Raw genomic sequence first — 72089 nt, forward strand, 5'->3', positions numbered from 1 at the left:
AACTTATTATGCCAATAAAGAAGACCACACAATATGATGAATCAAATTAATACTAAAATGTGAATATGTGAATGACACGTGAAAAAAGAAAGAAAATGAACTTTTACATAACTGCTAACACCTGCCATTAAAGTCAACAAAGCTTTGGTACCATTCTTGAAAGCCTTCAAAGAAATTAGTTGACTTAAGTCCTAGTGGCAAAGCTTTTGGATAAGTGGATAGTGTATCAACATCTCTATTGATCAAGAACCATCATTAAATATTGGAAAATCATCATCAAAATGGCCCCTCTAAAAATGACAGCAGATTAGTAACCAAAATGTAGAGGGGAAAACATCTCATTAGGAATTAGTAACTAGTGGTTAATAAAAGTTTTCCAGTGATTCAGTGGGAAGTCTGAAAGCTTATTATGTTTTTGGCATCCAATGTTGGCATAGTACAGATATTGCTTACTGTTTAATAATAAGCACATTAAAAAGTGTATTTGATGTGCATATAAGAGAACATTGGTTATAATATTTGTCTGTATCAATTGATAATTAGATTTAGTTGATCATATAGGTTACTGACCATGACAGTGGATAAAATAGAACTTTTTTATCAATGGGTAAAAAAAAACTGAATTATATCATGTTTTAATAAAAAATTATAAATTCCAGATACTTCTATTTTCTTCAGATGACAGGCAAGTTACACTTCTGTATGTTTGTTGCTGTCATAAGTACAAATGCTGCCAAAATTTTTAATATTTATCCTCAAAAGGTTGGTAAATTAAATGTATTTTATATGACATCTAGTTTGATATTGCAATGAAATTTCCTTGTGTTCAAGTTTTATTTTTGACAAAGAATGATTTTCTTTGAACTTTAGAAGAAAAGTGAAACATTTAGATGTTTTTATCAACTGTTATGATATTTATAGATGCTTATGTATGTTAACATATAAAAAATTTATGATTATGATGCAATTTGGAGATTTGTTACTTTCTGACACTTACTTTTATATATAAAAGTGTAAGAGCAACCCTTAACTTGTATGGAATTAATACCTGCTGAATGCAGATGTATTGATAAGCTGATTATGTATGATTTCTTTTAGACTGTAGCTATAACAGTTTCACTGTTTGAAGTAAGATGTTACAAGAAAAAAAATCACTGGTTTTTAAAAAGAAATTTAATGAAATATCATTAGAGGTGCTACTTTGAAATATTGGTTCAGCCATCTAAAACTAACAACTCTTTACTTCATGCAAACTTTAATTTAAAAGATCTTATAAAACAAGACAACATATCAAGCCTTTATATATATCAACCATGACTTTTTCATAAGATTTAGCAGTACAGGACATATATCTGAAGTATTCAGAGTGATCAATGCTGCTGGACTTTATAAATGAACTGCAACCAATGGAGCAGCTAATCACAACTGAGAATGTAAGTTGTAGATTCCATAAACATTTCAATTGGAGTCAAAACTCTATATGGATATATGAATCCATGTAGTCTTCTGCCTCATATGAACATATTTGAGTTTCATGAAAACAGTGATACGCTGAACCAAACATGGTAATGTCCCACATTATCTACACCACAGATGTAAGATGTATAATGTAGAAAACTATGTAGTCTTATCATTTCTTCCAACTGAACTCAACCAAATAACAGTGAAGTTTTGATAAACCTTCTTTAGAACACCAAGGGCTGTCTCCCATACCTGACTATTTTTGGAGGAAGTATGAATATGGTATGTAGATGTGTTTAAAAGTTAGCTGTACTTCTGTACAATCACACATGAAACCAGAGAAAAGTAGCAGTCGTCTGTAATTTTAATGATGTGTACATCATGGTTGTACAAAAATTGTTAGTGGATAATGAGATGCCTTTTCCAGCTCAAATATTATGTTACTGTGATATAAAGAGTTATATTAGAGATATAGCTTTTTATGGATAAAGCCTTCCTCGTTGTGGATTCCTGTACGTGGTAAGAGGACCTCCGAAGGAGGGTTATGTTCTGTCTGGTTACTTTCTCTGGGATCTAAATATCCACCCACGTGTTTGCCGTGCGTGGCGACATGTGAAGGGGAGGAGAGGATCCTGGTGGTTGAGGGTCCAACCCTAACACACCACTTTGGCCTGTATTGAATTATTGTAGACGGGCGGCCTTTGGTTGGCCCCCATTGGGTCAATCGGCTGGTCCCCTTGGGTTTGAGTCAACCAAGTACTTGTGTTGGACGTTCTCAACGGGTGTTGTGGACATTGTGCCTGATGCTGGTGTTTGGGTATAGTGCTCACGAAACCCTGGCGTTGTTGCATTGTCCTTGTATGACTTTGTAGTGCGTGCCCTCGTAGGGCTCCATTGTGGGTGGGGTCAGTGGGTACCGAAATTTTTTTTCCTATGGATCCTCCTTCAAAAAATTGAAATAAAATTGTGAAAAACAGTCAGTGGGTAAGCGACCACGTCTTAAAGACTCTGAACAGCAATCTTCAACATCTGTACACACGTACCTCATTTTCTTATATTACATTCTCTTTCGGAAAAACCTTTATGGCAATTGTCCCCCTTTTTTATTGAGAAGGGACTAGAGGGACTTGCAGGCTCTCCAAAGTCAGTAAAGAAGCTTCGATCTGGAGACATTTTGGTTGAAACATCCACATCCCAACACAGTGAACTCCTCTTGAATTCAAAGGCAATTGGGGATATACCTATTGAGGTTACACCTCATGCTACTTTGAATTCTTCACGAGGTGTTATTGTTGAGAGGGATGTGGAGAACGACCCCGTGTCAGAGATTCTCGCTGGTCTCTCCATTCAAGGAGTTTCTGCAGTGAGGCGCATCTCCACTTGCAAAGATGGAGTTACACTGCCAACAAATACCCTCGATTTGATATTTACTTCATCACGTGCATTTGCCACCATCAAGGCATGTTATCTCATTTGCAGGGTACGGCCATACATTCCAAACCCACTCCGATGTTTCCAGTGTCAGAGATTCGGCCACTCAAAGACATCATGTCGTGGTTCCCTGATGTGAGCTCGTTGTGAGGGCAAGGACCACGATGCCTATGAATGTGACTTGGACCCACATTGCGTCAACTGCAATGGTTCTCACCCCTTCTACTTTTGTTCTTGCCCAAAATGGTTGGAGGAAACAGAGTTGCAACATTCGAAAACGATACATAACATTAGTTATCCTGAGGCTCGGAAATTTCTGCCCATCACTCCATCTCGGATATATGCTGTTGCACTTCGTTCCACAACTACAGTGGGATGCAGACAGATCTCTCTGTGCCTCCAAGAGAATCATTTTCAAAACAAATGGAAAGCCTTTTGAACTCCATGGTTAAAAAGGTTGATGAATCGACTTCCACACCCATCTCTGTTCCTCCCATACATTCCAACAAACCTCAAGATCCACATCCCTCAGTTTTAAATATAGGCATTTCTTCTGATACATCTTTTTCTCCCACCCCAAGAGGCAAAACAATCATTCGTTCTCGTCCTTAGTCACTGGAATCCCCTTCCAATAACAAAGACCTGCCCACTCGACCCAGGGCAGGATCCATGGAGGTTGATAGACCTCCTCCGACTAAGGACAGTAAGGAAAAAAGACGTGGTCGTAGACAGAAGGGTTCTCCAGCCACTTCACCTACCCGTCATTAAAAATGGCCACCTTGATACAATGGAACTGTCGAGGTTTACGTTCTAATCTGGATGATATCAAAACACTGATTGCTTCCTACCATCCTTTTTATCTTTCCTTACAAGAAACATTTCTCAAACTTGCTGATACAGTCACCATTCGGCAGTTTTCTCTGTACAGAAATGACAGGCTGTGTGATGGACGAGTACATGAAAGGGTGGCACTATTGGTTGATCAGCATGTGCCCACCCTGTCTTTGTCACTCACCACACCCTTGGAGGCCGTAGCCATCCGTGTTTCCTTGGGTCATACCATCACTGTTTGTTCTCTCTACCTGTCCCCTGGAGAGACATATGATCAATCAGACTTTGATGCTCTCGTTGAACAGTTGCCGACTCCTTTCTAATCTTGGGGACTTTAATGGGCATCATGACCTCTGGGGACATGCTGCTATTGATGGGAGGGGTTGCACTGTAGAGCGTATGCTCTCTGATCACAATCTTTCTCTTTTCAATACTGGTTCTTCCACTTATTTTCATGCACCTAGTCAGTCCTTTACCGCTATTGATCTCTCGGTTTGCTCCCCTTCATTATTCTCTCATTTTTCATGGAGGGTTGACAGTAATCCACTAGGCAGTGATCTTTTTCCTATCCTTTTAAGAGAGACTGGCCGTGGTCGATGCCACCCTACCCGCGTGCCCCGGTGGAAGCAAGATCAGGCAGACTGGTCCACTTTCACTGTTCTCGCAGAACTTGATCCTGCCATCGTAAATCAGCCATCAATAGACGACTGTGTGGCAGAGGTAACTTGCTGTATTATACAAGCAGCTGCTCAGTGTATGCCTAAAACCTCGACACGTTTTCCACGATATCCTCGTCCCTGGTGGAATTCTGCTTGCCACTTAGCACGGAAGGCTCAAAAACGGGCCTGGGATAGTTTTCGTAGATATCCCACACTTTCAAACCGCGTCGCTTTCCAACGGGCCCGTGCTCATGCTAGGTGAGTAAGACGTCAAAGCCAGAAGGAATCTTGGATTGAGTTCACCACTAGCATATATTCTACCACCACTTCCAAGAACATATGGGACAGGATTCGAAAGGTTAATGGGCATTACAATTCTGTCCCTTTCTCGATCTTACTCTCTGATGGTCAGGAGGTAGCTGATGTCCGGAGCATCGCTGATACCCTAGGTGAAAGCTTTTGCCGGGTATCTAGCACTTCTGCTTGTTCCTCCACCTTCTTAGCCATCAAGACTAGGACAGAGCGTTCACCTCTTTCCTTTCGAACTGACTGTTTCTTTGACTATAATTGTCCCTTTACACTGGTGGAATTGAAAATGGCCCTTCATCGGTCTTCCAGTACATCTGTTGGACCTGATGATATTTATTATGACATGCTGCACCATCTATCTTCTGCTTCTCTTGATGTCCTTCTGATTGTCTTTAACCGGATCTGGCAGGAGAATGTTTTTCCTGATGCTTGGCGCCAGGCTATTATTTTACCTTTCTCTAAGCCAGGGAAAGATCTCAAGATTCCTTCAAACTACCGTCCAATTGCTTTGACGAGTTGTCTCTGTAAGACCTTAGAAAGGATGGTTAATGCTCGTCTTGTTTGGTTACCATAATCAAACAACCTCCTCTCGCCCACCCAGAGTGGGTTCCGACAACAACACTCCACCACAGACCACCTAATTCGTCTTGAAACATCAATCAGAGAAGCCTTTCTCAAACGCCAACATCTTGTATCAATATTCTTTGACATGGAGAAGGCTTATGACACAACATGGAGGTATGGCATTTTGCGAGACCTCCATACATATGGGTTACGTGGCCATTTACCCATGTTTATTAAAAAAATTTAATGGACAGGTGATTCCAAGTTCGTGTGGGTTCGACACTTTCCCGTTCTTTTGTACAGGAACTTGGAGTCCCTCAAGGCTGTGTTTTGAGTGTCACACTCTTCAGTATAAATATAAATGCCATCACTGAACAACTCCCTCTAACTATTTTGAATGGGCTGTTTGTCGACGACTTTCACATCTCATGTCAGTCGACAAACATGAGATATATTGAGCGGCAACTACAAACTGCCCTCAATCGTGTACTGAAGTGGACTATGGCGAACGGCTTTAATTTCTCTCTCTCTAAAACTGTATGCATGTACTTTTGCCACCAACGGGGTATTCATCCTGATCCTGAACTTCATATCGGTGAAGTTTCGCTGTCAGTGGTCCCTGAGACCAAGTTCTTGGGGCTTATCTTTGACCGTAAGCTGACCTTTATACCACACTTAAAGCAGTTTCGGGTCAAATGCACAAGAGCACTGAACATCCTCCATGTCCTCTTTTCTACCAGTTGGGGAGCAGATCGATGTTTAATGTTAAAGGTATATCGTGCTCTTATTCGATCAAAACTCGACTATGGATCAATAGTCTATGGCTCTACCAGACCCTCGGCATTAAAGATGCTGGACCCCATTCATCACCAAGGACTTCGACTCTGCACCGGGGCTTTCCGTACCTCTCCAGTTCAAAGCTTATACATTGAATCTCATGAATTTTCTCTGCACCTTCGCCGTTTGCAACTATCTTTACAATATTCTTCGAAATTCGTTCCTTAACAAAGCATCCCACCTGGGGATGTGTTTTCCTTCCTCGGTGGGCCGTACTTTTTCAGAACAGACGATCTGCTATTGCTCCGTTTGGCCTTCGCATCCAGGCGCAATTGGATGAATTGGGTCTGTGTTTGGATAACATTGCAGATTCCACAGGTCAGCTCATCCCACCATGGCTTATTACAGCCACAAATGTGACCTTTCTTTCAGTCATCTGAAAAAAAGGCAGATACTCCAGATTGGAAGTACTGTCTTTTATTTAATGAACATCTTTCAAACAATCATTCCATTCCCATTTATACAGATGGTTCCAAATCAGGTAATTCAGTGAGCTCTGCTATGGTTTGCTGCGGTTTGATATTTGCGCGTAGAATCCCCTCTACAGCTTCTGTGTTCACTGCTGAACTGTATGCCATGTCTTTCGCCATGGATCATATTGCAGTTGAGCAGTACTCAAACTGCACTATTTATATTGACTCGCTTAGTTCTATACAAGCCCTGCAATCGCTACACGTTGGCTCACACCCTGTTCTCGCTGATATTCAAAACCGACTGGCCCATTTCTCATTAACTGCTACTTCTATCCAGTTTTCCTGGATACCAGGCCATGTTGGTATTCGCGGGAACGAGCTTGCAGACACGGCAGCTAAATCTATCTGCTCCGGCACTATCACCACTGTGCCTATTCCGTACATGGATTATGGTCTTGTGTTCAAAGCTAGGCTCCGTACCAGCTGGCAGTCCACTTCGAGTGAGCAACATGACAACAAGCTTTTTCAAATAAAACCCTATATTGGGCTTTGGTCATCTAGCCTCCGTAAAGTTCGGAAAGAGGAAGTTGTTCTAACTAGACTACGCATTGGTCACAGTTTTTTAACTCATCGTTTTCTTTTATCTGGAACTGATGCATCAATGTGTAGTTTGTGTAACACTCAAATCACTATGAGCCACATTTTACTTTCTTGCCATTGTTACAATTCTCAACGACGGCAATATTTTAAACATGTTTTTTTCCCAGGGTTTATCAGTAACATTGAACAGTGTTATTAGTGATGGAGACACTGTCCACCTTGATAAAGTTTTTAGTTTTTTAATGGCCATTAATCTTTTTAATCTCATTTAAGTGTTGCATATTTATTCATTACACCTTTTTAATTGTGGTTTCTTTTTTACAGTTTCATTCTCTATAGCTCAATTTGACATTGGAAAATGGCCAGAACATTAAATACCTCGACACCAGGACTGGAAAGGCCAACTTCAGGTGACTAACGCTGCTGTTTGAACTACTCGTCAGTCGTCATTGCGAGTTGTTGTTACACTTTTGCTGCATGTCATTTAACACTTTTACTACTTTACCTTTTAGTACTGGCCATAATGACACATAACCTGGAACCAAGACTGGAAAGGCCAACTTCAGGTGACTGACGGTGGTTCTTGAACTTACCTGCTAGTCTTCCTGGCAGGTTATGCTCATTACCATTTTGCTAGAGTAAGTACTTTACAACTTCTTTTACTCTGCTTTCTCTCTTAACATTGTAGACTAGGTGTCAATATTGGTTTTATACTTTTTCTATTTTTCAATGATGTTTTGTTTTACCTTCATTTCCTTTTATGTATTTTACTACATTTACTTTATTTTTACCTTTTTACCGGACGTTTGGCGCAGATAGCCTAGCTGCTTTGTGCCATAAAACACTAAATCAATCAATCAATTATGGATAAAGCCACCAAGGTAAGTGTGGGTCATTGTGTTATCTGTGAATGACGTGCTGATTTCTGAATTTGAGTGGAAGGAATAGTATTATGCTACTGAACATGAGTTTGAAAGGATTTATTGAGCATCAGTATTATCATAGGAGTTTGTTATATATTAATTTAATTTTCAATTAAAAAACATTAAACTTTGACAAATTTGTAAGAATGAACATGTATATTAAAAAAGTAGTGGATGGAGGAGAGATAGACAGTGAAGAGAACACAATATTACAAATGATAAAATGATGTCACTTTTACAGTCATATGAATATGGTTTATGAAGCTAAAAGTGAGAAATAATCTCACATAATTATCTTTTGACAATGTATTAAGTGGTATAATACACAAATATGAATATGTTAACAAAATTGTAACTCATTTGTTTCACTTTAGTAATTTGTTGTTTCATCAAAATACTACAAAGTTTTAAAAATGTTATTAAATTTTCTGTTCTTTAGATTTTTCAAATGTTGTAGTACTTGAAAGCTTTGTTATTTAAAACCATTATAGCTGGTGTTTAGACTATCCAATAAATAAATTTTGTATGAAAAGTAGTACAAGTAACTAAGCAAACTGAAAAAATTGAATAGAGACAAAGGACAGGAAGTATGAGTTATAAATACAGATACATTATACACATATATAATAAGGCACAATTGTAGTATCAGTCAATTATGTTAGGGTTAAACTGATTGGTTTGTGATCCAAAAATTAAAAAGGTTTATAGCTAAACAACAAAAGCAATTATGAGTTTATTGCATTTTTCAATTCTGTTTCTTAATAAAATTTTATTTTCAGGGAAGAATCCAAATTGGATCTGATGCAGATATTATCATATGGAATCGAAATCAAACTTGCACTATCTCGGCTAAAACCCACCATTATAATGTTCACTTTAACATTTTTGAATGGATGAAATGTCATGGGGTACCTGTATATGTAATTTCACAAGTGCAAATTGTGGTTGTTGAAGGGGAGGTAATGTATTTATCTTCATCTTGTTTTAAAATTATCGATCAACTGTACAAGACATTACATCTTACTTCTAAAACTGCTAGGAACTCTTTTTATATCATAAGTAGTATATCATTTTAGCCGTAATTTTTTGTTATGTTTTTTTTATACACTTGAAAATATATCAAAATACAAACTTGTCTTCCAGACACATCTGTATGAAAGTTTTTAGCATTACATGGCAGGTAGCATCCAAACAGAAAAATTTTACATATTACTTTTACTTGGCATTCTTTGAAATAAATATTAAGGCATTTGAACAAAATGTTGTTTTCTTAATCTTTTAGAAAACTCAAATTATTACACTTGTGAATAATGTTTACTTCATAGTATAAATTTTTTTTAACTTAAGATTATCATTTATTTCAGTTACTATATCATACACATACATAAAAATATATAAAATGAGGGTAATATATTTTTTCAGGTTTATGGACTTCATACTAATGTGTGTGAAATGTGTATTGTTAAATGTGTGAAAACAATTTCAAGAAGAGTTGATATGTAAATAAAATGTTAAGTAACACCACGAACTTTTAGTGTTATTTATATTTAAGAAGAACAATATTATATTGCCACTGCAAATTAAAAAACAACAACTTTGAACTCATTCAAGGTAATTTGACTTTTATTGCTGCATTTAATTATACACGAAAGTAATTTGTTTTTGTAAAATAAAATTGCTACATGTCTTACATTTTATCCTCATTGAGTTTTCTTGATACTGCAGATCTGAATACTTTTCTGTCATTTGATACATGGTTATTTATCTCATGTTTCAGATTAGTGACAGTCTTTCTTCTGTCCTGAAGACTGAATAAACAAAGATACCTCACATAAGTATCATTTAGTTTAGGTGGTCTGCTTCTTCCTTTCCTATTTTGTAACTTACCTGTCTTGGTCTCACAATCTGGAGTGTACTTGACAGTGTTTGGGAAGCATTTGAAGTCTGCAGCAATTTGTCAGACAGTCCAACCAGTATTACGTAAAAGTTTTAAGAGTTTTCTGCTCTACTGGCAGTTCTCTATGCTTTTTAGGCCATGGCATGAAAAAAAAAGACTTTATATATAGTGTTAAACACTTCTTTTATCAAGGATTATTTGGAAAGTGTTATTAGATTCATTTTGTCCAACATGCCAGTACCATATGCTGGCTCCTTGCAATATAGTTAAGACAGTGCATGAGGTACTATGACAGTTATTTCAGACCTAAATTTAATCAGTATGTTCTTTCAAGCAGAACCATTATCACATGACTTTAGTAAAAGTACATGCAAACTTTAAAAATAAGAACTCTTACCTTGACTGATTGAATTGTCAAAGGAATGGGTATGTGTTATCATAGTATTGAAATTTATATTCTGTAACAGCATGGAATAATTAGCCCTATAATATGGAAAAAAAGACAAAAAATTATATAATCCTGTCTGAACAGTTTTGCTCAGTTATGTGGATATAAACATTCACATCATCACACAAGAAATCAGTGTATAATTTTCAAACTAATAATATTGCTTATTAGTTATTATTGTCAATTTATTGAGCAGCCATACTCAAAAAACATTAAACACAATGTTTACCATTAGACATTTAAAGAGGAAAGATTACAGATGTTAAATGAATTCATTGCTGATAGAAGTTGTTTGGTAATTTTTCTTTCTTTTTTTTCACCAACATTGCACTGTGTTTTTAAATTTATTGGAAGTTGTAAAGTAAATATCTTTATAAAAATTTAGAAATTGAATGTTTTCACATGTTTTTATACCCATCAGCTGCATGTTAGTCAAGGACTTGGCCACTTTATTGCTACACCAGTGTATTCTCCATATGTCTATGGTTGCATTAATAAAAGAGATCAGGTGAGGATGTGTATGTGTAATAATATTTGGTTTCACTTCTATTACAGACAAAATTGTGTATCAATAATGTTAAAAAATGCTGTGTATATTTAGTTATTATATCATTACTTATGTGCAAATCAAAGATGTTGGTGTGTGTGTGTGTGACTGAACTTGGATTTTATCAATGAGTTTACAAACTTTGATTTACTGAACTGATAACCAATGTATAGTATAAAGTTAGAGTAGAAAGTCTAATAATGCACAATCATTGATCCTTTTAGTTGGCATTGTTTTACACACATCTTTTTTCTTCTATGGAAAGAAAGTTTTTGCTGTTAATATTCTATATTTTTCTTCCATAAAATAGTATGTTTGATTTGGTAGTTATTTAGATGAAGAATAAACATTAAAACTATTCACCAAATTAGAAAACTTGATAGTATTTTAATATTTGTTAGTTCAGTGTTAGGTGGTAACATTTTTAATTTTATCAATGTTAAAATATAAAATGACTTTGGGAAACAGTGAAAACACTACTTTGTTTCATCCAGGTTGGTATATCATGTTTTTAAAATGATATACTTTTTATGGAGTCACAGTGCAAACACTGTACTCTTTGTTTAACAAATAATTTTTTTTTTAAATGTGTGCACTTGACTTTCACATGTCTTTGAACTTTTCTTTGTGCTTGAATAGAAAATCAAAAAATAAATTTAGATATAATTAAAATACAATTCAATTGAAACAAAACTTATATTACATTTTATTTCTTTTAGTTTGAAATTTCTATACAACAGCAAAACAGATTTTAATATTGCTAAATTATCCAATGTTAACATGTTGTAATTATGTTTGAGTGTTGTCTGTGTTTACTGTATGGCACAATAGAAACTGAAGTTACTAAATGAAAGTCTTCTGCTGGTATAGTGGTAAGTCTATGGATTTACAGCAATAAAGTTAGGGGGGTTGATTCCTCTTGGTAGACTTGGCAGATAGCCAGCTTTTCTCCACTTTTCCACAAACACACTAAATGAAAATACTGAAGAGCTGACAAAAGAAAGTTGCAGTTTATTTCAAGCCAGCTGCAATCACCCAACTTTTATTAACTGACTTTTCAATGATATTTTTTGCATAGTTGCAATATATATAAATTTGTATTAATGCCAAAGTAAAGCTTAATATCAGCTTTGAGGTGACTATTAATTCTTCAGTGAGAAATTGGACAATTAAATTATCAAAAGTAATAAATAATGGGAGTGAATGATATCATAAATACATATTAAGTGTAAACTCTTCATCATCATGAATGTGTGGAATTTTTTTTGCACAGCAGTAAAAGTGATTCAAGAGACTATTTTATTTTCCTTCCAATTAATATAGACAAGTATTTGTAAATGGGAAAAATGAATGCAGAATGTATTTTCCAAACAACGTTTCTTATGCTTTTATTCACAACAGCACTGATCACATAATTATTCTAATTACTTTCAAAACAAGGGGTATCTCAGGAAATAAACTTTGATCTGTGTCATCACCAGTTTCTTCAGCATCATTGTTGAACTCTTCTTTGAACGAGAAAGCAAGAAAGACTTGTGTCTTTTCCATGATATTGAAAATGCCATCTTTCTGCTCACATTCTTTCAGTCACCTTCTCGCAAACAACATCCAGCACATGTTTTAGATGGGTAAATTGAGTATACCTTAAACATTACTAGGTGAAAAAAAAAAAGTGCTAGAATTTTTTCATACTATTCTTCTATTGGGCATTTTTATGGAACTTCCACGTATGCTCAAGCCCAAAATGTTCACTATGCCACTTAAGAAAAATATTTGAATTACCATTACTTAGTAGTTAATAAGAAGTGAGCTTAACATAAGTTCAGTTTTTTTATTCTCTGCCTGTATGCACCTGTAAGGATGATTTCTCTATTCAGATGAAAACTTGATTCTTTGACAGTTTTCATCTTGTAAACCAGTAAAGGAAATGGAAAGAATATTTGAAAATAGCATTCTAATTAAAAAAGTAAATATATGTTAGCTTATTCAATATTGTTAAACTGAACTTTATAAACAAAGTAAGAGCAGCAATAGTTTGAAATCAAGAGTATTGCTTTTTTCGTTTATCCACTAGAAAGATAAAACATAAGGAAAATATTCTTCATTGATCAGCAGTAAGCTTCGTTCTCATGATACTAAAATAAATTACTCTGTTTCCCATGATGGTTACAATGCAAGTAACTATGTGTTTAACAGTAAAAACTAACAAAGGGACTTAGAGTGTCCAGGTGCTGGTAATACCTGTTGTTCCAACATGCATGTGCAAAAATAAAGTTCGGTAATGTTTGTATTATTTGAAATAATGAATTTCAACTGAATATCTTCTTCTAAAGGCTTGTAAGTTTTATTTAATTAAATTAATAAACTTCTCTATGGGTACTGTCATTAGCTGTAATCATTCTAATTCTGCATTCAGATGTGAAGGAGACATTTTTCCAATGGATGAATAAGACAGCATCACAGATAAGATTCAGTTCCTCTAGACTTCTTGCTTTGTTATTGTAGACCTTTGTTTTCAAAAAGTTCTACACAAATAATAGTCCAAATGGGTGACATCTGGAGAACTCTTCAGAAGTTATCATTCAAAAACAGGGTCTGTTCTGAAATGTGAAATAAAACACATTCATAAATAATATTGCACTTGCATGGCCAGGTGGTTAAGGCACTCAACTTGTAATCTGAGGATTGTGGGTTTAAATCACTGTACACGAAACATGCTCACCTTTTCAACCATGGGGACATTATAATGTGAAGGCCAATCCCAGTATACATTGGTGACAGAGTAACCTAAGAGTTGGTGATGATGAATAGCTATCTTCCTTATTGTCTTAAATTACTTAATTAGGGATGGCTAGTGCAGATAGCTCTCATGTAGCTTTGGACAAAATTCAAAAACAATCAATTGAAAGATATTTTGTTATCTCGAATAATAACAAAGTTATTCAAGTTTCATTTTGGTATATTAATTTTTAAATAATTTGTTTATGAATTTTAATAGAGAAGGAATGAGGTAATTCAGGTACTAGTTATAAATTAACTGTTCTAGAATAGGAGTTAGGTTACAGAGGTGCTAGTAATACGTTAATTGTACAAAAGAAGGATTGACGTTATCCATGTACATTACACTTGAGACAATAACATATTATAAAATAGTTAAACCTTTTCAGTTGGGCTTCAGAAGATTTTACTGTTATTTCCAAATAATCTGAACAAACTTTGCAACATTTTCTTCTGTGTCATAAGTTTTAGTATAGTTGTTATACAGCATTGTGAAATGGAAAAGTTTAACTCGTGGAAATATGATAGTTATATAGGAGTGATTGACTCAAGAGTTTGTTTATAAATTCTCATATTTTGAACAAGTTTTTCATGGAAGATAATGAATTTTGACATGTTGTTATGAAACTAATAGATGGTTGGATTAAGTGTGTGTATTATGAGATGATTTAATATTTTATAAAAACGTTATATTTTTGTCATGGCATCTTTTGAACTTGTTATACATTTTGAGCAGATTCTATATATTCATATTGGATATTTCCTTTTGCTTCATGTTGGTTAGACAACCACAAAATTCCAACGAGAACCATATAAAGAATCCACTAACAACATGGTAAGAGATGATATCGAACAAGAGTTTCAAAAGAACACTTGCTGTGTTCTAAGCCAACAATCAGAATTTCATTTCCGTCCTCCAACTTGTAGTCGAGCTCGTAACCTTCAGGACTCAACTTTTAGTAATACAGGTACTGTTGTCATCAATAATTGATGGTACCTTTAGATGTGAATAATGTTGCTTTGATTGTATAAAGTAGCTCACTCTTGCTACTCATATTGCTATAGATATCCTTTTTAACAAGTTTTACCTACACAGTCAGAAAGTTGTAACATACAAAAATTAGTCTAGAAAAATATTCTTATTATCGATTTAAAATATTGGCTTTCATAAATAAAGCTATGGCACATATTTAAATTGCTAGAAACTGCATAAGTCTGTCTTACTGTTCTGCACTGGTTTCTTGATATCTATGCAATGAAATAGGATTAAGCATTGATTATTTTATAATCAATTATGATTGTAAAGATAATTATTTATTTCAAGGCTGTGTGAAAGATTAACATATGGTTCATAATATAACACAAATGATCATTTTATTTATTATAAGAACTACAATTTTAGAAAAAGTTATCACATAGTTCTCAGCTGAAGTTGAGAGACCAACGAATAATTGAAGATCATTGTTGAGATGGCAGACGATTAATAATTACAAGTTAAATATTCATTAAAGAATGAAAACTTATAAAATTTGAATAAATTCTATCATCATGGGTATCCTTAAGTGCACATGACACAAGGTTTCAGTGTCTTATGTTCAAAATTTATTAAATAGTTTTTGCTTATGTTGTATCAGTTAGTGTAGCATATAATCTAAGTTAATAATCCATTTTTAATAGTATCTAAGTTTTAATTTCTTAAATCTAAAAAATAGTATTTAAGAAATTACATTTTCTCTGAGAATCTTTTTCTCTGTTTTGTCCATCACCACTCCAAAAAGTATGGAATTAAATGAAAACTACTTACTATAAAATTGTTACTTTTCATACAAACCATAATTGATACAGTCATGAACTTTGTTTGATTACAGAGTTATTAAATAGAAAATGAGACCCTTCTGTTATACTTTCTTTTAGGATTTGTCAGTAGTTCTCTCTTATGTTTAATTATATATTACCTGTAACTAAGGTGAAGCCAGAGTTTTCACTGCCAAATTTTGTAAAGATTTAAACCCTATATTGAAAGTTAGAAGTACCAAACCTATGAAGACTTTTAAGAAGTTCAAAGAGACCATGTGGTAAGTCTAATTGATCAAACCTGTGTTAAGAGAGAGTTAACACACTGTACTCCTGGCAGACACCATAGGAAACATTGATGTCATTCATCGTAATTAAACCATGGTGAAAGCAAAACAAATATCACAAAAGATTGAAATGTGAGTACATTTTGATCGTTAGGTGGCAAATTCTACATTTACATATTTTAATTTATATTTTTTAATTTCCAATTTTATAGAAAAATTATCACATAGAAAATATTTTGCATGAACCTCTTACAAACTAGTTATGGATGAAATAAATTTATTCTTTACAACAACAATTTTATTTTTCTCTTTTCAAATAAGCATGAAGTTTGCTATTCCAAGGATTTGGTGTGAACCCACTGACCACTCATGCAATTGCTACTTGTGTGTAGTGGACCCTTCCAAACATCGGGCTGGCAAGAATGTATCTGCTATCATGTATCTGGACCTTCCATCATCCATTGCCTCAGAACCACACTGCCCTGAGCTCCCTGTACCTACTCTACAAGAGACGAAGCAGCCATCCTCAGAAGAGAGGAAGACGTTGAAGATCCAGATTATAATTTCAGATGCACAGCTTGTAAGAGAAACCATACTACCCCAACCAAAGCGATCTCAATGACTTGATCAGAGATCTTGGTCTAACAAATTCGAATGCCAAGCTTTTGATATATAAGCTCAAGAAGTGGGATTACTTAGATGAAAGTGTCCAAGTTGCAGGTTAAAGGAAGTGTCACCCATATTTTCCTGCTTCTTCACTTATCAAGATGGGTTCTGCTTCTGCCACAGTCTATCTGGTCTCTGCGAGGCAATTCGAATTCCCTGTAACCCAAAGGAGTGGTACCTCTTCATTGATAGCTCATTCAGTAGCCTCAAAGCTGTGCTGCTCCATTACGGGAATAAGTATTTGCCTCATTTGGTGCACCTCAAAGAGGAATACAACAGCATCAAGACCTTGCTAGAAGCCTTAACATATGATGAGTATGGCTGGGAGGATATTGGAAACTTCAAAATGGTGGCATTCCTGATGGGTCTTTAAGGAGGCTTTACTGAGTTTCCATGTTACTTTTGTCTTCGAGACTGAAGGGACACTGCAGCACACTACAACAGGAAGCACTGGCCACAATGGACTGAGTTCTCTGTGGGAAGGCACAGTGTCAAGTGTGAGCCACTAGTGGACCTCCAGAAGGTGTTGTTCCCACCATTGCACATGAAATTGAGTTTTATGGAACAATTTGTCACAGCTCATGATAAGAAGTCTGCAGCCTTCAAGTACCTTTGAGACTTCTTCCCTAAGCTGTCCGAGGCAAAGGTGAAAGCTAGTGTCTTTCTTGGACCACAAAAAAGAAAATCCTAGAATGCACAGAATTCCCCAAGAAGTTTAGTAAGAAGGAAGAAAAGCTTAGGGCAGCTTTTTTGCAGTGGTTCAGGCCTAATTTGGCAATCAGAAGGCTGAAAATTGTGTGGAACAGGTTGAGGCTCTGGTGAAGAACTATGGCAAAATAATCTGCACAATGTCCCTGGAAGGCCATATCTTTGATGCCCATCTTGAGAAATTCAAGGAGAACATGAGCTCCTGAGAAGAGGAAGCCTAGAGCTTACACCAAGTTATACTGAACATTAAACGCCTCTACCAAGGAGAGTATGACGAAAACATGATGGGAGACTATTTACATTAGTGACAAATCTCAAAACTACTTACTTCTAAACATTTTTGTATAATTTTAGTATCAGAACATGTAAATTTCATTCATATGTTATTTTATGCAGATTTTTTGTAAATGAAAATGTGCAAATTTGCCCGTTTTTACATAGAAAATAGGTTAATTTCTATATTTCATTATCCAAACCACAAAAACAAAGTTTGAAGGGAACAATGGCCATTTTCTGTACTTTTACAACATAAGCAATTACGAAATAGAAAAAAACCAGGAAGAAAATTTGTGTTGCAGTGTAATCATTGAATTCATTTAAATACTATACACTTTACTTAGATTGCTGGAAAGAAGGTAAATTTGAGTTTGAATTTGTTTATCATAGCTTCACAAATGTTGTTAGAACTATCAAAACAGCTAGTGCTTTATGTTAGCTGTCACCTGGTTACGAAGTTGTGCTTCAAACTTTTTATTCTCATTTCTTACCCTGTTGGAACAGCAGAAAGCATTGGCATTTACAGATTTCTCTTACCTGACACAGCAGATAGTATGATATGAATTTGGTAAAAAGAAACACAGTTTCTTATTTTACATTTTGTGAATCCTTAATACTTCAACAACCATACTTAATCTCATAAGAAGTTCTCAGTGATCTGGTAGTAAAATTGCTGAAGTAAAAAATTATTTGGGCAAATATTTATTACATCCTGTAAAATACATTTTAAACAAAATTTGAAAATTCATTTATTTATTATGTGAATGTTTCATTTGGTGTGTGAGAATACATGACTGTTTTTGATGTGCTACCTACACTAAGAAGACTATCCATCTTCAGAGTTGACTGTGTGTTGTTTTGGAGATTGCATCAGTTTTGGATCTTATATTATTGAAAATGTGGAAACAAGAGAGACAAAGAACAGCTCATTTTGTTGGGACCAGATTATTAGTGGTAAAATTAGAGAGATTACCTGTAAACTACATGTATATATTTTGGACAAAACTGTGTAAGATCAAACACTTATTTGCCTGAGGTTTGTGTTTGACTACAAAGAACAGGAAAATAGAGCTCTTGGAATGGCTAAGAAGTCATGATCTAATTCTCATGAAGTATATTTTGGAATTTCTTAGATGAGTTAATGAAATCCTAGAAATTAAAGAAATTGGTGTTTATTGGCAGAGGAATGATATTCAATATTCCCAATGAATTTAAGCCTGTGTATGGTTTATTAACAATTTATCACTAATTGCAAATGAAAATGATTTAGTAACCATCATCAGTGAATAAGTGGTGCTCTAAAAACTTATTCTTGACTATATTTACTTTTAATTATTGATTTGATTTGGAAACAATTTCACTGTAAAATATTTACCCTTTAGTTTTGTGCTGTAGATTATGATGTTAGTGGCCCATATTGTTTTAATTTGATAATTTTTTGTATGTATACATTCATTACCCTTTATAAGAATTTTACTATATTATTATTTTGAAAAATCGTATAATGAAACCAATTGTAATGATTTAATAGATTATTGTACTTCATGTTAATACCATGATATTTTGTATAAATTGTAATGTATCATGATGTTATAAAAATGCCTAGGATCAAGATATCAATTTGATACAAAAATGTGATCTCTGTAACCCATATTTGCTCATGAAGAAGAAAAGTCCTTCATGAGTTCTTGGCAAAAGGATATTACACTTTTATACATCGTGGTACTGTGATATTTCAATAAACTATGATGTATATGGGTTCAATATGCCTCAGCCATGGTGTCTTTTAATGATAAGATATTGCTATAATAAGAGTGTGTTGTTATTTATGAGAAACTGGCAAGTTAACAATTGAATATCAGTGCAAAAAGAATCAAAGTTTACAACAGATATATTAATGTTTTAAAATGTTAGGGACAAAGTTTTGTCACTCTTTTTCATACTTAATAATAAAAATAAGGAAATCCTCAATAGCTGTAACACTTGAAATTTCTTTAGACAAAATTAATATGAGACCCTTTTTCCCCTTATCATTAGCTATACTTCTGTGTGCCAACAGTGAATAGTATGGAATACGTACTTAAAAAATTCAGTTTTATTACTTACCAGGACCTCTACTAGCCTGATCTCAAATTGAAATTTATATAGGCAAAATTACAGTAAAGTAATATTTGAAACCTTGGGCATGGTCAAATTCATCACTCAGAAGGGTTTCTTCTCCTGAGCTTAAAGTTTGTACTTGAAAAACTTGAAGCTAATTTATGAGCTGTTATGCTGCAGCTAAATATTTTTTTATGATCTGAGTAAGTTTACCTTCATATAATGTTTGATGGGTTATGTTTGAAAAACATGTAAGCCAAAGCAAAGGGCTTTTGATACTTTCGTTTGTCTACAAATAGATAAATGTTTTTAAAGTGATCCTTTCATGTGCAAATTCAGCAAAAATAAACTAATTTAAAAATACATACCTTAACCTCCTTCTTTCTTTTTTTAGTGGTGAACTGAAGTTGCAGCAGTATGCAGGCTATATATGACTAAGTAAGCATGCACTTATGTGAAAAGAAAAATTTGTACAGTGAATTAAAAGGCTATAATGTTATACTTGTGAACTTTTAATTCAACTAGTATTTGAGTTTTGATAATGGTACAGGTGAGATTTATTTGAGTGATATTTTTGTTGATACTAGTTTTTGGTCAGTATTTTCCTTAGACGCTTGTATTTATATATGTGATATTTCCTTTGAGATATTATTTCTCTGAAAGGAAGCCAAAGACTATCTGGAGAGGTCACCTGTTTTACCTACTTGCACCATTGTACAGTCCTGTTGGTCAGTCAGTTGACTTTAAAATGTTGCCACATGAAGAATCCTTAGCATTACAATTTTTACTGTCATGACATCAGTAAAACATGCAGATGGTGTGAATCATAAGAATTATGTCCTTTGTACACTATAACACAGCATGACATATCAATTTCAAAAGGAAGAAATAAAAATATTTTTTTTTTACTTTTGGTTTTTATTTACTCTTGAAATGGAACACATTTTTAGGGACCCTGCCAGAGTACATCTTTTATACATGTATATGTATGTATGTGTACTCGGGTGCGTCAGCGGATAAAGGATAAAAATTAAAATGTCCCAATTTTTTTGCTCAGTTGTGCCACTGCATGAGAAAAAACATAGACAAAGTTTCATTTCAATCGCGAAGTATTTAGGGGTCGCGCATCCCTCGCAAAGTTCACTATTTTCCTTAAATTTACCCTACATTACATTGTTAATGGCAATTGAATTATTTAAAGAAATTATTTAATATTTATTGATTATACAATTAGCAAAAACATAAAAACTTGAAAGAAAAATTTATTTCATTGAAGTTTTATCTTGCCTGCCCCCTTCTCATTATGTTCGCCGATGTTCTTCTGCCACCTGAATCATATACTGAAATTGATCTTCGTTCTTGGTGCGGCCCTTTGCCGTAAACTGTTGAATTAAAGCTACTCCTCTTTCAGCTGTGTCATTTGTCACAAAAAGTTTCTTTACTCTGCCCTTTCCTTGTTTGTACTCTTCGGAGGCGCTCCACTCTTTCGGTGGTAATGATAAAAATGCGCTACTAATATCCAGATGGTAGAAAATTTTCTTCGTTGCCGAGGTAAAATATCTGGAAGTTTTCTGGAAACAGCATTGCTTGCAGCATCAACTCTTAAACGTGGAGTTGGCCTAGGAGATCCTTTCACGGTATTCCTATTTGAGACCATCTTGAGTTTGTCGCTACACGTTACACCGTCATCAAAGAGCGCAAGCCCAACTGCAACCTCAGATAAATACCATAAATGCCGATTCATTGCCTTTGTACCAACTTCCTTAATCATATGATTTACATGCAATGCAAGTTCCTTGAGTTGTGTAAGGTCCCTTCGAGCTGCCACGGAAGCATCCTTAGAAGTAAACCATGAGAGCAAGTAATGTTTAGTTATAAAGACACACAAATCGCCAAGTTTGCTGCAGAAATGTGCGTCAAATGAAACACGAGATGAAGCAGGCCGTGGTTGCAGTCTACCAAACTCCTCTTGGAACATCCAAGTTTTTAGAGAATATATTGCTCGAGCCATCCATCGTGCACGATGTACAGCACCAGAAGTACGGAAAGAAACTGAAGAACGTCCGTGTGGAAGAGATCCAAGAAAAATGACAGCTAATTCCAAGAGCTCTTTATAATCGTCCCGTGGTTGATGAGATTGAAGGAGATTCTGACAAAATTGAATAATATCATCCTTCCAAGGCTGTATTCGGAGTGGCATTGCTTCTACTGCTGTTATGTACTTAGTTTTATTAATTTTAGGCCAACAATCTCTAAAGTTTAAAAACAAAGTAATATCTGGACTTTTTGATGTCTCTATCACGAGAATAGAGAATACAGCGCTCAGAAGAATCTCCAAAATGTGATGTCTACAGGCAAGGTGTAAGAGCCTACGTTCAAGTAACATTTCAATCCTCATACAGACGCCAGATTTTGATCCTGTATTGGTCGCCGTGGTGTCAAAGCAAAGCGATTTAATTCTGTCTTTTGCATTCCATTCTACTAAAACTGATCCGATCTCAGAAGCTACTGAATTTGCATCCCCACTATCAATCTTGGGCACTGAAACAATCTTCTCTTCACCTGAAACTAAAATTGCCAAACGTTCGATCTTCTCTCTGCCAACCAAGTCAGACATCAGCTTATCATCCCAATGTAATGTCAAAGGAACGTTTCGAGAAAAACTTTCCTTCAATTCAACTGCTAGAAGAGTACGGTTAGTAATTCGTTTCCTCCTTATGGAACTTGGGCTAATGGCAAGATCCTCGATATTATGTCCAAAATGAGCTGCAAAAAGAAGCAAAATTTGCGCGGCTTTTCGGTCACTGATCTGGGTTCTCTTTAAAGCCGAAGCTAGCCTTTCACTAATGCCAACTTTTCGTTTGGTTCCGGAAGCACGTTGTTATTTTGTGCGCATTGCGCAACCCCTAAATATTAATGTATTGGATTGATTTTTACGCTAGCATATTTTTTTCATTGAATGGAATCAAATTATAAGCGAGCGACTAAAGTGTCACAACTTTTTGATATTTGACGCACCCTAATGTGTACATACATAATTATATGTTAATATTATCAGATCCAAACTGCTTGTCTAAAACAATGCTACAGTGTTTAGTTTTAATAGATGAAAAATGGTATGTAAAATATTATTTTTATGTTTGGATGATAGGATTTTTTGTGTTTTTAGTAGGTTTATACTGGTAATTTAATTCTTTGCAAATGTTTACCAGAAAAGATGTACTATTTCAGGAACTCAGGTAGATGATGATGAAAATCCTCGCTCTTGTATCAGAATCCAGAATCCTCAAGGGGGACATTCTACTGGGCTCTGGTAAATTCTCTGTTTTATCACATCTTAAGTTGTGTATCTAATCCCCAGTTACTTTTCTCAAACCATTTTTAACATGTTCTCCATGCAAAGCACATATGCATAATGGATATTTTCATTAAATAATTTCAGGAAAAATATCTTGTTGCTTTTCGAGGAGATGAGCATTGTTAAGCTTTACTTCAATAGTCAGTAATCCTTCTAACTGAAACAGACTTGTATGTGTACAATTCACAATGATGTTATAGATTTGCTGTATAATTAATCAAAGCCATTAAGCCTTCCATGACATGGAAGGTATTAAATGTGGACATGTTTTATATGAAAATGTAACTGTTTTTAACTTTCTGTTTAGTTTAATAATCTTTTATAAATTATTTTTGAGTTTCAAATTTTTTTCAGTTTATAACCTAGTCTTTAGTTGTTTTTTTACTCAGAAGTTTAAACCTGATATTGCATTATTCAAGTTCGAGTTAAAATGCAAATGTTTTGATACACTTGGGATTTCAGTATATGTGCATGTAACCATAAATGTATGACCATTTAGTTTGGGCATTTGACTTGTAATCTGAGGGTCACGGGTTCAAATTCCTATCACAAGAAAACATGCTTGTCCTCTCAACTGTTGGTAAAAGAGTAGCCCAAGAATTGGTGGTTGGTGGTGATGAGTAGCTGGCTTCCTTCTAGTCTTGCACTGCTAAATTAGGGACAGCTAATACAAATAGCCGTTGTGTAGGTTTGTGCAAATTTCAAAAATAAGCAAATAACCATAACTATATTTTAATCTGTGCATATTCCACATATCTTAATCAAACTAAATTTATGTAGATTTAGGTAATTGGGATTTTTGAAATGATTTCTGAATTGTCAACTGATTTTGAAATGTTATATTGTTTTTTGACTTCTTTCTGTTTTGCAAAGTTGTATTACACTGTCAGATTTCATAAAATAAACCTTTTTAATTTTATACAATACATGACATTGTATCAGGGTTTAACCTTTTTTAAGGTGTAATCATAATAGCTAGTCATGGAGCAGTTGAAATTCCAGTTTCAAATCTGTCTAATACGTTAAGTTTTATTGGAAATATTTTTTGTTTAACTTGAAGTGACTTAGATGGTTGTTTTTTCTTTTGGTTTTTGATGCTGTTACTGATACTGAAAAATTTAAAATCTAATGAGCCAGCAACAAGTGAACTGATGGAAGTTAACACTTTCAAAGCAGTAAATATTAGAGAACAATAAAATATCATAAAATTTAATTTTTATTCCATCATAACTATAAAATAACTGAAACTCTTATAGACTTTAGTTTGAAGTTGTACAAGTAATAATAATAATAATATAGAAATTACTATTTCCTTCTTTTCTACATTTAGTTTTGTGTTCCTGAATATTAAATTTATAAAGATTAAAGTTGTGCAAAATTCAAATCAAACATGTCATAATAATAGTGTAAATGAACTGAAAGATAGGTGCATAAAAACATTGAATCAGAGCAACATACAGTTGTTTTTGATAGAAGAATGTATTTCTTTGTTCATATACGAACATCTGTACTTGTGGCAAAACAAAATTGATGTGTGTTATTCCAGTTGTTCTTGTGGAAGAAAGAAAACTAAGTTAGAAAAATGTTATTTGAAAAAATGTTTTTAATCAATGCCTTTGCTTATAGTAAACCCACATCAGGCTGTCTCTTGTACTCGTCAAAGGGAATCGAACCTCCGAATTTAACATTGTAAATCTGACGATTTACTGCTGTCCCACTGATGGAAGATTGCAATCAAAGACGAAATTAGTTGAATAAAATCATAAATTAACAACCTGACACATTTTATATATTCAGTTCTATTGTTATTGTCACTTTGTCTGCTGAGGTTTATTTCTTTTTGAGGGTGTTTTGGGTTTTGTGATTTTTGCATTTGCAAAAGTTAGTGTTTCTTTGGATTACAGTCTATGACTATTCATAAATTTAGTAAATGTTCCTTGTTATTCTTTTATCCTTCTGCAAGATCTGAGCTCTTCCCATGATTATTGCCAAATCATCAGTGTTAACTGGTTCCCATGTGCCAAAAATTTTGTTGTTAAATTTTTCATGTTCTGGTTATTTTAGTCCAATTTTTTGCTTTTCATACACTTGGGATTTCAGTATATGTGCATGTAACCATAAATGTATGACCATTTAGTTAGGGCATTTGACTTGTAATCTGAGGGTCATGGGTTCAAATTCCTATCACAGCAAAACATGCTTGTCCCCTCAACTTTTGGTAAAAGAGTAGCCCAAGAATTGGTGGTGGGTGGTGATGACTGGCTGGCTTTCTTTGAGTCTTGCAGCTAATACAGATAGCCCTTGTATAGTTTTGTGCAAAATTCAAAAATAAACAAGTAATCACAACTATATTTTATTCTGTGTTTTTTCCACATATCTTAATCAAACTAAATTTGTGTAGGCTTAGGTAATTGTGATTTGTGAAGTGATTTCTCAATTGTTAGCAGATTTTGAAATGTTATATTGTCTCTTGACTCCTTGTTTCTGTTTTCCAAAGTTGTATTACACTGTCAGATTTCATAAAATAAACCTTTTTAATTTTATACAATACATGACATTGTATCAGGGTTTATCTTCTTTTAAGTCATAATCATAACTAGTCATGGAGAAGTTGAAATTCCAGTCTTAATTCGGTTTAATATGTTCAGCTTTATTGAAAATATTTTTTGTTTTACCTGAAGTGACTTAGATGGTTCTTGTTTTTTTTTTTTTTGGTTTTGATACTGTTAAGTAACGGACCACTAAACACAAGTTAAAAAAACAGTAATGCAATATTTTGGATGGAAATATTTTAAAAATTTAATGAGCCAGCAACAGGTGAACTGATGGAAGTTCACACTTTTGAAGCAGTCAATAATAGACAACAATGAAATATCATAAAATTTAATTTTTATTCCATCGTAACTATAAAAACAACTGAAACTCCAATAGACCTATGTTTTCAGTAGTATAAGTAATAATAATAATAATAATAAAGAAATTACTAATTTTCCTCTTTCCAGAATATTAAATTTATAAAGATTAAAGTTGTGTGAAATTTAAATCAAACACGTCATAAAAAAAGGGGATATGAACTGAAAGATGGGTGCATAAAAACACTGAATCAGACCAAATATAGTTGTTTTTGATAGAAGAATTTAATTGTTTGTTCACATATCAACCTCTATACATGTGACAAAACAAAAGTTATGTGTGGTATTCCAGTTGTTCTTGTGGAAAAAAGAAAAGTTAGAAAAATGTTATATAAAAAAAATGTTTTAATCAATGCAGTTGCTTACAGTAAAGCCACATCAGGCTATCTGTTGTACTCTTTGGATTACAGTCTGTAATTATTCATAAATATAGTCAACATTCCTTGTTATTCCTCAATCCTTCTGCATGATCTGAGCTCCTCCCATGATTATTGCCAAATCATCAGTGTTAACTGGTTCACATGTGCCAAAAATTTTGTTGTTAAATTTTTCATGTTCTGGTTATTTTAGTCCAATTTTTTGCTTTTCAAACAGTCATTGAAATTGTTTTGCAAATATCTGGTGCACAAAATGTGAATGGCACTTAAAGTTGCATTTAATTGACTGGCATATTGCTGCATCATCATCATTGCTAGTGCACAAGTTTTTAGTGCCAGTGTCTTGGAGATTGGCAGCCAGCATAGAAAAGGATCAGTTGTACAAGTCAAACATTCAGGCACCATGTGGTTAAAACAGAGGGTGTAAGGTCAGTATCTTTATGCTTGGTATGTTCAACAGCACTTGGATCATAAATGCAGATAAGAAACCATATGTCTAGACATAGTCTAGACAGGCTTCATCAAGCATAAGGCAGATATTTTCAATGGCTGGTGCTAATTCTAGGTTTTGGTAGTGTTTATATTTAATTAACAGTTCTAATACTGTTATGAAACATAACTGAGTTAGTTTTGATTGAGAGCCACAGTCATACAGACAGAACATTGAAGAGATACTTGATCAAACCAGTGACAGTAAGTGGTAAATTATCATTTTAGCAGTCCATGAAAGATGAGAATTTTCTCTGGCACTAGTCAAATCATGGTCATTCATTGATTGAACAATCTCAAAGTGTGGCAGAAAGTTATCTTCAACACTTTGTGTTAATGAGTGACAGGATGGCTTTTGGTAATCCTGCATAACATAGCACTGATTTGAAGATGCTGTGGTCTGTTTTGGCAGCAATTTCATCCAATCTGAATAAAATAACCACATAATTCATATTGTTGGATGTTGATGGGGAACATGGATCAGTAAAAGAGCACTGCTCATTTGGCAATTGCATATTATTGCCCAGGTCAGTAACACTAATTTTCAGGTGTTCTGGAAGACATTTTTTATATAAGCTGTGCAAACAGTATAATATATAATGCATGCTCTAACATTAGAAAATAAATAATAATAAATATACAGATATAAATCATAATTCATATAAACAAGTAAGAATAACAAAAGCCAGAATTTCGACACAGTGAAATACTACCATACACTGAAAAATAAATATGCAGATATGTCATTTGCACTAGAATAATTGAAGAAATAAATATAACGTTATATATTAAAAAATAGATAAGAGTACATAAATTTTCTTGTAACATTCTTTTTAATTACCTTAATAATCTAATCAATATTTAGGTAAAACTTGTCAACCAATAAATTTAAAGTATCAAATATGTTCGTAGATGTTTCATTCAGATGAGAAACCTTTATTCCTTGTTTCTTGGTCACTGGAATTCCACATTCAATATGACACCATTTTGTTACACAATGTACTGGGATATTCCATAATTGTTTCTACTTGTTTGGCAATATAATACTTTTCCAAGAATGAAGAGAAAGCAGTCTATGTATAAAACATCCAATCAAAGCATATTCAGTCTGTTCATTCACTGTTACCAAAAGGATCTAAGCTGTTCTCAAGTACCAGCCTTCCTTTTACATGTGACAGTGTAAGTATTTTATAGTTCATACAAATGATGTATGTAAATAAAATGTTATCGTCTACAGCAGGATCTCGTCATTAATAAACGAAAGCAATAAACAAGGACAAAAAAACGTGAAATGATGGAAAACAACCAGCTGGAGACTAATAAAGGGTTCATTTTTATTGTCAAGATGTTATAGCAAACATGTAGAAGTAAAAATGATAAAGAATATTTGATGACAATAAAAACTACCACATAACTTCTTTAAAAAAAATAAAAAACAACCATGTATGAGTATTATAAACTTGCACTTCATCTATACTGACTGAATGTTTTACAGATAACAGTATTAGATAGTCAGCAGTGCTGGTGTTCTCTAACAGTTGAGTGTGGAGTTTACTCTTGTGCCAAATACACCCGACTTGATCTTGGGAAATAAAGCAAAAATACTTTATTTAATGAATATGCTTTTAGTTTATGATATGCAAGAATTATATTGTTCAGTAGTTTGTCTTTGTAAATGCTCAAATTCTATCAGTATATTTGGAGTTCCACACATCCCTTCTCTTGTGCAACATGTTTACAGGATAGCGTAAAAAACAATAATAATTGCATGTTGGTTCCAGATGTTCTGATTCAGTGGTCTTTTTAGTTCAAAGAGAAATATATTACTGTTGCACTGAACATAATGTTTTATTTATAATGTATTTTTCTTGGAACTTCAAGTTGCATTTCATAAGGAACTATGTTGCTTGTTTAATTAAAATGTTTATCAATCGTCAGTGGAATAGGTTCTGAAATGTAAATGTTACGTAGTTGTCAAAACAGATAAAATTAAATTTTTAATCAAAATGTCTACAAGGCTACATTATTTTAATATTCTGAAAATGCATTTTCAGAACTGAAAAACATAAGTCCATAGACATATGTGATAAACACTAGATCATGAAACAATTAATATAAAGAATAATTTTGCATTTAGTTTGCATCATGCAGAAAGTGAACACAAGTCAATTACCAAGCCAAATTAAAAGTTTCTATCTCTGCTGATCTTATGTTATCCTTGACTGAATGCTTCATAACTTTTAAGGGCCATAACTTTGTTCAATGCTATGCAGAAAGTCAGTTCCAAGGATGCATAGGATTAAACATTATCCAGAAACCAAACTAAAAACACATTTTCTCGTATTAAAATTTTTAAATAGAATACATCTTTTAACTTCTATCGGCTGAAGATCGTGTTACTCTTGACAGAGGAAATAAGGCCATTATTAATGTTATTGAAGTGTGAACAGTAGCTACAGTTTGTCTATTTAATTGTAGTAAATTTTTGTATATCTACCAAAGCTCATCAATACACCCATTGTGAAAATTTTAAAATAGTAGTTGTAGGAAAATCATTGCTTTTTGAGAAACGTTGGTGTTCTTTTGTGTATTTTTTCGTTCTTATTTTAATAGTGTTCCATATTTACGTACGTCGATACACTGTTGTTAAACATTATCTATACGTTCTGAGGCTTACTCTATTTTATTTTATTTGCTCGTGAAAAATACATGTACTAAGGGAAGAAAAAATGTACTGATTTGTTATTAAAGTTGGTTTGTATTCCAAAAAACCGAAAAAATTTACAACCGAAATAAATTAATGTGTGTTTATTATGCTAAACTTGTAGTTCTTGTGTTTAACGAGTGAACCACGTTATGCCAAGAAATGTGTGTGGAACACTAGACTTTATATAACACTACGTAACAAATTTTGTTCCTGGATAAAATGTGTAATTTCTTAATTGCTTATGTTGTAAAAGTGCAGAAAACGACCATTATTCCCTTCAAACTTTGCTTTTGTGACCTGAATAATAAAATTTTCTGTGTAAAAACGGGCAAATTTGCGCATTTTCATTTGCATTATGTCTGAATGAAACAATGTATGAATCAAGATTTACGTGTATATATACTGAAATTATACAAAAAGGAACAAAAGTGTTAAGAAGTGAGTAGTTTTTGAGATTTGTGACTGTGTTGTAAATCACTTTCACGTTTCAGTCCCCAAATATCGTCTCAGCATTCGACTTTGTTAGACCAAGATCTCTGATCAAGTCATTGTGGCGTCTTTGGTAGGGGTAGTATTGAACCTTGAGCCTCACAGGTCTTTGTATGGTCGTTTAGCTCATTGCATGCATAAAATACCATGCAAGTGAAAAACAAATTTGGTTAAAATCAAAAATAAATACATTAAGCTACCGAGATAATGTGAAAACTTGTAAATATATTACTGATGGTACAATGAAAAATAAAGGAAACATTAGTAAGCTTCACAAAGGGCTATATGTATTCTGCCCACCACGAGTATCAAAACCCAGTTTTTGGCGTTATAAGCCTTCAGGTATCATGGTGTGTGAGAAGTAAATTTTCAGACTAAAAACATTAAAATTTGGGGTTTGGTTTTCTCTACCAAACAGATGCCCGATAGTTCATTGTACAGCAACTGTACACGTTCATGATACGAAAAGAGCAAATTATGCAAGAAATCTTTCAGGTAAAAACCAAGGAACATCAACCGACAATATAATAAATATCTACAAAACATACATCAGACCCATATTATAATACGCATCTCCTGCCAGGATAAACATATCACCCAAACAATTACAGAAACTATAAAGAGTACAAAATTCAGTTTTAACTTCAGCCTATAAAGTACCATGTAGCACTTCATCCACAAGTATGCGAAAATAGAAACAATATCGGAAAGACTTTTGCATAATACACTAAAGTATTTTAATACGAATTGGCATAAAAATGAGTTAATGTGTGATCTCGACAGATACTACGTGCATGATGAACATTGTCCTTAATACCTCTCTCCTCTAAATATATATTTAATAAATATCAAAAAAGCTGTCCACCACGCACTAGACACGGAAAACTAGTTTTATTTTATCATTATTATTCTTTTTATTAGTAGTAGTATTTCATATATATGGAAAAAAAGAAAAAAAGGAAGAACAACACTTTTCGCAACTATACATGGACACTACCCTGAAACGGGATTGAGTACGATGTCATACTATGGTCCAACGTTATACCAAATACCACATCCTAATTATAGACGCCATCAAAGTACGGGATGGAGGAAGAGGTCCAATGCACCTGACCCTCCAGGGTTTTCCACATAGTTACCTAAATACTAACACAGAGAAAGCGATCAAGTGTAATAACATTGATTAGTTGTGCACAAAGATTGGATTGTACTGCATTAAACGTACTCAAAATTATGTTACTGTACCATACAAGTCTGTTTTCTTTAGTTATGAATCTATGTTGTAATCTAGTAATATCCAAGACTGTAAGTCTATAAAAGGTGGAGCAAGCTTTTTTGGTTGTTTTTTTTACAGATAACTAAACAAACAAAAATGCCTGCATCCATAAAAATGAACAACTTCCTTTATTTCTTATTATAAACACTTCGTAACATTCAAGACATGTCTCCCGTTATATGTTTTTCTGTTTATTTTTTAAAGTTTCTACAAACAAAAACATATTTAAAACACTGTATTTGAAAGTAGAGATATCTTACTGTATTATCTATGTTTTAACATAATGTAATTACTAGTTACCATGATTCTTCAGTTGAGCTCTATTATAGACTTATACTGATAATAATGAAGTATTGTGGTATCTTGAGGCACGTTTAGATACTTTCTATACTTCAAAGAGCGAAAAATATATGTAATAAAATATTGTTAAGTATAAGAAATATTGATGATATAGAACGAAATGATGGGCAGAAGTAACTAAAGAATCAATAAAGCTTGGCCACGGAAAAAATGTAAATTAAGTAAGGACCAATGAGACTTTTGTCAGTCTTCTAACTATTGTATTTTAAGAAACCCGGCATCTAGTAGTATAAATTCGCAGACATACTACTGCTCCACTGGGGGAATAGCTTATTTTTAAGGGCTATAAGTATATATGTATAGATTAAATGTCCAAAATAGCACAATAAACCTTCAAAAAATGATTATGAGTTTCAATATTTGGAATCATAGATATTAAAATAAATTCTTCTTTAGATACTTTGGAAAGACGGTAATAGGTTCCTCGATAATTTTCCAACAGTGTAATTTTTTAGTATTGTGTCTGCGATAACAGATTGCCTTTCTTTAATTTCGATCGATATATTTTTTTAATTTTATTTATCTAGCAGCAGTAGTATCTTGATTAACCATAACCATTATGGTTGACAAGAAGTTGTTAATTTTACTTAACGTTAAAATGGAATCCCAGAATTCCACTAACCAAAGCGCATTGAAAAAGAAGCCTTTCTATCCATGATGAAGAAAAGTCCATTCTTATCAGTTTTATTTTCTGATATTAATATTATTCCTGTATTTTATAGAATTTCATGGTCAACTTCATTTAGATATCCTGTTTTAGTCAATATATATTTTAACAAAATTAATAATAATTTATTTGTCAAAAATCATTAATGTAAATAACAAAACGTAATGGCCCTAAAGTATTTCATTAATAACAAAGTCCAGTTTGATTGAACTCCATTAACATCAAGCTTTTCTTACATCCAACCACCCTACAAAATAAGAAATTGTTCTCTTTTCTTTTCCCGTGCCTGTAGAATTATTATAAATAAAAGTTATTTTTCAATAATTTAACTAATTACCTATTATATAAAATCATTCTTTAGTGCCCTCCAGTGGAACATTCGTCAATCCGCGGACTTAATTTATTGTGTACACCGCACCAAATTGTAGCATGATTTTTAGAGTTCTAAAACTGTAAGCGTAATGCCGTACCATTGTTGAACTCAACTGCACACTATTTCAAAAAATTCTAACAAAGTTTTGTATTAATAAACTACTGAAGGTCTCCGCACATTACACAATTAAAATAAGAATCAAAGTATGCTTCCATAACTAATTGGTTTTTTAATTCTTCCAAAATAGATTTTAAAGAACGATAGTTTATGACAAAGAACTTAAAGTACAAAAGGACGAGCGATTTAATCTACTGATTGTTATTTTTTACTTTTTGAAAAAACGATTACATTTCGTATTGTTTAACATTGCTTCGTGTGTAAAAACATTAAATTTACTGTTACTTTATTCTAAAACGCTCGATCAATAGTGTATGTTACTTTTAATAACGCTGTATTTCTACTCATCATCACATGTCTCTTAGTTCATACGCAAATGTTTCCAGTCTGGTCGATGTACAAAATGGTTTGGAAGACATTTTTTGGGTAAAACAAAAGAAGAACACACAGACTGTACCAACAGTGAAAAATTATCTTTGAAATCTTTAAAACCAATCATGACTATTGACAAGAACACTTGGCCAAGTATCTTGGGAAAGTCATGTACTTTTGACATAACAGCGTTATGAATAGTATAAGTGGCACGATACGTTCATCCAATATCGGTAAACATAATTATGAGAAGAATTCACTGTATCCAAGTGTTGTTACCTGCACTAAGGACGTGTTTTTTCCTATGGAATCCATTGGTGGCTCAGCAGTAAACTTTTGGGCTTATACTTCTAAAAATCTTCTTTAGACTATCGTAGTGCAGGTAAGTCAGTGTGCAAGCTCGTGTTTAAAATAAGACAATTACATATCTTCTCGAAACAGAAGTATTTCACAACAAGAACTAAAAGAAATTTTCTGAGAAGCTATAAATTTAATATATTCATTGTTAATTCTTCAAGCATTCTCGTTAAAACTATTCTAATAATTGCCATGACGGTTTTATCTTTTTCTACATATTTAAGGTTGTTGTTTAAAAAACAACTTTACTAAAATAATATTTTAAAATAACTAAGATTCGGATGTAGGGTTATTCTTAATCAAATCACCGAAGAACAACGATACATGAGGATGTTTATATTTACATTTATTTAGTCTCTTTTTTCTCTTCTTCACTTTGGACAGGACAGAAGACACCTTTCCTCAACTGTCTGCATGCAGTGAAGGGTCATGTAGATGTGGGGCATTATGGGCTTGAGCACCCACATTTCGTTATCCCAATTTTTATTTATTTTAATATTATTCAATCTTGATTATTTTATTATTATTATTTATTTGTATGAATTTCGTGATGTAAAATTGGTGAAAGGAGATTAAGACTGATTGATGGTGTATCTCCAACGCCATGTTGGTCGTATTTCCGCATTCACCTCCAAAACTTAGGGTACATTTTATAATCCACAATGTAACCGGTACCATGGGGATCCCTTTGATTTGTGCAGCGGTTTTAGATTTTTGTTTGGGCTTGTTTTTGTTTATTAGAAAAATTTATAGAGTCAGTTATGAAACCCAGTGTTTTTATCGAAAATAAAGAATCATGCCCAAAGATATGGGACACACTGTAAAGAGAGTAGAACATTTTAAAACATGCGTTGTTCTAAGCAATAAATAAACCACAAAATAATAGCTCGAAAAGTTAATCTAATTGTTTTTAAAACACGTGTATATAACTTTCACAAAACTTAGTACCAAGTTTTTAATGTTATAAAAAGATATCTCTGATTTCGTACCTGTGTGAAAAAAAAACAAACTCAATAATGAGGGATAAGCAAAGTTCATTCTTATCTGATTTTTAAACCTGACTGTAATGTTCAATGTACAATTTACTGTTTCAATACAAAACTAACCATTCTCATGTCAAATTTGTATCTTATAAATGTAAAATATCTGGAAAAGAAGGTTCATAATATACAAGACTGGTGCAGGTGTTTGATGCTAACGTAATAAACGTTGAGAATACGAGACACACACGAAGTAGTGGTAAAAATAACTGTGTTGTTACATGGTCAGGTGGTTAGAGCGCTCAGTCGTAATCTGAGGGTCGTGGGTGATGATTACTAGCTTCCTTCCCTTTAGTCTCATACTGCTTTCTCTCGTGTAGCTATGCGCGAAATTAAAAAGAATCACCGTGTGACACAAAGAAATACTTTCTTTTGTTAGATATTAGACCGGCATTGCCAGGTGGGTTAAGGCGTTTGACTCGCAATACAGTCACCTTTGTTGTTAAACTAATAAATTCATTTAAATAATAACTACTGTTCATGGAAATAGGAGTCATTTCCCTCGTTATAATTTCTAATTTATAAAATCATAATGCCTAAGAACTTTGGGAAACTATAACGTAGTGTCACTCGTGATAATAAATGCTACTTTAAAAAGAAGTTATTGACAATCTTCCATCTGGTAAATAAGCTCAAGGTCCTGGTGAGGACATTCTGAACTGACAAAAAGTAGTAAATGCGCAGATGGAACGTTTATTGTTATTATAAATATGATAAAGTTATACAAAGATGAAGCTTATTTTAATCCATAAAATATAAATAAATTGCGTTAGAGAAAGATTGCAACTGAAAGCGAGTCATTATGATAATGGAGTTTGTATTAAAAAAAACACGTCACTTTTGACTCATAACTGTAAAGAAAGAAACAAGGAAAGAGTATGACTGCGTTTCGTATAGAATTATCTTGTATAGAGTTGAACATATAAATCTGAAGTTTACCTGTCTGTACTGAAATGATCGGCATGGTTAGGGGCAATTGAGTGGTAATCTGAGGGTTGTGGTTTCGAAACTCCATCACACCAAACATACTTGCCTTTTCGGCCGTTGGGGAGTCAAAATATGAGGGTCAGTTCCATTATTCGTTGATAGAATAGTAGCTCAAGAGTTAGCGGTGGGTGATGATGACTAGTTGTCTCACCTCTAAATTTGCCCGGCATGGTCAGGTGGTTATAGAGATTGACAGGTCATTTGAGGGCCACGGGTTCGAATCCTCGTGAACCATGCTCGCCTTTTCTGCTGTGGAGGTGTTATACTGTGATGATGAATCCCACTATTCATTGATAAAAGAGTAACCCTAGTGTTGGCGATGGATGGTGATGAATAGCTGATTTTTCGATAGTCTTACATTACCAAATGAGGGACAGCTGGCGCAGACAGCCCTTGTATAGCTTTACGCGAAATCCAAAAACAAACAAATAAATGTACGTATTGAAATGAATGTGTAATGTTTAAATTAAAATGTTTAATAAACGTACATGTAGACACGAGCTCTGTCTTAAGAATACAGTAAGGAAGTTTTATTTTCAAAAAATAATTACGTAAAAATGTTTTATTCAGTTGGATAGTTCTGATGTAACAGTTTTACTTGTTAAATATTGTTGACTTTCATATGAGAATTTACAGATTATAGTAAATTCTGTAAGAAATGTCACCTTCTTTTTCTTTATTAATTAATACCATTACCTAATCCTTAAGTAAACAGTTCCATGTGTTGGTGCCAAGACTCATTAGATGTGCACTAAAAAGAACAAACTAATAACAATGTTTAAGAAATTCCAATGAAACATTAAATGTTTGAGATAAACAAATGCTTTCACTAAAAAACTGAGAATATTTAATAATCTTATATCTGACATATTACAAAGGTTAGTATCAATACTTATTTATTACCTGCAGAGAGAATTATTTAAGAATATTGTTGTATTGACATATTTTGATAACATTTTCAGCGAAGACATATGATTATCTAGGTAGTAAAATAGGTTAAAGGTTGAAATAATGTTGAAACGTATTTCATGTGACAGAATATTATGCGACAAATCAATTATGTTTTAAGTCTACCAACCAGAATAAAAACAACTCTAAGAGTGACCGAAATGAAATGGTTATAGAGAATATTTCTTTGTTAGATCATTGTGAAGGAACGCATTTAGCCTAAAGTGTTTTAATTATGAACGAATATGTAGGGCATTCTGAAAGAACACTATACTGTGTTGTCTGGTGCTTATCGTGAGGAGTTACGAATCGGCAAGTTCAAGGTTGGAGACTCGACATGCCTCTGAACTTGTTCCCTACTATCAAATGTGTCAGTCAATTGAAAATGTGCAAATATAATGGAAGGAAGCTACGAACTAAGGTACAGGACTACCACCTACCACCTATGTTAAAAGTAAAATTTAGCGAGAAGAAAATATATTTATATTTGTAATTAATACTGAATGGATCTGCACTTCATTCAACTCATCTTGTAAAGGACAGTCTCAAAGACAAGTCCTCTCCTCTGGAACTTTTAGTTTTGAACAATCAAGATGAAAGGACGTATCCAGCCAGAAAGCAAGCAGTACGTGCTTTTACAAGAGATTTGGTTAGATGTCACCTACTTTAATGCAATCAAAGATGTAAGGTTGGAGCTAATTTAGCATCATTGCTGCACCAGCCACGAAAATTCCGATCCACACCTTGGTATGCTAGTTAACAGGGAATATATGTCTGAGATTTTCTTTAGGAAAACCGACTGTAAGAAAATTTTACTGTTCTTCTCAAGTATTATCTGTCTTCTTAGTGTAAGAGTTAACAAATGTTTTGTGTTTTTCTCAAACTGATTCACATGTACACCACACATGGATACGAGATACTTCGTTTGTGTTGCATAAATTCGAATGTTTCTCTACCGATAAACGATTGCTCTCAACTATTCGTATCAGTTGGACTAGTTTTTGAATGTAAATCAATTGATACGAAAACATTTTAAGTGAAGGATATCTGTTAACTTATTCTCTGACCATGTAGAAAGTGATCGTTCAGTTCCACGTAGATACGTACATCGTGTTTTGTGCTTTTAGAGATACATTTATATTAAGTGTTTAATTATTATATGTATACGCAATGGTTTGGCTAAACTTAAAGTTAAACTGCAGTTTTCTTGTTTGATCCTACATTATAAAGCAGAGTTATATGTTTTTCATTTGGGAATTGTTTTCATCTGAGAATACCATATGACAGATTATTTGTAACTCAGAACAGCTGGTATGGGTATTAACCCTTTTATTAATAAAGCAGAAAACAAAATTCATGTTCGTTGTTGTTCTCTGGTTTATTAATAAAAGTGTTAATACCCATTATAGCTTATGTTAGATACAATTTTATTTCAATGGCTTTTTCGTCATCAAGGAAAATAGCATATTATTTCAACTTGAAGTATCGCAAAAACGATTGTTGGCTCACTGATAACTTGAAGTAGATAAACCACTAAAAGCTCTGGTATATGTAAACGTGTAATTGTGGACTGTTTTCCATAAACAAAAGAGGTGTGCGCCTTCCAGCATGTGCTTTATTGATTTTTACTGGAGTTTTCCAGGATCCATATAGTAAAACAAAACTAATCTCTTCCCATTTTATAAGTTGTGAAGCATTATATTCTCTACCATCATTGCTTTATACCGGACATAATTCAATCTTACACAGTACAGAATGTTAAATAATTTACAAAATGTGGTTCAGTGGGGTGAATTATCCCTACCTTACTTTACTGGTATCAGCTAATGGCACTTAAAGCTGTCGACAGCGAAGTTGGATACAAGACGTTGGTTAAATGATGGTTTCAGTCACCTCGGATAGACATCAACATTCTTGGTGAACAACTAAAGAGACTTAATATCCCTAACGCTATTTGGGTGTTACCACACAGTTATTCACAACAGAAGATGTTCCATTTCTAATTAAAATTTGAATAATTATTTCTTTGTGTTGTTGAAACACGATTTTTTGTTCTGTATATGTACGCTATTTTCTAAATGTACACCCTACTTAGGCAAAGAGATACAAAAGGTAAAAGAAATTAGAAACGAATATGTAGAATCTGCAGTTTGTATTACAAAACAAACACGACTTGTGTTCCATGTTGAGCAATAACACGTATTGAAATGAAACTATGATTTAGTTTCGGATATTCGATAATTTTACATCAAATACAAATTCTGGACTCTAAATGTTCATTTCGAATTTAGCACAAAGCTGCACAATTGGCTATGTGTGCTGTGCCTAATAAGGATATCGAAACCAAGTTTTCATCATTAAAAGCCTTCAAACATACCGCTGATTCGCTAGGAAGGTGGGGATTGAAATTTCTTGTTTAGTTTCAAACATCGAAAATTCGAGAAAAGACTTGTAGTGGGACCGTTTTACCGACCAAGTAATATCCATATTCAAATGAGAACCTCAAACTTCTCATATACCAATATACAAATACAACTGTTTGGAAGCTGTATACACCTTTAATTGTTAATATAATTACTTCTTACTTTGTTATTTGAAAAAATGAGAAATATTAATGTTTGAAACCAATATTGCTATAACTGTTCTATTATATTCTGCTAGATGCAAACAATAAGTACTGTTTTGACTTCCCAGGGAAGAATAATATTGTACAAGTAGGATGTGACAAATCTGTCTCAGGATTATCATTGAAAGCTGTGTTAATTCTGTAATTTGAATAAAAATATTTAATTAACATAAACCTATTGTAAGTTGTTGGTGATTAATGCTTTCAATGTAAATTGTTTGTCTATTACGTGTGTTTTTATGGGGATTTTTGGAAAAAGATGTTGTGTATCATCTTGATTGATGCACTTATGGGAGTGGTTTATTTTTGCTGAGGGTGATATGTCATAATTTCAAGAACTTGCTCAAAGCAAATTTTGGCAAATTCATCTCGTGAATGTTGCTGTATTAGTATTTGTCTCAAATGCATTGAAGCACTATTTTTTTATAAACTAGATATTTCACAAAGTGCAGTTCATGGGTATATTACTTGTATTGCTTCAAAAATATTCAAACCTGCTAACAAAAAAGATGTATTCTGGGCATGTAAATTTTGTCTGGACTTAAGTTATGTAACACTTGATACTTTTGGAAAAGTATTCATGAAACTAATAAATATAGTCATAACAGAATGTCTTGAACTTATACTTGTGGTTCATTGTTTATTTTCCAAATACAATTACACAAGTCTGTTTGCACAGTTCAGAGAAAGTACATAAATTAATATTACTTAAGGGTTTTAATTTCTATATACTCAGCCATGTAGTAATTCAGTATGCAACTTATGTTTTATGTGACCATATTACGTTATATTCACTAGCTGTGAATATATTTATTCTATACTTGAATAGAATGATGAGGCAGAAAATTTGAAAGCAAGTATAATTTTTCCTATCATGTTTCAGATTTGATATTTCAGATTTTAGTTTCGGAGAAGCTCAAACATCAGACCTTTTCAAGGTATAAAATGGTTTAGTAAAAGCAAGAACATCTTCTGTACTGTAGACTTATCAGTATTTACATTAATATTTTTTCTAAGGTGCGTGTAGCAGTTTCCTTGAAAATCACACTTTTTTGTTGTTGGTTTTTAATGTACCGTACAGTTATATTACGTGAGTATCATAGCTCTGTTTTTAGTTATGATTTGCAGACAGTTGAACACTCATAGCATTCTCAATGGGAAGTAAAGATTTACTTACTAAATTTTCAAAAAGTAACTTTTTATCATTGTTTAATGCATATAAAAAGATGTAGCATAACATTATTTTTTCCTTTTCTCTGTACTAGTGAATTACAGCTGACAGGTTCAGACAACTGTACGTTTAATGCCAGTCAAAAAGCCATGTGTGCCAATGATTTCAATAGGATCCCATATGGTATGAATGGTTTTGAAGACAGATGTCTGTGGTGTGGGAAAAAGGAGTGGTATGTATCATTTTCAATTCACGAGTTAATATCCTTTTGGAGTCATTAACTCATTACTTAATAATGTAAAGTAAATAAATAAAATATAACCAAAAAACTGGTGATCCACTGTTCAATACCAAACAATGCATTCGCACAATGCCACATTATTATTCACATATTGAAACTAACTTAGGTTACTAAATCGTGAATTTAAAATGACCTAAGATTTAAAAACTCCTTAAATATTACAAATCTTGAAAAGTATACACAGTATTGTTGTAACAGTGAATAAATATTTTCTTTCAAAATGTGAAACAGTGCATTTGCATTGCATTTATGATGCATTTTCATGTACAAAATTTAGGATAAAAAATGATATAATTATATAAATCAAAACGAAGCACACTGTTGGATCTAGCATGGAGGATGAGAGATCCAGATAAACAATTGTGGAAATGTGCTCATTGCACTAGCATACTATATCTGCAATAAAATGACTAATGCTCGCTTATCTAAACAGGGTAGGCTGTTATGGTACCCATGATACAATTATTTTTTTCTGTTTTAGCCATGGAATAGCAGCTTGTAAAAGGCTCTGAATGTTTAAACTAAAATCTTTTAGTTCAGAGCTCTCATCTTTCAACTGATTTTGAGATCTAATTACGGTCTTAGAATTGGGAGGTCAAACCCTTTAGATTAATGTCTTTGACCATGCCCAAGGTTTCATAGATTAATTGACTCTAATACTGCCTAAGATAATTTATATTTAAAGGCAGGCAGGGAAAGTTCCTGATGAGAAATAAGATTGAATCAGGTATACGAGCTGTTGGTAATCACTGGTGCACAAAAATACAAGTAATGGAGAAAATGTCTTGTAGATTAATGGAATGTAATTCTTCATAAAAGAATTTCAAATCCTATGATAATTGAGGATTCCATCTTTTTGTATATATGAAGAACTTACAGTAATATGCAACATTTTATACATGTATAGAAAGCTATTTGTAATGAAAAATAATACTTTCTTAATGTTCTTAAAAGTTAATATTATAATGATTATATATACTCTTCAAAAAAACAAACGCAAAAGACAAAATATGAGACAAATTATTAACAAGTTTATTCCGGGTAGTTCAGTATGACATGTGTGAAACTTTGCACATTCACTGCTGAACATCCAAAGTCCGCAAAGGCGAAGACCACGCTTACTAGGTGAAGTTAAACGTCACTCAACGTCAATAACGAGTATGCCCCCCGTGAGCATCAATAACTGCTTGGCATCTCCTGCCCATGGAAGCGATGAGATGACAAATCACATCCTGTGGAATGGCTGTCCACTCAGCCTGCAAAGCTGCTGCAAGCTGAGGTAGAGTCTGCAGTTGAGGTTGTCGACGTCGCAGACGTCGGTCCAACTCGTCCCAAAGATGTTCGATGGAGTTTAAATTGGTGATCTGGAGGGCCAGGGAAGAACGTTGATGTTGTGGTGTCTCAAGAAGACAGTGGTGAGTCAGGCTGTGTGAGGACGGGCGTTGTCATGTTGAAAAACGTCGTTCACGTTCACCATGATGGGTTGCACATTGGGCCTAAGAATCTCGTAGACGGTTGCGTACGGTTTGATCGGAAATCCTACGCAGCCCTGGTATGGTTGAGGCAATAGACGTCGCAGTGATGATCCTATTCCGAAGGTGACATAACCGGATGTTGCGATCTTGTGCGGGTGTGGTCACACGAGAACTGCCAGATCGTGGACGGTCACGAGTTGATCCATGTTATTGGTGACGATTCCATAGCCTTGTGATGGTGCTTGGGTGGACATTCACAGCTCTGGCAACATCTGATCGAGATTCGCCTTCTTCCAAGCGACCAATGGCATTGTTGCGTTGTGCTTCAGTCAGTCTTGGCGTAACTGTATTGCGTGTCGGTAGCTTAACACTGAGCTATGGAAACCGAGAACCCATCACTTTTATAGGGATTTTGCACATGTTGCACTTGCAGAACATGCAGATCTCTCAAACAAATTTATTGGACACGCGTGCGTTTTGGCGAAAAATCCGATGTTTTCCTCCGTTTTCAAAGTGCACAACCTTTATTGTCATTTTAGTCTGACAATCAGTGCCTTAACACGTGTAACATCACATACTCTGAGGTTGTATCATTATTACATATATTTCTCTTTAAAATAACAAAAATATCCCTTTTACGTTTCTTGTTTTGAAGAGAATATTTCAAAACATTTAATACATTAAATGGGATCTAGCAATTGTGAAATACGACAGTGTCGGGGTCTCAAGTGTTATATATGTATAACTAGGCAGTATAACTTGGATAATCTTTAGTTGCTCAAGGAAAATGAATACCATCAACTTTATTTAGATAGTAAATGAGTTATTTTACCAAAATCGAAAAACCTGGTATCTTTTTATATGATTCAAGTGGTCTAATTTTAAAGTCAGTACAGAAATTAGGAAAAACAATATTAATTTTATAAGAGAAAACTTTTAATGGTAATAAATTTATCTTGCAAAGTTTGAAGACCATTAGTGAATGAATAATAATAAAACTATATTGTCTATTGTAATACTGTATTAATAATATAAAGGAACGCATTTTTATACCTGTAGTAATAGATAACCTTACATCCAACTGCCGGCCTGGCATGGCCAAGCGCGTAAGGCGTGCGACTCGTAATCCGAGGGTCGCGGGTTCGCGCCGCGTCGCGCTAAACATGCTCGCCCTCCCAGCCGTGGGGGCGTATATGTGACGGTCAATCCCACTATTCGTTGGTAAAAGAGTAGCCCATGAGTTGGCGGAGGGTGGTGATGACTAGCTGCCTTCCCTCTAGTCTCACACTGCTAAATTAGGGACGGCTAGCAGAGATAGCCCTCGAGTAGCTTTGTGCAAAATTCCCAAACAAACAAACAAACATCCAACTGCAATGCCCCCTACAAACACGTATCTTTTATACTCTCGTCTCTAAGATGTCCATTTCAACGTTCAGTTGCAAACTCTCTTTTTCACCTGAAGGTGACCTAGGAAGGACAAAACATTGTTCTCTGCTAATGAGTAACAGTGCTAGTACCCTTACCAGCAGTTCTGAGATATTTCTAATGGGTTTCTTGTTATCATGAATCCTCAAGATAAATGATTTTATTATACATGATTTCATTGTTTAAAATTCCAAAAAAATTGTGAAATTTTTAGATATAATATTGATAATGTGTTTGTTTGTTGGTGTGTAAAACATAAAATATGCTGTTGAGACTTTCCAAGATATCTTTGTCTCATTAATTCAGAAACAATAAAAGTTATATTTGAGCAAACAAAGTATATTTACTTAAATTTGTCGTAACTGGATATCAATTGTTGTATAGTAGCCTGGTTGTAATTGTTATTTAGTTACTAATGTGTATTTTTTAAAAATTAGATACTGTTAATAGCTAGTTTTCTCTTACATTTTAATGAAATCGTCAAAAAACGTCAAGAAAAAATCTGTTGAAACTGTTTCAACAGAAACAGTCAAATAACTTAAAAACATACTACACATAGCCACCCTACATGTTTGTGGTCAACATAAAATTCACAATCATGGATACCCTTTATTCCATAATTTAATTTTTCAAAACAAAATTGTGCATAAATTCACCAAACCCTCCCCTTAGATAGATATCATATTATTCTCACATGTTAAGAACTCAGTACACTTTGAAGAGATTATAAATACATCCATGATAACCTCAAGATACAATGATGAGTTTGATCTCTCCAACTTCTTTATTCACCTACCAACTACTGACATGCTATAAATATTCTGCCAACCAGTTGAAAGTGGTAGACTTCTTAAGGAATGAACCCAAATGATAAACTCCATTATTGTAGAATTTATATCCTTATATCTCAACAAAACCTACTTCCAACACCCAGGTATGTGCTACCAACAACAAGGCTTTGTAACATCTGTTTTGAACATTTCAAGGCAATTCCTTCGAAATAACCACATGAATTCCAACACGTTAATTCCAAATATTATATTTACATTGATTATTCATGTACTAAGTGAGTGGATATCATGACATACAATTCCCAGAAGAAAACAAACACCCTATCCTAGACATGATAGTTGTTACCAAGATGCATAGGCCCAGCATAGACTAGTGGGTTAAGATGTACGACTCGTAATCTGCGGTTCTCAGGTTTGAATCCTCATTGCACCAAATATGCTCGCCCTTTCAACCATGGGGGCATTATAATTTGGTGGTCAGTCACACTATTCATTGCTAAAAGAGTAGCCCAAGAGTTGACAGTGGGTAGTGATGACTTGCTGCCTTCGCTCTAGTCTTGCACTGCTAAATTAGGGATGGCCATCACGGATAGAGCTCGAGTAGCTTTGTGCGAAATTGAAACCAAACCAAGATGCATAACAGAAGACTCATGAATATTGGTAAAATTTTCAACTATAAATGAAACCACCCCAAAAACATGAAGACAAGTGTCACAAACTGACTAGTTATCAGAATGAACAATTTTAATAATACTGATGATTTAAGAAGTGGTAAAAAATAAATTCTGCAACCCTACTTCATGATAAACACTCAGAATACTTAATAGAGACAAAAATAAAGAAGATAAACTCAAAGATAACCAAAAAGAAAATTAAATGCATAACCACATTTTCCTATGCAAGAGGTGTCTGAAAACGTGCAGAAAATATGTTAAAGATGTAGTCACAACAGAAGCAACAATATGGTAGTTTACAGTTAGTAAAAACACAACACTTAAATATCATTTCCATCTTCAGTTGTTTGTTTGTTTGTTTTGTTTTTTGGAATTTCGCACAAAGCTACGCGAGGGCTATCTGTGCTAGCCGTCCCTAATTTAGCAGTGTAAGACTAGAGGGAAGGCAGCTAGTCATCACCACCCACCGCGAACTCTTGGGCTACTCTTTTACCAACGAATAGTGGGATTGACCGTACATTATACACCCCCACGGCTGGGAGGGCGAGCATGTTTAGCGCGACGCAGGCGCGAACCCGTGACCCTCGGATTACGTGTCGCACGCTCCATCTTCTCTTGTGAATGTTGTTTCTAATATATTGAAGAATCAAAGGTTAAACAGAAATTAGAATTCATAAAAAGACATTAGATGCCCAAAATTCTAATACTGTCCTATCTCCTATAGGTAACTTACTATGCCAATAAAGAAGACCATACAATATGATGAATCAAATTAATACTAAAATGTGAATGACACATGAAAAAAAGAAAGAAAATGAACTTTTACATAACTAGTAACACCTGCCATTAAAGTCAACAAAGCTTTGGTACCATTCTTGAAAACATTCAAAGAAATTAGTTGACTTAAGTCCAAGTGGCAAAACTTTTGGATAAGTGGACCGTGTATCAACATCTCTATTGATCAAGAATCATCTCTAAATTCTGGAGAATCATCCTCAAAATGGTCCCTCTAAAGATGACAGCAGATTAGTAACCAAAATGTAGAGGGTAAAACATCTCCTTGGGAATTAGTAACTAGTGGTTCATAAAAGTTCCCTAGTGACTCATTGGGAAGTCTGAAAGCTTATTATGTTTTTGGCATCCACTGTTGGCATAGTACAGAAATTGCTTAGTGTTTAATAAGAAACACATTAAAAAGTGTATTTGATGGTATACCCAATGAGCTTTCATTGAATCCAAGTTTTATTTTTGACAAAGAATGTTTTTCTTTGGATTGTAGAAGAAAAGTGAAACATTTAAATCTTTTTATCACCTTTTATGATATTTATAGATGCTTATGTATTTTAACATATAACAAATTTATGATTATGATACAATTTGGAGATTTGTTACTTTCTGATATGTTTCCTGTCTGTAACTTGGTAATAAACTTCTGAACTTATATTGATAACATTTTTATAGTTGCAGTGACCTCTGCATCAGTTATTTGTTGGTGCAGATTTGAACTTGAACAAAACAGAGAAATACTTGGTGATTCATTGTAAGAACGTTTTTTTTTTCCTACAAGAACATCTGACTGTGTTTCGTTCTTATACAATCGCTTAATTTACGTATTAAGACAAGAATTGAATTTTGAGTTAATATGATAGAAAAATCAATTTGTCTTGCACACAAAGACATGTTCATATTCATCTTAAATTAATGTTTTGTAAAGAAAAATTAATATTCTGTGATCACCAGTTTCTTTTACTTATTAACTCTTGTTTTTCAATCACAATTCCATACAAAGTATTAAAGACTTGTATGTACCATTCTAGAGTAATTACAACAAGGTGATTTAAGTCAGTTTATTAGTGCTATTGGGACTTTGAGTTTAGTATTATACTATGTAATATATAAAAGTGGAAGAGCAACCCTTAACTTGTATGGAATTAATACCTGCTGAATGTAGATGTACTGATAAGCTGATTATGTATGATTTCTTATAGACAGTAGCTATAACATTTCCACTGTTTTGAAGTAAGATGTATTTTTTATTATTTTATCAGTATTATTATACTGATTTTTAAAAAGAAATTTAATGAAATATCATTGGAGGTGCTAATTTTAAATATTGGTTTAGCCATCTAAAACTAACAACTTTCTACTTCATGAAAACTTTAATTTAAAAGATATTATAAAACAAGACAACATATGAAGCTTTTATGTATATTAGCCATGACTTTTTCATGAGATTTGGCAGTACAAGACATATATCTGAAGTATTCAGAGAGATCCGTGCTGTTGGACTTTATAAGTGGACTGCAACCAATGAAGTTGCTAATCACAACTGAGAATGTAAGTTGTAGATTTCATAAACATTTCAACTGGAGTCAAAACTCTATGTGGATTTATGAATCTATGTAGTCTTCTGCCTCATATGAACATATTTGGGTTTCATGAAAACAGTGATACACTGAACGAAACATGGTAATGTCCCACATTATCTACACCACAAATGTAAAATGTATAATGCAGAAAACTTTATGTAGTCTGATCATTTCTTGAAACTGAACTCAACCAAATAACAGGGAAGTTTTTTTAGAACACCAAGAGCTGTCTCCCATACCTGACTATATTTGGAGGAAGTATGAATGTGGTATGTAGATGTGTTTAAAAGTTAGCTGTACTCCTGTACCATCACATATGAAACCAAAGAGAAATAGCAGTCGTCCTAATTTTAATGATGTGTAATTCATGGCTGTACAAACATTGTTAGTGGATGATGAAATGTCTTTTCCAGCTCAAATATTATGTTACTGTGATATAAAGAGTTATTTTAGAGATATAGCTTTTTATGGATAAAGCCACTGTGGTACGTGTGGGCCATTGTTTTATATGTGAATTGACATGCTGATTTCTGAATTTAAGTGGAAGGAATAATTATATGCTACTGAACATGAGTTTGAAAGGATTTATTGAGGATAAGTATTTTCATAGGTATTTATTGTATATTAATTTAATTTTCAGTTAAAAAACATTAAACTTTGTCAAATTTGTAAGAATGAACATGAACACTTGTAGATTAAGTCATGGATAAAGGAGAGATAGACAGTGAAGAGGACACAATATTACAAATGATAAAATGATGTCACTTTTACAGCATCCATATGAATATGGAAAAAGAAGGAAATAATCTCACATAATTATCTTTTAACAATGTATTAAGTGGTATAATACATAAATATGAATGTGTTAACAAAATTGTAACTCGTAAGTTTCACTTAAGTAATTTGTTGTTTCATCAAAATACTACAAAGTTTTAAAAATGTTATTAAATTTTCCTTTGTTTAGATTTTTCAAATGTTGCAGTACTTCAAAGATCTGTTATTTGAAACCATTATGGCTTCTGTTTAGACTATCCAATAAATAAATTTTGTATGAATAGTAGTACAAGTAACTAAGCAAATTAGAAAAAAAACTAATAGAAACAAAGGACAGGAAATATGAGTTATAAATACAGACACATTATACACATATATAATAAGGCATAATTGTAGTATCAGTCAATTATGTTAGGGTTTAACTGAGTGGTCTGTGATCTTAAAATTAAAAAGGTTTATACTTAAACAACAAAAGCAATAATGAGCTTATTACATTTTTCAATTCTTTTTCTTAACAATTTTTTTTTTTAGGGAAGAATCCAAGTTGGATCTGATATTGTCATATGGAATCCAAATCAAACTTGCACTATGAAGATGAAGGGGAGGTAATGTATTTATCATCATCTTGTTTTAAAATTAGAGGTTAACTGTAAAAGATATAAAGTCTTACTTCTAAAATTACTAGTAACTCTTTTTATTTCATAAGTAGTATATCATTTTAGCCCTAATTTTTTGTTGTCATGGAAAACTAACTTGTTTTCCAGACACATGTGTATGAAAGTTTTTAGCATTACATGGCAGTGAGTGTCCAAACAGAAATTTTTTACTTGTTACTTTTACTTGGCAGTCTTTGAAATAAATATTGAGGCATTTGAAGAAAATGTTGTTTTCTTAATCTTTTAGAAAACTCAAATTATTGCATTTGTGAATTATGTTTACTTTATAGTATAATTTTTTTATAAGATTTTCATTTATTTCAGTGACTATATGCTTCAAGATCTAACACTAATTAAATTATCAGTAAACTTTATGGACTTCATACTAATGTGTGTGAAATGTGTATTGTTAAATGTATGAAAAGAAATTTAAAAAAGTTGACATATAAATAAAAAAGTTAAGTATCACCAAGCTCTTTTAGTGTTATTTATATTTATGAAGAACAATATTATTATGCCACTGCAAATTAAAAAACAACAACTTTAAACTCATTCAAGGTAATTTGGCTTTTGTTGCTGCATTTAATTATACACAAAAGTAATTTGTTTTTCTTAAATAAAATTTCTGCATGTCTTATATTTTATCCTCATTGAGTTTTCTTGATACTGCAGATCTGAAAACTTTTTTGTCATTTGGTGCATGGTTGTTTAACTCATGCTTGAGATTGGTGACAGTCTTTCTTCTGTCCTGAAGGCTGAATAAACAAAGATACCTCACATCAGTATCATTGAGTTTAGGTGTTCTGCCTCTTGCCTCTTTCTTTCCTATTTTCTAACTTACCTGTCTTGGTCTCACAATCTAGAGTGTACTTGACAGTGTTTGTGAAGCATTTCAAGTCTACAGCAATTTGTCAGACAGTCCAACCAGCATTACATAAAACTTTTATGAGTTTTCTGCTCTACGGGAAATTCTTTATGCTTTTTAGGCCATGGCATGTCAAAAAAAACTTTATATATAGTGTTATCAAATTCATTTCTTCTAACATACCAGTACCATATGCTGGCTCCTTGCTACATGGTTAAGACAGTGCATGAGGTACTATGACAATTATTGCAGACTTAAATTTGGTCAGTATGTTCTTTCAGGCAGAACCATCATGACATGACTTTAGCAAAAGTATATGTGAACTTTAAGAATAAGTATTCTTACCATGACTGATTGAATTGTCAACAAGAATCGGTAAAGCTTTATCATAGTATTGAAATTTACATTATGTAACAGCATGGAAGAATTAGCCCTATAATATGGAAAGAAAGACAAAAAAGACAGAAAGACAAGAACCTTTAGTGTTATTTATATTTATGTTTTCACTTCTTTTTATACCGATCAGCTGCATGTTAGTCTAGGAATTGGTTGCTTTATTGCTACACCAGTGTATTCTCCTTATGTCTATGGTTGCATTAATAAAACAGATCAGGTGAAAATGTGTAAGTTTATGTAATAATATTTGGTTTCACTTCTATTACAGACAAAATTCTGTATCAATAATGTTAAAAAATGCTGTGTATATTTAGTTATTATATCATTACTTATGTGCAAATCAAAGATGTTGGTGTGTGTGTGTGTGACTGAACTTGGATTTTATCAATGAGTTTACAAACTTTGATTTACTATCCTGATAACTCATGTATAGTTAAAGTTAGAGTAGAAAGTCTGATAATTCACAATCATTGATCCTTTTAGTTGGCATTGTTTTACACATTTTTTTCTTCTATGGAAAGAAAGTTTTTGCTGTTAATATTGTATATTTTTCTGCCATAAAATAGTATGTTTGATTTGGTAGTTATTTAGATGAAGAATAAACATTAAAACTATTCACCAAATTAGAAAACTTGATAGTATTTTAATATTTGTTAGTTCAGTGTTAGGTGGTAACATTTTTAATTTTATCAATGTTAAAATATAAAATGACTTTGGGAAACAGTGAAAACACTACTTTGTTTCATGTTTTTGAAATGATATACTTTTTATGGAGTCACAGTGCAAACACTGTACTCTTTGTTTAACAAATATTTTTTTTTAAAATGTGTGCACTTGACTTTCACATGTCTTTGAACTTTTCTTTGTGCTTGAATAGAAAATCAAAAAATAAATTTAGATATAATTAAAATACAATTCAATTGAAACAAAACTTATATTACATTTTATTTCTTTTAGTTTTAAATTTCTATACAACAGCAAAACAGATTTTAATATTGCTAAATTATCCAATGTTAACATGTTGTAATTATGTTTGAGTGTTGTCTGTGTTTACTGTATGGCACAATAGAAACTGAAGTTACTAAATGAAAGTCTTCTGCTGGTATAGTGGTAAGTCTATGGATTTACAGCAATAAAGTTAGGGGTTTGATTCCTCTTGGTAGACTTGGCAGATAGCCAGCTTTTCTCCACTTTTCCACAAACACACTAAATGAAAATACTGAAGAGCTGACAAAAGAAAGTTGCAGTTTATTTCAAGCCAGCTGCAATCACCCAACTTTTATTAACTGACTTTTCAATGATATTTTTTGCATAGTTGCAATATATATAAATTTGTATTAATGCCAAAGTAAAGCTTAATATCAGCTTTGAGGTGACTATTAATTCTTCAGTGAGAAATTGGACAATTAAATTATCAAAAGTAATAAATAATGGGAGTGAATGATATCATAAATACATATTAAGTGTAAACTCTTCATCATCATGAATGTGTGGAATTTTTTCTGCACAGCAAAAAAAGGCGATTCCAGAGAGTATTTTATTTTCCTTCCAATTAATATTCACAAGAAGTTGTAAATGGGAAAAATGAATTCAGAGGAAGGGAACCAATACATCATGTGCTTAAAATGTTTTGTGATCATGCAGAATGTATTTTGCAAATAACATTTCTTCTGCTTTTGTCCACAAAAGCACTGATTGCATGATTATTCTAATTACTTTCAAAACAAGGGGCATCCCAGGAAATAACCCTTGATCTGTGTCATCACCAGTTTGTTGAAAGCAAGGAAGACTAGTGCCTTTTTCATCATATTGGAAATGCCATCTTTCTGCTCACATTCTTTCAGTTAACTTCTAGCAAACAACATCCAGCACATGTTTTAGATGGGTAAATTGAGTATACCTTAAACATTACTAGGTGAAAAAAAAAAAGTGCTAGAATGTTTTCATACTATTCTTTTATTGGGCATTTACATGAATCTTCCACATATGCTCAAGGCCAAAATGTTTACTACACAACTTAAGGAAAATATTTGAACTACCATTACTTAGCAGTTAATGAGAAGTGAGCTTAACATAAGTTCAGTTTTTTATTCTCTGCTTGTATGCAACTGTAAGGATGATTTCTCTATTCAGGTGAAATCTTGATTCATTGACAGTTTTCATTTTGTAAACCAGTAAAGGAAATGGAAAGAATATTTGAAATTAAAAATCTAATAAAAAAAGTAAATGTACGTTAGCTTATTCAATATTGTTAAACTGAACTTTATATACAAAGGAATAACACCTATAGTTTGAAATCAAGAGTGTTGCTTTTTTCGTTTACCCATTAGAAAGATAAAACATAAGGAAATTATTCTTCATTGTTCAGCAGTAAGCTTCAGTCTCATAATACTAAAATGAATGGTTCTGTTTCCCATGATGGATACAATGCAAGTAACAATAAAAACCAACAAAGGGACTTTGTGTGTCCAGGTGCTGGTAATACATGTTGTCCCAATGTACATGTGCAAAAAAGAAAGTTGAGTAATGTTTGTATTATTTGAAATAATGAAATTCAACTGAATATCTTCTTCTAAAGGTTTGTAAGTTTTATTTAATTAAATTAATAAACTTTCTATATGGCTACTGTCATTAGCTATAATCATTCTAATTCTGCAATCAGATGCAAAGGAGACGTTTTTCCAATTGACGGATTAGACAGCATCACAGATGAGATTCAGTTCCTCTAGATTTCTTGCTTTGATATTGTAGACCTTTGTTTTCAAAAAGTTCCTCACAAATAATAGTCCAAATGGGTGAAATCTGGAGAACTCTTCAGAATTTATCATTCAAAAACTGGGTATGTTCTGAAATCTGAAATAAAACACATTCATAAATAATATTGGACTGGCATGGCCAGGTGGTTAAGGCACTCAATTTGTAATCTGAGGATTTTGGTTCGAATCACTGTCACACCAAACGTGCTCGACTTTTTAGCCATGGGGGCATTATAATGTTACAATCAATCCCAGTATACATTGATGAAAGAGTAATCTAAGAGTTGGTGATGATGAGTAGGTATCTTCCATCTTAAACTACCTAATTAGGGATGGCTGGTGCAGAGAGTCCTCATGTGGCTTTGGATGAAATTCAAAAACAAACAATTGAAAGATATTTTGCTATCTCAAATAATAACAAAGTTATTCAAGTTTCATTTTGGTATATTAATTTTTAAACACCCTGTACATGAATTTTAATAGAGAAGGAAAGAGGTTATTCAGGTAATAATAATAAATTAACTGTTCTAGAATAGGAGTGAGGTAATAGAGATGCTAGTGATACATTAATTGTACAAAAGAAGGATTGAGGTTATCCATGTACATTATACTAGAGACAATAACATATTATAAAACAGTTAAACCTTTTTAGTTGGGCTTTAGAAGATTTTACTATTATTTCCAAGTAATATGAACAAACTTAGCAGCATTTTGTTCTGTGTCATAAGTTTAAGTATGGTTGTTATCCAGCATTGTGAAATGGAAAACATTTTTACTCGTGAATAAGACGATAGTTAACAAGGAGTGATTGACTCAAGAGCTTGTTTATAAACTCTTATATTTTGAACAAATTTTTCTAAGAAGATAATGAATTTTGACATATTGTTATGAAACTAATAGATGGTTGGATTAAGTGTGTGTTTTCTTTTATCTGGAATTGATGCATTAGTGTGTAGTTTGTGTGACACCCAAATCACTGTAAGCCACATTTTACTTTCCTGCCATCGTTTCATCTCTCAACGACAGCACTATTTTAAACATGTTCTGTCCCAGGGTTTGTCTGTAACATTGGACAGTGTTATTGGTGATGGTGACACTGTCCATCTTGATAAAGTTTTTAGCTTTGTAATGACCATTAATCTTTTTAATCTCATTTAAGTGTTTGATATTTATTCATTACACCTTTTTATTTGGTTCCCTTTTCAGAGTCTCAATCTCTCTAGTTCTATTTGACATTGGGAAATAGCTCGACACCAGGACTGGAAAGGCCAACTTCAGGTGACTAACGCTGCTGTTTGAACTACCCGTTAGTCGTCCTGGCGAGTTATTATTACACTTTTGCTGCATGTCTTTTAACACTTTTCTTATTTTATCTTTTGATAATGGCTGTTATGACAACATAACCCAAAACCAGGACTGGAAAGGCCAACTTCAGGTTATTGATGGTGGTTCTTGTACTTACCTGTTAGTCTTCCTGGCAGGTTATGATCATTACCATTATGCTAGAGAAAATCCTTTACCACTTCTCTCACTCTGCTATCTTTCCTAACATTGTAAACTAGGTGTCAACTTTGATTTTATACTTTTTCTGTTTTTCAATGATGTTTTGTTTTACCTTCATTTCCTTTTATGTATTTTACTACATTTACTTTATTTTTACCTTTTTACTGGACGTTTTGCACAGATAGCCTAGCTGCTTTGTGCCATAAAACACTAAATCAATCAATCAATCAATTAAGTGTGTGTATTATGAGTTGATTTAATATTTTATAAAAAACGTTATATTTTGTCATGGCATCTTTTGAACTTGTTATACATTTTGAACAGATTCTATATGTTCATATTGGATATTTCCTTCTCCTTCATATAGATTAGACAACCACAAAAAGTCCAACAAGAACCACATAGAGAATCCACTAACAACATGGTAAGAGATGATAATGAACAAGAGTTTCAGAAGGACACTTGCTGTGTTCTAAGCCAACAACCAGAATTCCATTCCCATCCTCCAACTCAAAGTGGAGCTCGTAACCTTCAGGATTCAACTTTTAGTATTTCAGGTACGATCATCATCAATATTTAGTATAAACTTTAGATAGATGTAAATAGTATTGCTTTGATTATGTAAAGTAGCTAACTCTTGTTACTGATATTGCTATAGATATCCTTTTTTAACAAGTTCTACCTACCCAATCAGATAGTTGTAACATACAAAAAGTAGTCTAGAAAAATGTTCTTACTATTAATTTAAAATATTGGCTTTCATAAATAAAGCTAGGGCACATATTTAAATTGCTAGAAACTGCATAAGTCTGTCTTACTGTTGATTATTTTATAATCGATTTTATAGCATTGATTATTTTATAATCGATTATGATTGTAAAGATAATTATTTATATCAAGGCTGTGTGAAAGACTAACATATGGTTCATAATATAACACAAATGATCATTTTATTTAATATAAGGATTTCAATTTTAGAAAAAAATTATCACAAAGTTCTTAGCTGAAGTTCAGAGACCAATGAATAATTGAGGCTCATTGTCGAGATTGTTAAGTTAAATATTCATTAAAGAATGAAAACTTATGAAATTTAAAGTAGTTTTATCACCATGGGTATTTTTAAGTACACATGACACAAGGTTTCAGTGTCTTATTTCAGAATTTATTAAATAGTTTTTGCTTATGTTGTACCAATTAGTATAGCATATAATCTTAGTTAATAATCCATATTTTAATATAATCTAAGTTTTAATGTTTTAAATCTAAAAAGACCATATTTAAAAAATTACATTTTCTCTGAACTTTTTTTTTCTGTTTTGTCACTACCCCTCAAAAAGTACGAAATTAAATGTAAATTACTAACCATAATATTGTTACTTCTCAGACAAACCATAATTGTTATAGCTATAAACTTTGTTTTATTACAGAGTTATTGAATATAAAGTGAGACTCTCCTGTCATACTTTCTTTTAGGATTTGTTAGTAGTTCTCTCTGATGTTTAATTATATATTACCTGTAGCCAATAGGAAGCTAGGGTTTTCACCTATCAAATGGTGTACAATGTTATTTTCTGAAAGGATGATATCATTAGTTTCAGTCAAAATGCAAGCTTCATTCCAATGAGAAAGCTAATGACTGGCTTGGAAAAATTTCTAATGGGTTTTGTTACATAGTTAGAAAGCCAGAAAATTTTAAGAGTTGTGGAAGAATTATCTACTTTTGTGCATTTCATTATTGTGTATTTTATCTAACATTTCATTAAATAAAAATTATTTTGTGTGTCACTGACATCAGTGTAAAAAAATGTCGAGTTAAGTGGCATTGACAAGCCACAGAAAGAAAAAAGAAGATTGGACAAGTAGTTCTCGTTTTTCTAATAATTCGTTATTATAAAGTTACCATAATGTGAGAATAGGTATTTTTAGATCAAGTAGCTCTTTGTTAATCTAATTTGATCACATGATGTGATCTTCACATTCCCAAGGTAATTTACAACTTATAATGATGCAAATAATAATTAGACATAGTCCAAAGACCAATAACATTTAATTATAAAAGTTGTATATTTTTACAAGCGTGAAGCTACTTTGGATAAAAGAAAATAGTTTCGTGTTACAATTTCAAGTCATTACAGGAGGAAGACAAGGGTAATTTTGATTTATTTCAATCCTGTTTTGGTGGTATGAAGACTTTAAGAAGTTCAAAGAGACCATGTGGTAAGTCTAATTGATCAAACCTGTGTTAAGAGAGAGTTAACACACTGTACTCCTAGTAGACACCATAGGAAACATTGATGTCATTCATAGTAATTAAACCATGGTGAAAGCAAAACAAATATCACAAAAAATTGAAATATGAGTATATTTTGATCGTTAGGCGGCAAATTCTACATTTAAATGTTTTAATTTATATTTTTTAATTTCCAATTGTATAGAAAAACTCTCACAGAAAATATTTTGCATGAACCTCTTACAAACTAGTTATGGATGAAATCAATTTATTCTTCACAACAACAATTTTATTTTTCTCTTTTCCAATAGGCATGAAGTTTGCTATTCCAAGAATTTGGTGTGAACCCACTGACCACTCATGCAATTGCTACTTGTGTATAGTGGACCCTTCCAAACACTGGGGTGGCAAGAATGTATCTGCTATCATGTATCTGGACCTTCCATCATCCATTGCCCCAGAACCACACTGCCCTGAGCTCCCTGTACCTACTCTACTAGAGACGAAGCAGCCATCCTCAGAAGAGAGCACGAAATCAGAAGAGGAGGTAGACGTTGAAGATCCATATTATAATTTCAGTTGCACAGCTGGTAAGAGAAAACATACTACCCCAACCAAAGCGACCTCAATGACTTGATAAGAGATCTTGGTCTAACAAATACGAATGCCAAGCTTTTGACATATAAGCTCAAGAAGTGGGATTTTTTAGATGAAAGTGTCCAAGTTGCAGGTTAAAGGAAGTGTCACCCATATTTTTCCTGCTTCTTCACTTATCAAGATGGGTTCTGCTTCTGCCACAATCTATCTGGTCTCTACGAGGCAATTCGAATTCCCTTTAACCCAAACGAGTGGTACCTCTTTATTCAGAAGCCTCAAAGCTGTGCTGCTCCATAAAGGGAATAAGTATTTGTCTCATTTGGTGCACCTCAAAGAGGAATAAAACAGCATCAAGACCTTGCTAGAAGCCTTGACATATGATGAGTATGGTTGGGAGGTTATTGGTTAAATGGTGGCATTCATGATGGGTCTCCAAGGAGGCTTTACCGAGTTTCCATGTTACTTTTGTCTTTGAGACAGTAGGGACACTGCAGCACACTAGAACAGGAAGCACTGGCCACAATGGACTGAGTATCCTTTGGGAAGACACAGTGTCAAGTGTGAGCCACCAGTGGACCTCCAGAAGATGTTGTTCCAACCATTGCATATAAAATTGAGTCTTATGGAACAATTTGTCACAGCTGATGATAAGAAGTCTAGACCTTCAAGTAACTTTGAGACTTCTTCCCTAAGCTGTCTGAGGCAAAGGTCAAAGCTAGTGTCTTCCTTGGACCACAAATAAAGAAAATCTTGGACTGCACAGCATTTCCCAAGAAGCTTCATAGGAAGGAAGAAAAGCTTGGGGCAGCTTTGTTGCAGTGGTTCAGGCCTTCTTGGGCAATCAGAAGGCTGAAAATTGTGTGGAACAGGTTGAGGTTCCAGTGAAGAACTATGGCAAAATGGGCTGCAGGATGACCCTGAAAGGCCATATCTTTGATACTCATCTTGAGAAATTCACGGAGAACATGAGCTCCTGAGAGGAGGAAGCCTATAGCTGACACCAAGATATACTGAACATTGTAGGCCTCTACCAAGGAGCGTATGACGAAAACATGATGGGAGACTATTTACATTAGTCACAAATCTCGAAACTACTTACTTCTAAAAATTTTTGTGTAACTTTAGTATCAAAACATGTAAATTTCAATATGTTATTTTATTCAGACCATTATGTAAATGAAAATGTACAAATTTGCTCGTTTTTACATAGAAAATAGGTTAATTTCAAAAAAAGCAAAGTTTGAAGGAAATAATAGCCATTTTCTGTACTTTTACAACCTAAACAATTACGAAATAGAGAAATCCAGGAAGAAAATTTGTGTTGCAGTGTAATCATTGAATTCATTTAAATACTATACACTTTACTTAGATTGCTGGAAAGAAGGTAAGTTTGAGTTTGTTTATTATAGCTTCACAAATATTGTTAGACCTATCAAAACAGCTAGTGCTTTATGTAGCTGTTGCCTGGTTACAAAGTTGTGCTTCAAACTTTTTTATTCTTACCCTGTTGGAACAGCAGTAAGCATTGGTATTTACAGTGCTAAAATAGTTTGATTTCTCTTAGTGGATACAGCATATAGTATGATATGACTTTGATATAAAGAAACACAGTTTCTTATTTTACATTTTGTGAATCCGTAATACTTCACCAACCAAGCTTAATCTCATAAGAAGTTTCCATGTTACTTTTGTCTTTGAGACAGTAGGTACACTGCAGCACACTACAACAGGAAGCACTGGCCACAATGGACTGAGTTCTCTGTGGGAAGGCACAGTGTCAAGTGTGAGCCACTAGTGGACCTCCAGAAGGTGTTGTTCCCACCATTGCATATAAAATTGAGTCTGATGAAATAATTTGTCACAGCTTTTGATAAGGAGTCTACAGTCTTCAAGTACCTTTGAGACTTCTTCCCTAAGCTGTCTGAGGCAAAGATCAAAGCTGGTGTCTTTGTTGGACTACAAATAAAGAAAATACTGGTGTGCACAGAATTCCCCAAGAAGCTCAGTTGGAAGGAAGTAAAGCTTGGGGCAGCTTTGTTGCAATGGCTCAGGCCTTCTTGGGCAATCAGAAGGCTGAAAATTATGTGGAACAGGTTTACGCTCTGGTGAAGAACTATGGCAAAATGGCCTGCAGGATGTCCCTGAAAGGCCATATCTTTGATGCTCACCTTGATAAATGCAAGAAGAACATGGGAGCATACTGAGAGGAGCAAGGCTAGTGCTTCCACCAAGATATATTGAACGCTGCTACCATGGAGCGTATGAAAAAAAACATGATGGGAGACTATTTACATTAGTCGTAAATCTCAAAACTACCCATTTCTAAACATTTTTCTATAACTTTAGTATAAATACATGTAAATTTTGATTCACATGTTGTTTTATTCAGACTTTATGTAAATGAAAATATGCAAATTTGCCCGTTTTTACATAGAAAATAGGTTAATTTCTAAATTTCATTATCCAGGCCACAAAAGGAAAATTTGAAGGGAATAATGGCCATTTTCTGTTCTTTAAAACATAAGCAATTAAGAAATAACACATACTATGCAGGAACAAAATTTGTTACAGTGTAATCATTGAATTCATTAAAATACTATACACATTACTTAGGTTGCTGGAACGAAGGTAAATTTGAGTTTGAATTTGTTTAACAACATTTGTGAAGCTATGATAGAACTATCGTATTTGAAATTGTTTATCATTGCTTCACAAATGTTGTTAGAAATATTAAAACAGCAAGTACATTATGTAGGTGTTACCTGGTTACGAAGTTGTGCTTCAAACCTTTTTATTCTCATTTTTTTACCCTGTTGGAATAGCAGTAAGCATTTGTATTTACAGTGCTAAAATAATTTGATTCCTTTTAGTGGACACAGCAAATAGTCTGATGTGACTTTGGTATAACAAAACACAGTTTCTTATTTTACATTTTGTGAATCCATAATACCTCACTTATCAAGCTTAATCTCATAAGAAATTCTCGGTGATGTGGTAGTAAAATTACTAAAGTAAAAAATTATTTGGGCAAATATTTATTACATCCTGTAAAATACATTTTTAACAAAATTTGAAAATTGATTTATTTATTGTGTGAATGTTTCATTCGGTTTGTGAGAATAGATGACTGTTTTTGATGTGCTGCCTACACTTAGAAGACTATCCACATCTCATCTTCAGAGTTGACTTTTTTTTATTTTGGTGATTGCATCAGTTTTGGATCTTATATTATTGAAAATTAGGAAAGAAGAGAGACAATGAACAGCTCATTTTGTTGGGTCCAAATTATTAGCGATAAAGTAAGATAGATTACCTGTAAACTACATGTATACATTTTGGACAAAACTGTGCAAGATTAAACACTTATTTGCCTGAGGTCTGTGTTTGACTACAAAGAACAAATCCCAGAAATCAAAGAAATTGGTGTTTATTGACAGAGGAATGATATACAATATTCCCAATGAATTTAAGTCTATGAATGGTTTATTAACAATTTACCACTAGTTGCAATGAAACTGATTTATTAACCACCATCAGTGAATAAGTGGTGCTCCATAAACTTACTCTTCACTATATTTACTTTTAATTATTCATTTGATTTAGGAACAATTTCAGTGTAAAATATTTACCATTTAGTTTTGTGCAGTATATTATGATGTTAGTGGTCCATATTGTTTTAATTTGATAATTTTATCGTATGTATACATTCATTACCCTTTATTACTATTTTACTATATTATTATTTTGAAAAAACGTATAATGAAACCAGTTGTAATGATTTAATAGATTATTGTACTTCATGTCAATACCATGATGTTTTGTATGAATTGTAATGTATCATGATGTTATAAAAACGCCTAGGCTCAAGAAATCAAGTTAACACAAAAATATGATCTCTGTAACCCAAATTTTCACATAAAGAAGAAAGGTCCATCCTTTATAAGCTCTTGGCTATAGGATATTACACTTTTATATATCGTTGTACTGTAATATTGTGATAAAGTATGAGGTATATGGTTTCAATATGCCTTAGCCTTGGTGTCTTTTAATCAGATATTCCTAGAATAAGAGTGTGTTGTTAATTATGACAGAAACTGGCAAATTAATTGTAGAAAATTAGTGCTAAAAGAATCAAAGTTTACAACTGATATATTAATGTTTTAAAATGTTAGGGACAAAGTTTTCTCACTCTTTTTTATACCTAATAATAGAAATAAGGAAATCCTCAAGTGCTGTAGCACTTGAAATTCCTTGAGAGAAAATTAATATGAGACCCTTTTTCCCCTTATCATTAGCTATACTTCTGTGTGCCAACAGTGAATAGTATGGAATACGTACTTAAAAAATTCAGTTTTATTACTTACCAGGACCTCTACCAGCCTGATCTCAAATTGAAATTTATATAGGCAAAATTACACTAAAGTAATATTTGAAACCTTGGGCATGGTCAAATTCATCACTCAGAAGGGTTTCTTCTCCTGAGCTTAAAGTTTGTACTTGAAAAACTTGAAGCTAATTTATGAGCTGTTATGCTGCAGCTAAATATTTTTTTATGATCTGAGTAAGTTTATCTTCATAGATGGGTTATGTTTGAAAACCATGCAATCCAAAGCAAAGAGGGCTTTTGGTGCTGTCGTTTGTCTACAAATAGATAAACGCTTTTAAAGTGATCATTTCATGTGCAAATACAGTGAAATAAAGTAATTTAAAGATTCATACATTAAACTCTTATTGCTTTTTTGTTTTTAATGATGAAATAAAGTTGCAGCAGTATGCATGTTATATATGATTAAGTACAAATGCACTTATGCAAAAAGAAAAAAATGTGGCAAGTGATAAATGTTCATTGTTCAGCATGTAAGAAGGTAAATTACGTAGCATGTGTACAGTGAATTAAAAGGCTATAATGTTATACTTGTGAACTTTTAATTCAACTAGTATTTGAGTTTTGATAATGGTACAGGTGAGATTTATTTGAGTGATACTTTTGTTGATACTAGTTCTTGGTCAGTATTTTCCTTAGAAGCTTGCATTTATATATGTGATATTTCCTTTGAGATATTATTTCCCTGAAAGGAAGCCAAAGACAATCTGGAGAGGTCACCTGATTTACCTACTTATACAATTGAACAGTAGTGTTAGTCAGTCGGTAAACTCTAAAATGTTGCCACATGAAGAATTCTTAACATTACAATTTTTACTGTCATGACATCAGTAAAACATACAGATGGTGTGAATCATAAGAAGAATTGCACCCTTTTGTACACTATAACACAGCATGACATATCAACTTCTAAAGGAAGAAATAAAAATATTTTTTTTTACTTTTGGTTTTTATTCACTCTTGAAATGGAACACTGTTTTAGGGACTCTGCCAAAGTACATTTTGTATACGTGTATAGGTGACATACATAATTATATGTTAATATTATCAGATCCATACTGCTTGTCTAAAACAATGCTACACTGTTTAGTTTTAATAAATAAATAGTGGTATTTAAATATTATTTTGATGTAAGGGTGATAGGATTTATTGTTTTTTATACTGGTAGGTTCATACTGGTAATTTAATTACTTGAAAATGTTTATAAGAAAGGATGTTCTATTTCAGGAGCTCAGATAGATGATGATGAAAATTCTCGCTCTGTCATCAGAATCCACAATCCTCCAGGGGGACATTCTACTGGGCTTTGGTAAATTCACTGTTTAATCACATCTTAAGTTGTGTATCTAATCCCCAGTTACTTTTCTCAAACCATTTTTAATATGTTCTCCATGCAAAGCACATAGGCATTATGGATATTTTCATTAAATAATTTCAGGAAAAATATCTTGTTGCTTTTCGAGGAGATGAGCATTGTTGAGGTTTACTTCAATAGTCAGTAATCCTTCTAACTGAAACAGACTTGTATGTGTACAATTCACAATGATGTTCTAGATTTGCTGTATAATTAATCAAAGCCATTAAGTAAATGACATGGAAGGTATCAAATGTGGACATGTCTTATATGAAAATGTAACTGTTTTTAACTTTCTGTTTAGTTTAATAATCTTTTATAAATTATTTTGAGTTTCAAATTTTTTTCAGTTTATAACCTAGTCTTTAGTTGTTGTTTTTTCTCAGAAGTTTAAACCTGATATTGCATTATTCAAGTTCCAGTTAAAATGCAAATGTTTTGATACACTTGGGATTTCAGTATATGTGCATGTAACCATAAATGTATGACCATTTAGTTAGGACATTTGACTTGTAATCTGAGGGTCACGGGTTCAAATTCCTATCACAAGAAAACATGCTTGTCCCCTCAACTGTTGGTAAAAGAGTAGCCCAAGAATTGGTGGTGGGTGGTGATGACTAGCTGGCTTCCTTCTAGTCTTGCACTGCTAAATTAGGGACAGCTAATACAGATAGACGTTGTGTAGGTTTGTTCAAATTTCAAAAATAAGCAAGTAACCATAACTATAGTTTAATCTGTGCATATTCCACATATCTTAATCAAACTAAATTTATGTAGATTTAGGTAATTGTGATTTTTGAAATGTTTTCTGAATTGTCAACTGATTTTGAAATGTTATATTGTTTTTTGACTTCTTTCTGTTTTGCAAAGTTGTATTACACTGTCAGATTTCATAAAATAAACCTTTTTAATTTTATACAATACATGACATTGTATCAGGGTTTAACCTTTTTTAAGGCATAATCATAATAGCTAGTCATGGAGCAGTTTCAAATCTGTCTAATACGTTAAGTTTTATTGGAAATATTTTTTGTTTAACTTGAAGTGACTTAGATGGTTGTTTTTTTTTAGTTTTTGATACTGTTACTGATACTGAAAAATTTAAAATCTAATGAGCCAGCAACAAGTGGACTGATGGAAGTTAACACTTTCAAAGCAGTAAATATTAGAGAACAATAAAATATCATAAAATTTAATTTTTATTCCATCATAACTATAAAAACAACTGAAACTCTTATAGACTTAAGTTTGAAGTTGTACAAGTAATAATAATATTTATATAGAAATTGCTATTTCCTTCTTTTCTACTTTTAGTTTTGTGTTCCTGAATATTAAATTTATAAAGATTAAAGTTGTGCGAAATTCAAATCAAACATGTCATATAATAGTGCAAATGAACTGAAAGATAGGTGCATAAAAACATTGAATCAGAGCAACATACAGTTGTTTTTGATAGAAGAATGTATTTGGTTGTTCATATATGAACATTTATACATGTGGGAAAACAAAAGTGATGTGTGTTATTCCAGTTGTTCTTGTGGAAGAAAGAAAACTAAGTTAGAAAAATGTTATTTGAAAAAATGTTTTTAATCAATGCCTTTGCTTATAGTAAAGCCACATCAGGCTGTCTCTTGTACTCGTCAAAGGGAATCGAACCTTCGAATTTAACATTGTAAATCTGACGATTTACTGCTGTCCCACTGATGGAAGATTACAATCAAAGACGAAATTAGTTGAATAAAATCATAAATTAATAACGTGAAACATTTTATATATTCAGTTCTATTGTTATTGTCACTTTGTCTGCTGAGGTTTATTTCTTTTTGAGGGTGTTTTGGGTTTTGTGATTTTTGCATTTGCAAAAGTTAGTGTTTCTTTGGATTACAGTCTGTGACTATTCATAAATTTAGTAAACGTTCCTTGTTATTCTTCTATCCTTCTGCAAGATCTGAGCTATTTCCATGAATATTACCAAATCATCAGTATTAACTGGTCCACATGTGCCCAAAATTTTGTTGTTAAATTTTTCATGTTCTGGTTATTTTAGTCCGAATGTTTGCCTTTCAAATAGTCATTGAAATTGTTTTGCAAATATCTGGTGCACAAAGTGTGAATGGCACTTAAAGTTGAATTTAATTGACTGGCATATTGCTGCATCATCATCATTGCCAGTGCACAAGTTTTTAGTGCCAGTGTCTTGGAGATTGGCAGCCAGCAGAGAAAAGAATCAGTTGTATAAGTCAAACATTCAGGCACCATGTGGTTAAAACAGAGGGTGGAAGGCCAGTATCTTTATGCTTGGTATGTTCAACAGCACTTGGATCATAAATGCAGATAAGAAACCATATGTCTAGACATAATCTAAACAGGCTTCTTCAAGTGTAAGGCAAACATTTTCAATGGCTGGTGTTAATTCTAGGTTTTGGTAGTGTTTACATTAATTAACAATTCTAATACTCTTATGAAACATAACTGCGTAGGTTTTGATTCAGAGCCACAGTCATACAGATAGAACATTGAAGAGATATTTGATCTCACCAGTGAGAACAAGTGATACATTATTACTTTAGCAGTCCATGCAAGATGAGAATTGTTCTAGCACTAATCAAATCACGGTCATTCATTGATTGAACAATCTCAAAGTGTGGCAACAAGTTGTCTTCAACATTTTGTGTTAATGAGTAAAAAGATGATTTTTGGTAATCCTGCAGAACATGGCACTGATGTGGAGGTGGTGTTGTCTGTTTCGGCAGCTATTTCATCTGATCTGAATAAAATAACCATATAATTCGTATTGTTCGATGTTGATGGGAAACATGGATCAATAAATGGGCACTGCTCATATGGCAATTGCATATTATTGCAAAACTAATTTTCAGGTGTTCTGGAAGACATTTTTTTATATAAGTTGTGTAACCAGTACAATATATAATGCATACATCTAACTTTAGAAAATAAATAAGCATAAATACACAGATATAAATGATAATTCATATAAAGAAGTAAGAATAATAAAAACCAGAATTTGGACAGAGTGAAGTACTACCATACTCTTGAAAATAAATATGCACATGTAAGTCATTTGCACTAGAATAATTGAAGAAATAAATATAATGTTATATATTAAAATATAGATAAGAGTATATAAATGTTTCTTGTAACATTTTTTAATTACCTTAATCTAATCAATATTTAGGTAAAACTTATCAACCAATAAATTTCAATAATCAAATACGTTTGTAGATATTTCATTCACATGAAATATTTATTCCTTTTCACTTGTGAATGTAGAAGTAGAATTTGACTTGTGACTTCTTTACACCGTTTCTTTGTTGTTGGATTCCCACTTTTATATGACACCATTTTGTTACACAATGTACTGGGATATTTCATGATTGTTTCTACTTGTTTGTCAATATAATACTTTTCCAAGAATGAAGAGAAAGCAGTCCATATATAAAACATCCAATCAAAGAATATTCAGCCTGTTCATTCACTGTTACCAAAAGGATCTAAGCTGTTCTCAAGTACCAGCCTTCCTTTTACATGTGACAGTATAAGTGTTTGATGGTTCATACAAATTATGTATGTAAATAAGATGTTATCGTCTACAACAGCATCTCGTCATTTAAAAACGAAAGCAATAAACAAGAACAATAAAACATGTCAAATCATAGAAAACAACCAATTGGAAACTAATAAATGGTTATTTTTATTGTGAAGATGTTAAAGCCAAACATGTAGAAATAAAAATGATATAGTATATTTGATGACATGAAAAACTATTTCATAACACCTTAAAAAAATTAAAAACCAACCATGTATCAGTATTATAAACTTGCACTTCATCTATACTGACTGAATGTTTTACAGACAACAGTATTAGATAGTCAGCAGAGCTGGTGTAATCTAACAGTTGAGTGTGTAGTTTACTCTTGTGCCAAATACACCCGATTTGATCTTGTGAAATAAAGCAAAAATATTTTACTTAATGAATATGCTTTTAGTTTATCATATACAAGAATAATACTATTTTTCAGAAATTTGTCGTCGTAAATGCCCAGGTTCTATCAGGATAATTGGAGTTGCACACATCACTTTTGTTGTGCAACATGTTTACAGGGTAGCATATTTGAGTGAACAGATAATAAAAACAAAAACAATTGTATGTTGGTTCCAGATGTTCTGATTCAGTGGTGTTTTAGCTCAAAGAGAAATATATTACTGTTGCACTGAACAGAATGTTTTATTTGTTATGTATTTTTCTTAAAACTTCAAGTTACATTTCATAAGGAACAATGTAGCTTGTTAAATTAAAATATTTATCCATAGTCTGTGGAACAGGTTCTGAAATGTAAAATGTTACGTAGTTGTTAAAATAGATAAATAAAATAAAATTTTTAACTAAAATGTCTTCAAGGCTACATTATTTTAATATTCCGAAAATGCAATTTCGGAACTGAGAAACATAAGCCCATAGACATTTGTGAGAAACACCAGATCATGAAACAATTAATATAAAGAATAATTTTGTATTTAGTTTGCATCATGCAGAAAGTGAATAGCAGTCAATTTCCAAGCCAAACTAAAAGTCGTTTCTATCCACGCTGATCTTATGTTATCCTTGACTGAATGCTTCATAACTTTTAAGGGCCATAACTTTGTTCAATCCAGATGCTTTGCAGAAAGTCAGTTCCAAGGATGCATAAGATTAAACATTATCCAGAAACCAAACTAAGAACACATTTTCTCGTATTAACAATTTTAAATAGAATACATCTTTTAACTTCTATCGGCTGAAGATCGTGTTACTCTTGACAAAGGAAATGAGGCCATTATGAATGCGAATGAAGTGTGAGCCTTTACTATAGTTTGTCTATTTAATTGTAGTAAATTTTTATATATCTACCAAAGCTCATCAATAAACCCATTGTGACAATTTGAAAATATTAGTTCTAGGAAAATCATTGCTTGTCGAAAAACGTTGATGTACTTTTGTGTATTTTTTCGTTCTTATTTTAATAGTGTTCGATACAGTGGAGCGCCGTTAAGCCGCGGTTAAGCAGGTTGACCCCCCAAATACCGCCATTTTTTGAAAAGAATTATGTTAAGTGACAATAGTTAATATTTTAAAGTAATTTGCCTGGATAACTACGTCTCATTTATAAAGGGTGTTTCCTATTGCACTTCAAATACATCGACGTTTTTATATTTACATGTTCTTTCAGTCGTGTTAATGCCTTCACTATATAGTGGAACTGATGTAATCTTGCTTAAAATGGGTACAAGTAAATTGATAAACTACATTTAAATGAAGAAATGTTAGAGACGATATCCGGGTTTAAATATGAATCCCAGTAGTAGCACGAAGATGCTACGAAGTGGGATTCATTTGTATACCAACTGTAGCAAACGAATAATATGTACTGTCTCTTGGCACGTCGTGTTAGTTTTGTTTATAGGCGTGAGGAGATTTTGAAGGAATTTTAGCCTGCATAACAATATAGACCATGGTTTCTCAAATTATGCTCTGTGGAGCCCAAGAAAATTTGAGGAAATTTTAGAATATTAATATTTTATTCTAAAACTCTGAAATTTAGTTAGGATATGCTGTAAAAAAAGTAAAATTTTTCTTTAATATAACACGTTTATCGCGTACTGGGTTTTTTAATATTTTATTCTGTCTAAGGCCAGACGATTTTATTTAACTTAGGGGAAGTCTCGCGGTGACAGTGTTGATACAATCTCAATTAACTTCGACAATGGCACCTTCTCGAGATGACATGCGTCATTGGAGATGCAAGATAGACTAGTAATTTTTGTATGAAATATGAGTCAACTCTGGGTAAACGCAAACGAACTTGGCAGGAGTTTAGTTTAGCGCAGTGGTTCTTAACCAGGGGTTCGGTGAGTCAGTTTCAGGGGTTTGACGGAGGTTAAGACACACACACTGCGTGTGTCCGTTCCGTACATCCAACTCGTATGATTCGTGACGTCATGCTTCACTTGGCCATCATTGGCTGCGGCTGATTACGTCACATCACTTGGCTTGTTTGTTTGTTTGTTTGTTTTAGAATTTCGCAAACAGCTACTCGAGGGCTATCTGTGCTAGCCGTCCCTAATTTAGCAGTGTAAGACTAGAGGGAAGGCAGCTAGTCATCACCACCCACCGCCAACTCTTGGGCTACTCTTTACCAACGAATAGTGGGATTGATCGTAACATAATACGCCCCCACGGCTGGGAGGGCGAGCATGTTTAACGCGACGCGGGCGCGAACTCGCGACCCTCGGATTACGAGTCGCACGCCTTACGCGCTTGGCCATGCCAGGCCCCATCACTTGGCCTTGATATCTGTGCTGCAGGGAACTTCGTACGCTTAGCAGTCGACTTGTGACTGTAGTAATCGTGCGTCATTTGTGATTTTTTCATAATCTTTCAATTCCTTCATATTAACTATGTCGAGCAAAAACAGAAAGTGGTCGGACGATTACGTACAATATAGATTCACGTGTATAAAGGATTATGAAGGGAGTCAGCGTCCTCAATACATGATTTGCAATACCAAGTTGAGAAATTCTGGTCCAGCACTGGGAAAACTTAGAGAACACTCCTTAAAGCTGCATGGAGTTGGGAGATACAAGAACACAATGCTTGCTAATTCAAGGTAAAGAGAGCCAGATTCGATGAAAAGACTACTTTCCGGTTCTCGGCTTTGTACCCATCGACAAACCGATCCTTACAGCTTCATACAAAGTTGCGTACTTGATCGCAAAACAGAGCAAACCACATACCGTTGGTAAAGTACTCGTAAAACCAGCTGCGTTGAAGATGGCGAATATTAGGGCTGAGAAAAGCTGCTGAAAATAAGTTATCCCAAATTCCTCTTTCAAATGACATTATCAGCAGCAGAATAGATGACATGAGCGATGACACCTTGGCTCAAGTAGTTGCAGATCTGATTTCAAGTCCAACAAAATTCAGCCTTCAACTCGACGAAACCACCGACGTTTCCAATCTGAACTAGCTTGTTGTATTCCGCTACGACGAGATAAAATATTTTTTTTTATTTTGTAAGCCTCTTATAACAATAACTAAGGCAGCCGACGTGAATAAACTTTTTGATGACTTCTTCAGAGACAACGTTCTTTCGTGGAATATGGTTTCTGCAGTTTGTTCGGATAGAGCTTCAGTCATGCTGGGACGAAACTCTGGTTTTGGTGCGCTGGTGAACGCCGATTCACCACACATCATTGTAACGCACTGTGTCCTGCACAGGCATGCGTTGGCAACAAAAACCTTGCCTTTAAAACTGGCAGAAGTATTAAAAATTGTAGTGGAATGTGTGAACTTTGTGCGAAATAGTGCCATGAAGCACCGCATCTTCAAAGAGCTGTGTAATGAAATGGGCTCTGAATTCGTGGTACTTCTGTACCATTCTAACGTTCGGTGGTTATCCAAGGGAAAGGTGCTGAATCGGTTTTTGCTATGCATATGGAATTAGACCTGTTTTTGTGAGAGCACCAACATTGTTATGCAGATTGCTTCGAAAAATCTGAGTTCATTCTCATTTTGGCGTACATGTCCGATATCTTCAATGCTCTCAGTCATCTCAATCAACAGATACAGGGCGGTGCTGTCAACATCATCGAAGCAGAAGAAAACCTGAAGGCATTTCAAAAAACTACCTTTATGGAAACGACGAACAGAGAATGATAACTTTACAAACTTTTTTCTGCTGGACGACTGTGTAAGTAAGATCGAAGATGTGTCTGAAATTGGAGAAATTTCTGTTCCCGGGGAACTGAAGCAAGCAATTGCCATGCACTCAGATGAGCTCGCAAAGTCTCTCGACGGATACTACTTCCCCACCAGAAAGTCATATCCACTATGGGTGAGACAGCCGTTCACGTTTAGTGTTGCGACAGCAGATGTCAATGATGAATAAATCGACGAAATCATTGAACTTCAGCTGAGCCAGATTCAACAGCAACTTTTCAGAACAACAATGCTGTCAACGTTTTGGTGTCATCAAATCGTAGCGTACCCTCTTATTGCTAAGGAAGCCCTTAAGATATTCATACCGTTTCTTACAACGTATCGTTGTGAGCAATCCTTTTCGAGGATGGTAGACATAAAAACGAAGAAAAGGAACATACTTTGTTGCGAAAATGATATGAGAGTGACACTTGCCAAGGTGAAGCCGTGCATTTCTGAACTTGTCTCTGAAAGGCAACAGCAAAAGTCACATTGATTTGCAGTAAATATTCATTGAGTTATGTTTTTGTTTTTATGTGAAATTCATGTTTTGTTGCTTTTGTTCTTTGAACACAGTGATATTGTGTGCGATTCATGTATGATTCATTTTGTACACCAATGAAATATCTACTTATGTTTTGAATTTGAAAAAATCATATTTTATTTTTCCAAGTACGGAGGGTTCAGTGAATGAAAGCACGAAATTTCCGGGGTTCAGTACCTCCAACAAGGTTAAGAACCATTGGTTTAGAGAAAGAGAGGTCTGAAGAATTCTCTCTTCAACAGGGGTGGTCAAGAACGTTGTGCTTCCTCTTTGTCCCCTCTCGTGAAAGATTATTGAACTTTACGTGGGAATTTTCTTTATTTTGTTTTAACTTGTTTGAGGTGCAGAAGTGAGGTGGGGTATATAAAAGTGACGCGAGTGGAGGGTGGCATAAGGGAAGTGGTCAGGGCCCGTAGTAAGAATAACCTGACGGCTGACGATTATTAGACATTGTCTTAAGATTGACTTAAACGCCTCTTTTCAGGACCAGCCAAGAAATTTGCCTTGGTTGGGATATACAGATCGAATGCCAGTAACTTAGCTATGGGAGAAACGGGAGTATCCCGAGAAAACCCACTTTTACGGTCTGGACGCCGAAAATCTACCCAGACCGTGCCCGGAAGTAGCTGGGAAGAAAATCATGGCTTTTGAATCATTTTGGAATAAAAATAAAATTGAAGGATTGTAGCAATGGTATAAATGTGTTTAGTTGTCTGGTAACCAGGAAAACGTTTAGCTGCGGTCTTGAAGAACATGTAGGAACTTTAGGTTGAACTTGTACTCACACCTGATACCCAGTGTTGATGGAGAAAAACGTGAGTTTGGTGGTGAATCAACTGGCCGTTCTTCTTCAGTGAATTGTTCTTCACCAGTCTGGAAGCTTTGTTTCTTTTTGTAATTTTCGTTTGTGTCTTTTACGTAATTGTGGTCTGTTTCTCTGTTTGAACTGACGCGTCGACAGATGTCATGTGAATGGTCTGAGTTTTGTATTCCGTCAAACTGGAACTGAGATCTGGCAAGAACTATCATTTGTCTTCCTTGGATTGTTAAGTCTTGACGTGTTGGTAACAGTGGGAATTGTCAT

At 33.4% G+C, this 72089-nt stretch overlaps 1 protein-coding gene across 2 annotated transcripts; it reads left to right on the forward strand.

Moving 5' to 3' along the window:
- Nucleotides 1–646: 646 nt before the first annotated feature.
- On the forward strand, nt 647–25503 carry LOC143223211 (dihydropyrimidinase-like). 2 transcript variants are annotated; one of them, XR_013012751.1, is made up of 8 exons: nt 647–762; nt 7430–7986; nt 8808–8987; nt 10795–10881; nt 14483–14666; nt 19924–19967; nt 22761–22842; nt 24514–25503. XR_013012751.1 is itself a non-coding variant. In XM_076450827.1 (7 exons), the coding sequence occupies exons 2-6, from the start codon at nt 7969–7971 to the stop codon at nt 19932–19934; spliced, it is 480 nt and encodes a 159-aa protein (XP_076306942.1). In that variant the 5' UTR covers nt 647–762; nt 7430–7968; the 3' UTR covers nt 19935–19967; nt 22761–22979. The 2 variants fall into 2 exon arrangements, 1 of the variants encoding a protein (XP_076306942.1); XM_076450827.1 differs by lacking the exon at nt 24514–25503 and having other exon boundaries at nt 22761–22979.
- The last annotated feature ends 46586 nt before the right edge of the window (nt 25504–72089 follow it).

This window comes from Tachypleus tridentatus, chromosome 8, assembly GCF_004210375.1.
Source record: "Tachypleus tridentatus isolate NWPU-2018 chromosome 8, ASM421037v1, whole genome shotgun sequence".
NCBI classification, from domain to species: Eukaryota; Metazoa; Arthropoda; class Merostomata; order Xiphosura; family Limulidae; genus Tachypleus; species Tachypleus tridentatus.

Bases quoted from the DNA above. Each gene is read 5' to 3' on its own strand.
- LOC143223211 (XM_076450827.1), top strand. The intron at 8,988-10,794 runs GTAATGTATTTA...TATACCCATCAG, and splicing joins TTGTGGTTGTTGAAGGGGAG to CTGCATGTTAGTCAAGGACT. The intron at 10,882-14,482 runs GTGAGGATGTGT...CATGTTGGTTAG, and splicing joins GCATTAATAAAAGAGATCAG to ACAACCACAAAATTCCAACG.